Source organism: Phalangium opilio, unplaced genomic scaffold (assembly GCF_054372755.1).
Source record: "Phalangium opilio isolate 3A_F unplaced genomic scaffold, DU_Popi_V2 ptg000061l_1, whole genome shotgun sequence".
NCBI classification, from domain to species: domain Eukaryota; kingdom Metazoa; phylum Arthropoda; class Arachnida; order Opiliones; family Phalangiidae; genus Phalangium; species Phalangium opilio.
This window is the reverse complement of record NW_028324178.1, coordinates 7,813,739-7,885,827: the sequence shown is the minus strand read 5'-3', so window position 1 is coordinate 7,885,827 and position 72,089 is coordinate 7,813,739. Positions and strand designations below refer to the sequence as shown.

The 72,089-nt window shown below is 36.9% G+C and overlaps 2 protein-coding genes across 2 annotated transcripts; one reads left to right on the top strand and one right to left on the bottom strand.

The window, feature by feature from the left end:
- Positions 1–35,280: 35,280 nt before the first annotated feature.
- LOC149664261 (uncharacterized) lies at positions 35,281–38,810 on the bottom strand. Its single transcript, XM_089842015.1, has 5 exons — positions 38,747–38,810; positions 37,279–38,133; positions 36,763–37,167; positions 36,619–36,708; positions 35,281–35,318 (listed from the first exon to the last, which is right to left on the bottom strand). Exons 1-5 carry the CDS (start codon positions 38,808–38,810, stop codon positions 35,281–35,283), a joined length of 1,452 nt encoding a protein of 483 aa, XP_089698141.1.
- Positions 38,723–44,421, top strand: LOC149664260 (uncharacterized). The gene is made up of 11 exons (XM_089842014.1): positions 38,723–38,742; positions 38,807–38,973; positions 40,405–40,500; positions 40,565–40,648; positions 40,994–41,055; positions 41,155–41,361; positions 42,127–42,193; positions 42,809–43,222; positions 43,459–43,662; positions 43,823–43,994; positions 44,069–44,421. Exons 2-11 carry the CDS (start codon positions 38,815–38,817, stop codon positions 44,419–44,421), a joined length of 1,818 nt encoding a protein of 605 aa, XP_089698140.1. The 5' UTR covers positions 38,723–38,742; positions 38,807–38,814.
- The last annotated feature ends 27,668 nt before the right edge of the window (positions 44,422–72,089 follow it).

The window sequence follows — 72,089 nt, the reverse complement described above, 5'->3', positions numbered from 1 at the left end:
GGAATTATCCCATGTGTTGTGGCGCCGTCATCAAAGTTAATAACTCCCGCGTCTTCCGTTGGTTTTGGGGTATGATGGTATATAACACTTGATGTTGATGGTTGAGCTCGATATGAAGTAGGTGTAATGCTCGGAAAACTTCTCGAAGCTCCTAAGCCTTCCGTAACTTTTGGCGGAGCATGGTGGTATATACCGCTTGATGTTGATGGTTGAGCTTCATCCGATGTAGGTGAGATGGTTTGGAAATTTCCTTGACGTCATTGAAACGTCGCTTTGAGTCATCTTTCCTTGGTCCTTCTTTTGGTGTAGAAGATGATGTTACAAACAAAGTGGTGGATAGCTGTCAAGACATGCAAGGTGACCAAAACACTACGAATATTGGCGTGCCAGGTGAGAATCAGTCAAACCTTGCAGAAGACAATTACGCAATTTTAACACAGCCCGAGGCTTTGTTTGCAAAAACTTTAAGAAGGCGAAGCCAATGATCTGTACGATAATTACTCCATTCATCATGTGAACGTCCAGCCACCGAAAGATTTATTGGGTGCTTACCAAATGAAGCGCGTCCTAGAGAGAAAGATTTTCGAAGTCTTCTCTAAAAAACTAAGTTTTCTTACCTTGTTGAAGAGAGATCCATGGCTTGATCTTCTTCTTCTTGTTGGTGGTGGTCCGTCTTTGGTGCAATTCGAGAGAAAGTGGTACCTTTTGGGGTCTCAACTAGAGTGAAGGCGTGTTCAAGATCAAACACGTGACTTCTAGGTATTTAGCACGTACAAGGGTAAAATTATCAGAAACCTAAGAAACCTTGTCATTGGTTTAAAGATTTCTTTTTGGAGACATTTAGAAAAACCCCCCATACATTTCTTTTGTTGTCCGTACAAGAGTCTTTGGTTTAACAGTAGAAATCTTACCATCTCGAATAGCGACAATCCTGATATCCTTAGTTTTCAAAATGATGTCAACGCGTCCATGGTGGCCTACCGCACTTCCCCTCCACACTCGCGTGCCGTTTGGGGACTCCCCACCCCCAAGTTTTGGGGTTCACGACCCTGGGCGCTCATGTGTTCGCGTATTAATTGAATACGTTTATGTATGAATGACAATTAAAAATTAGTTTCAAGACAATAATGTTGGAGTTGTTAACCCAGGTTGTTTGTGAAAGTACCTAGTGACGCCCTCGAAAACGGCGTTAATGAGGACGCTCTTACCCCCGTGACAAATAGGTGGAGAAACTGGTCAGGGTTAGTATTGAAATGCCAAAGAATGTAGCCAGATACTTCTCCCTTCTTTCCGTTTAGACCCTGTACCATTTTGACATACTCTCTGTCCTCTACCATACGAACAGTTGGCACGACTGTGTAATGTGGTACACGGCAATCGGTGATTTCTCGTCCGATGTCTGCCTTAGCATCTCGTACGCAAGCCGGAACGGCGAATTCTGGCTCATCCATCGTGTATTGGCGATCTCTTTCATCTTGATGTTCCAGTATTGGTTGCACATTAGCCACATCTACTAAGGGTTCACTTTCGAGGAATTCTACCCTTGCTCTTTCAAAGTCGGCTTCACCAGTTTCATATACAAATTCTTTTCTTTTGCGTGAAATCAGTTCGAGATTCGCTTCGTAGACTTCTTTGAAATCTTTTTCCAAAACATCTGTGGTCTCGTCGCGCCAAGGATAGAACAAGAGAATTTGCTCTCTGCAGAGATCCAATGTATCTTTCTCAATACTGTAATTCCTGTATCGGAGGTCTTAAGCTTGTGTACGTTTGCGTACAAACCCGTGGCCATGGTTCAAAGCGATCCAAACCGAAGCTACATTAGATTCGGGCTCGCTATGAAATCGTTCATCCTCGTTTAGACTTGAAACTCGCCGACCTAGGCATTCTTTCTTATTGAATTCATACCAAGCTGAAAATTCAGCCAAACAGACTGATTTCATATCAATTGGCCTTAAAGGGTAACGACCGATAAGGCCTTCCGAAAATATATCTGTACTATCTTCTGGTAAATCATTAAGCTGAATCTTTGGCTTGAGAATGTGAGCTCGTTACTCAGGCACATTTGTATTGATAAAGATGGTAGCTCTACTAGACTTAGACACGGTTATCTGCAGGCATAAGTACGCCACTTCTTTGGTGGAAATTTCATGACCAGTGAGAAACTTGTTGGCGATAACTTTAAGCCTCTCTTTAACAGTAGAGCCCGCCTGCCTAGCGGCTCTCATAGCTTCCATAAGTAATTGGGAAATGCCACGCTGTGATTTTCCAATGTAAGCGATGACGTAAAAATGCACGCGTAAGCATCGAGAACAAATTGAATGTCCATATTGGCTCTCCATAATCTAAGAATGTCTTTGTTGTAGGCGTTCACTCTTACTTCCAGAGGAGATCTCTTCAGGAGAATGGTTTTTCTCTTAAGATTTAAAGTAACGCAATCATTATAGACCCGTTCCGTCATTTGAAGAGGCCGCAAAAACTATTCAAGTGTTTTAGGAGAATTTTCAGTCGTCAGAGCCGCTATGGCTTTTTCCACTTTCTTATATTCCAATGCGATATGTTGACCGTACTCCTCTGTTCAATTTCTTAAAACAGGATCGTGAACATATGTTCTCGGCATTGGAGTCCAGGGAATTCCAAAACGACAAATCGTTTCATCTCCCCGTTTCACCTTGCACGTTCTTGTGTGTTTGTGCGTTTGAAGAGGAAACAGGTTAATTAAATCTTCATTTTCTGATTTGGCGCAAGAAAGGAAGCGCTCAACAAAAGTCTCGACTTCTTCAGTGTTTGAACCATTCAGTTTTAATTTTTGTTGCGACGGAAACCCAAATTACACTGTGCACGTGAGGCGATCCACGATGTTGAAACTCAACTCGATAATAATAGTCCACCACTAGCCCCAGTGGTCCAACCTTGCTCCTAAGGTACTTTAAGGCGGTAGTCAACTCTTAACAGGCTGAAAAAGGTCATTTCCCGTACCTATTATCTAACGAACCACAAATGCTATTAGCTAGCTGTTTTGAATAAAATTTAGATCGAATTCTTCTTTAGTTCGTGATATATTTTTGATAATGATAGCGTGAGAGGTTAATTAATATTAATTAAAAATGAATCGCCTTACTTTGAGTGTTCCTGTACCTATTATCTCAAGTTTTAATAATGCGAATGACATAAACTTTAGTTTTGACGAACTATAAAAGTCAGACGTAGTTTATGGTATAATTTGAGATTTTTAAGTTTAATAGTTTTTAAATTACGATAAGAAATGTGTATTCGAACAGTGTTTCAAACGTAAACTCGAAGATGTCGCTACAAGCAACCTCGTATATAAAAAGCTCAGGTTGGGGTTCGGAATTTCATGCCCCATTTTAACCGGTTCACGGGTAGTTGAGCGGTTTTCAAAAGAGCGTTTTGGAATAAAGCGGTGCCCAAAACAGCGGTTTGCAAAACCGCGTGGAAGCAAAACCGCGGTTGCTGTTTCCGCGTTTCTCAATACAGCGCTATTTCCCAAAACAGCGGTTGTTGTTTCCGCGTTTCTCAATATAGTGCTATTTTCCCAACCAGCGGTTTAGCACTACAGCGTTTCATAACCGTTTGTGATTCTCAGGTTATGGACTGGTTCGCGGAATATATTTTGGAAAAGGTGGCAGCAAATTAATAAGAGTATATTTTGGAAAAGGTGGCAGCTAATTAATAGGAAAATATTTTGGAAAAGGTGGCAGCTAATGAATAGGAAAATATTTTGGAAAAGGTGGCAGCTAATTAATAGGAGAATATTTTGAAAAGGTGGCAGCTAATTATTTCGAGGATATTTTGGAAAAGGTGGCAGCTAATTAATAGGAAAATATTTTGGAAAAGGTGGTAGGTAATTAATAGGAGAATATTTTGGAAAAGGTGGCAGCTAATTAATAGGAGAATATTTTGGAAAAGGTGGCAGCTAATAGGGAAATATTTTGGCAAAGTTGGCAGCTAATCAATATCAGAATATTTTGGAAAAGGTGGCAGCTAATCAATATCATAATATATTGGAAAAGGTGGCAGCTAATTAATAGGAGGATATTTTGGATAAGGTGGAAGGTAATTTATAGGAGTTCAAAAAACCCATCCCAACAAAACATTAAAACGCATTAACACACTAGACCACGAAACTGTTTGTTTGACAACCATTAAAATTCAAACCTAAAGCTGAAATTAATACTAATTAGAGCTCGGCATTATCCATCCGTTATCCGTAAATTAGTGAATAATTGACTATTTATAGATAAATGTTGTGGACATAATTCGATTTAACATACAACTTCTGTTGATAATTCTGGATTATGGATAAAATAACGTGGATAATGGATAGATAATGCCGAGCTCTAATACTTATACCTTCAACAATACGAAACAACGCTCAAGATATAAACGCTGTAATCAAAATTCGCTGAAACGAGAAATGGCTATAATGGCAAACGCGTTTATGAAAAAGCCGTTTTGGACAATGCTGTTTTGATAACACGCCCAATCGATAACATACCATTTTAACCCCCCATTCTGAAATTGAAAAATATTTGGTGTTTTTCCGTTGTGCACTCAGAGGTAGTGGGGGCTCCGGCCTGGCTAAAAGGGGTGGGTAAGGGGCGTGTTTTTAGTGGGAAGGTTTGAATAGAACTTTAGCTGTTTGACTTTTTACTCTCCCGACTGGGCCGACTCCAGTTTCTATGTTAGTAAAAGGATATTGAAGACGAATAATTTGGGTTGTCTTTAGATACCAATTTGAACTAGTGTTTCTATCTTATTTAAGCTATTTAAAATTATTAGTAGGCCTATTTTAATTAGCCTTTTAAAATAGCGAGGACTTCAGCGGTACGTCGCTTGAGCCGTAAACCATTGTCGCGCAAAAGATGTCGTAAACTCATACGAGAAAAAAAATCTAGAATGTAAGTGTATTATTTATATTTCTTGATTAATTATTATCTTACTAAAGTCAATTTGATCGACTCCTATGTTCAATTTAGAATGCTTAATCTAAACTTTATTAGCCTCTAACCGTATTAACGTTTTCAGTAGTGCAACTAAAGACATGCACACAAACGAAGTACAAATAACTTCAGCGGTTGATGAGGAAATAGCGGCAGTCGACGCAACTCAAAATTCACACAGTCCCAAAGCCCTTGTTGAATATGAACGTGCTAAACACAATTTTCCTGATCACTCTACTCCAATTACTACGAATCTTAGTGCGGAAACTGAAGCAAGTAGTTCTACGGAACTTAGCTCGATCACCAAAACCATAACCTCAAAGGATATGTCCCACGACAACGAATTTCAAAATTTGGCCCAGGACACATTTTGTGGTTTACTACAAACTCCAACCAAAATAAGAGAAGATGAATCCAAATATTCTAGTTTTGGTTTCCTCGAAGATCAGATTCTTTCTACTTGCGCAATAGACGAAACTGCTCTGCAAGATCTTTTAGAAGAATCGTGGACACCCCCGCAACGAACATTCGTACCGCCTAAACCAAATGAAGCATTTTTGCAATTATCTGGAAATCGTATTGTGGATATTCGACATTTTATCAACGCTATTAGATCAGTGGATTCGCATCGTTGTGCAAGAAACATCGCAGGGAAATTTGAATTCGTCAACGAACTTAGAAATGGCCTTGTATCAGATTTAGTTTTCGAATGCAGATATTGCTCGGAAAAACGAGTCATTTCAACGACCGATCACCAACATGGTCAATAACCTTCATCTTCGACCGACCACAAAAACAGGCCCCTCAATCTGAATTACTTAGCTGTATGGGGTGTTGTTTCCATTGGGAGTGGATATGAAAATATGGACGAAGTTCTCTCAGTTATGGGAATACCAAACATGAGCAAGCCTACCTATTTGATGAGGGAACAAGAAATTGGAGAAGTAAGCATATGAATATTTTGATTACTAATATGAACAAAACTAAATGAAACCACCTATTAAAGAACCAATTTTTTTAGAAATCTCAAATCGTGTTCATATTTCTTCGTTACTTTTACTTCTCTAGGGATGATTATTTTAGGCTAATTCCTAATTTATTATCATTAATTTCATAGCTATGGGAGAGATCACTGAAGCACGAAATGGAGGCGGCTGGAAAACAGGAAAAAGAAATAGCCATATCAAAGGGAGTCGTTGCTAATGGTATTCCATTTATCACAGTAGTAATAGATGGTGGATGGTCTCAAAGAAGCCATGGCCATCGGTACATAGCGAAAAGTGGAGTTGCTTGCATAATCGGCGCTGCAACTCAAAAGCTACTTTACCTCGGAGTGATGAACAAATATTGTTCAATATGCGCCATGACCAAACTTGAAACGCAGCCGAGGGAACATAAGTGCTATAAAAACTGGGATGGTTCGTCTCCGGCTATGGAAGCGGATATCTTGATAGAAGGTTTTAATAAAAGTGAAGAAATGCACGGAGTCCAGTACCGCAGAATTATCGGCGATGGTGATTCTTCCGTCCATAGTAAAATAAACGATTTGGTCTACTATGGTACAAGTGTAGAAAAAAGCGAATGCGCAAACCACGTGGTTAGGAATTATCGCTCAAAGCTCTACGCAATTGCTAAAGACCAAGGTGCACTTACTAAGGACAGGATAGTCCGAATGGGAAAATCTGTACGAAAGGCCATAGCTCATGTTGCGAAGGAGATGGATGACGAAATAAACGGTGCCGACGATAAAGACAGCCTTGATTTAGTAGCCATTCACAGAAAATATGCGAATATACTTCGAAAAGACGTAAGGAACGCACATTTACACGTTTTCGGTCGCCACAATTCCTGTCGTCCGTACTTTTGCAAAAAAGCTGGGCCGGACAGATCAAATCTTCTAACGAAACCGTTGGAGCTGAGAATTTTAGGAGCCTTGCAGCGAGTCCAGGATTTGGCTTCCGCTCTACTCTTAAATGAAACGAATAACCTCGCCGAAAATAATGTCGTTGGTTGCCAAAGCTGTTCGAGGGAAGCATGTATGTTTAAATTGAAGAGGATCTTATCCAACTAAGTGTACCGCTACCGGACTCCAACAGCATTTGGGTAGGTGGTGGCATGTCAAACTCATCAGGGAGTATTCGAACGAAACACCGAGTCAGGCAATTAAACATCACGCTAGGAAATCAGGAAGGCATAAGAAGTTTAAAAAAACTCATTTGGCCAAGAAATTTGCGTTAATGGAGGAGGCAGAAATTCAGACATCCACAATAGACAAAAGAAATTATGGACCAGAGTGCCAGAGGCGAGATATGAAAGAGGATGACTTTGAGCGTAGGAAAGAGGAGGTTTTGCAAGAACTGAAGGTTAGTGCTGAAGAACAACAGGAACTCCAAAAAAGAACCACCAATCAACGGGAGTGTGAAGAATGGCAAATTCTGCGGAGACAAAAAGAATAACAGCTTCGAATCATGGCACTATTCTGAAGAGAAATCCCAAGCTCGGTTACGCGACCGTTGCGAAAAATTTACTTTACCCTAAACCTTTTTTGAACCGTGCTACTAATTGGGGAAAGGCGAAAGAAAGGGATGCTGTCGGAGAGTACGAAAATGCCAAAAACGTAAAAGTGGAAAAATGTGGTCTTTTCGTCGATATTGACAATGGCTTTCTCGGAGCCTCTCCAGATGGATTGGTTGGAACCGATGGTATTATCGAGGTGAAGTGCCCATACAGCGCTAAAAATATAAAACCCATAGAAGCTCCACAAAAATTAAAACTTTCTGCTTAAAATTAGTCAACGGTACGCTACAGTTGAAACAAAACCATAGGCACTACTATCAAATACAAGCTCAATTATTTATTACGAGACGAGAGTATTGCGTTTTTGTAATTTGGACTCCGTTAGGGATTGAAATATAGAGGATTTATCCAAAAACCGTTTTCTGATCTAAAAACCTGAAAAAAACTGAAGAGCTTTTATGAAAACTGGATGAAACGGAAATAATTGCTTCACGTCATCAAAGGTCGATGGAAATAGAATGCCGAGGCCTTAGGGTTACTGATATGAGAAGGAACAGTCTGGGAAATAGCACACTTCCTCTGGTCCAATAGGAGAACAAAGGCTGGGACCAGTCCGGAGACCAGTTTAATATTTCGGACACTAGGGGGTCACTGGTCCCAAGGACTAGTTTAAAAATTATCCTTGTTTCCCAGACTGGAAAGGAAAAGCAGATATACAATGAACCCCAAGATATAGATCAGGAAGCAACACAACTTGAAGAAATAGAAATCCAGCCACTTCAGCAAAAAAAAATTAAAAACATCAACATAACCGGAGCCAAAAAACGTACAGAAAACCAGAAAATCAAATCAACAAGTTGGGAAAACCAAAATATTACCTCTCCGAGTCAAGAGGAGGACTACTTAACAAACTTATTTACCCAGATATGGAAATGATTCTTTTTTTTATGAACAAATACTGAAGTTAAAATTTATGAAATATTAAAGCAGTATACAGAGCATAGGGGCTGGTAATATTACAAGTTATTTCAATATCCTGGGTATCTTCCGATTTCTCTTTAGGGGTTAAGGGGATATTTTTAAGGCATTCTTTTTCTTGATGTCCATCGGTATGACAAGTTACACAATTAATATTAGGTGTAGGGAGTATTCCAGCGTCGATTCTCAATTCCATTTCTTCATATTTCTGGGGTGTAGCAGAACTTCTGTCTTTATGGTAAGGGTCATTGTTTCGAGGATATCCAGATGATGAATTTTTGGTGACATAAATATTGCGAGGGTAATTTAAACGGTTTCTATAATTTGTGTAGTAAGGTTTTAAAATGAAGAAACGATTGTCATTATCGTTGGTTTTTGTCTCATATGGACATTGTCTTTGAAGGATAGGGGTACGTCTAATGTTAGCAAAAACTTGCGTTTAATTATTATCTAAGGATGTGGGAGGGTTCGAGTCCTTTGCAAGCAATTGAGGGTCTATGAATGAAGTACGTCTTCTGTTAAGTCGACAACGTCGTAGTCTCTTCTCTTCTTTAATCGTGGTTACACGTTGCGGTTCCATGATAGGGGTTTGAGTACTTGAAGACTTCATCATCTTGTTTCAATTAGAAAACCAATCGTAGGGGTAAAAGGTAGGGGTTTTATGTTTCAATTCTTCTTTGTTTTCGTCTGTTTCATGCTCCGTGTAACCCTCAATAGAAATTAACTAAATAGGGAGATTCTCCCGAGGGCCATAAAAATGAATAAAGACAACTTACAGTTTAATATCCAATATAAGAAGACTTATCTTCTTTACCTTATTGACGAAAAACAAAGGGATAACAATCCCGTAACCAAACTTGGTTAATACTGACTTGCTCCGTCTTAGGAGACTTTAAATTAAGACCGAGAGAACTATTCTCGCCGACCGTCAACAGTACAACTAACAACTATAACTAAAATATCCCAGTAAGAGAAAAGGGAGGAGGAGCATGTAGCATGGAGGCAAAAGCCCTGCCAGATCCAAGGAGTGGAAGCTCCAAGGATTCTGGCAGCCATGCTACATCCCCCCTCGTTAGGAACCTTGATCAGGGTTGCCACGGAATTTTCAAAATTAATTTCCCTGACTTTTCCAGGTTTTCCATGACCTTTTAGGCCGAAAGTGTTAATGTTTACAGCGTGATTTAAGTGCTTATAATTAAACAAACTCGATCTACATTACGTTTTCCAATGTATTTGTTGCACCAAAATGATTAAGAAGCATTTTAACTATAAATAACAGTCTAAGAGATTTGTTTTGAGAGCATTTACTTTACAAAAAGAATTCTAGACATTTTTAAGGATTACTCTAGACTTTTCTGTGTTAAGAGAGGATCAGGAGAAACTTTCATACCCAGAAATTTTACCCACTAAAATCAAATTCCCAGACTTTTCCGAAACTTTTTAAATTCCCTGACTTTTCCCTGACCTTTTCGAGCCGTTTTTAAATTCCCTGACTTTCCAGGATTTCCAGGTACTGTGGCAACCCTGTTGATCATTAATTTGAACAAAAAACAAAAACAAAGCAAAAAGGTTACCCCGAGGAACCTTGAGAGTATTTGCAGGGGTTATCACAAAATGGTTTTTTCTTGTTTTGTTTATAGTTCAGATAGTTTGGCCAATAAGGCAAATTTCTGCTTCTTGTCCCTACGTTCAAGGGCTTCGGCGCTTCGAGGATGAGGGCAATCCGATACCATATGGTGGCCAACCATAGGGCATCGAGGGCACTTGGAATTTCACCAAATGAGAGCTTTCTTGGCTCCCGGAACTTTGGCTGGGATCAATCTATTCTTCGGTGAAACGTTATTGGCAGGGACCGGAATCGTTTCTTTTAGAGCTTTAGAACGTCCCTTTGGAATCCAGCCTAAGCTTTCAAAACACTCCCAATGGAGCCCTTCCTCGTCTTCCGGCTCCAATACTGGGCACCATTGACGGGGAGAGGCCTCGGGAGGAGGAAGGTTTTGGTGAGAGGCGAGGTTTTGACGAAGAGCAGGATTGACCGGGAACCGGGCTGGAGGCTGAGGCCAAGGAATCGGAGGGAGAGCCAAACTTTGGTTTCTTTGGCTTCTGAATGATGGGACTGGTCCCGAAATTGTTTCTAGTTCTTCCTCTTCCAGTATTTGTTTCTTAAATTTTGGCGTATGCCGTAATGGGGCCTGTTATCTCTAACTCCACTTCATAGCATTCTCGGGCAACATGCCCCTCTTTCCCGCACGTGGCGCAGTGTACAACGACTTCGTTGATTACTTCTTGCGGCTCTGTTGAGCTCTTTTGAAACTTCAGGTGCTCAGGTGGAATATAGCAATCGATACTATCGTGACTTCCCTGCCCGCATAAGCTGCATTTTTGTAGGCGGAAAGGGCCTTGGAGATTTTTGAGTACTTCTAAGGACAGGTCGGTTTTCGTGGTAATGTTTCGCGAGTAGGGGGTTGGCTTATTTGACATGCCCTGGGGGGGTTCAAAATAAATAGGACGGTTGTATCCTCCTTCCGCCATCTAAAAAGAAAAGGTTTTTAGTAATTCCTCTTATTTGCTTGGGAGATAAACTCCCATGGGAAGACAGAGATTGGCTCTAGGGTAAAACAGAAATGTTCCCTTGTTAGGTTCGGGACCTTATTATTTTGGAGGTAAACTTGGACCTCATATTTCGACCGTAATCGTTTATTGTCAAGAGGTCGGTAATAGATATCGACCTCATTACCTCCTGGCTGAACCGTCGCCCGTTTACACACCTCCCGTCGCCATCCCAATCGAAAAGGTTCTACATAAATATCGGGTAAGGTAGCCCTATTTAATCTAGGAGTTCTCATAGACTCCGATAACGTGGTCGATGAACTGTCAGACGCACGCAACGATTGGGATTGCGATTGAGGAATCGGTTCAGGAGCCACTATTTCTTCCGAAAAGCCAGAAGAAGGTGAATGGTGTAACGCCGGTTCCGATACTGACTGTTCAGAAGACGTTGATTTGTGTTCCGGTGTTAGAATTTCTTCAGTAAAACTGGACCTTGATTTGTGTTCCGGCGTTAGAATTTCTTCTGTAAAAGTGGAAGTTGATTTGTGTAGCTCTGGGTCCGCGACTGATTTTTCATGATCAGACGGGAAAGCCTCCCCTGCCGCAGAAGGCGGACTATCATTAGTGGGATGATTGAGCTGGAACGCTCGCATATCGTGATAGGTATGAAGTAGGAGAGGAGAATCTTCAAAAAGGGCCATGCCCGGTTCACTATCAGAGTCCGATGGTTGATGAGAATCATCTGGAATAGCAGGAGGGATCTGTTTATCCGCTGCTTGATCATCTAGAGTAATTAATGTAGGCTTATGAGGGACATCTGGAATAGCAGGAATGATCTGTTGATCGACATCCTGACCGTCCTGAGGAGGTGACGGTGAAGTAGAAGATGATGAATCAGATGAAGTTGTTGAGGAAGTCGCCGTAGGAGGGTGGTCCATGGTATCACCGTTCGTTGCGGGACTAGGCTCAGGATCATCTGGAACGTTCGATTGTGAAGTGGGGGCATTTTCGGCAGTGTTGAAGACGGCTGCATTTGTCCAGTAGAGTTTTCGATGCTCTAGGTTAACTTTCACTATATTCTGCCCTGAGTTAGCGTCCTCTAACTCGTAGACAACGAGAAAATGTTTTGCAACTATTTTGAAGTGACCTGCCCATTTATGACTGAATTTTCTCATTATTTGACCTGTCGTACTTGATAAAGGATGCGTTTCCATCCATACTAATGTTCCTACCTCAAATTCTAGAGGGTCATGATGGAGGTCATAGTATTTCTTTTGGTGAGCTTTGGATAACTTAGATAATTCATTACTGAATTCTAATTGTTCCTTGAGAACTGTTAAAGCTTTTGTACGACTGGGGTCATCAGGGTCCGGAAGCGGATCTTCAATTTCTAAATCCCAAGGGAGACGTGGCTCCCGCCCAAAATTCAGAAAGAAGGGGATCTGCCCGTGGTTTCATGGGGTGCAGAATTTATAGCAAATTGAAGAAGGTCAACGGATTCATCCCATCTATCATGATGATTCGCTACATAGAATGATATAAGCTCGCCTATTACTCTATTAACTCGTTCAATGGGATTTCCCTTTGGCGTTTAGGGGGTGGTAAACTTTGGGTTAGTTCTAAAAGCTCTGCACGTCTGCAGCCAAAGTTTCGAAGTAAACTGTACCCCTCTATCACTAAGGATAGCTTTTGGTGCTCCCCACCTAGTAATAATAGACTTGAAAGCTTGGACACAAGTCTTTGCTGTAATAGTTTTATGTGGTATCATTTCCACGAATTTTGTCATATAATTAACAAAGACTATAAGGTATTTGTAATGGTGTCTACTTGGGGGAAAAGGTCCCATAATATCGACACTAATCTAGGGCTCGGCATCTGATATCCATTGTCGTTGGTTATTCATGTTTTTGTTGACAATTTATTCGCGGTTGGTTTATCCACAAACAACATTGAGCCGTTTCTAATTTGTAGATTTACCTATGTGTATGAACGTTGATAAGACAGTATTTGCTAGAACATCTCAGTGAACATTATCCATTCGGATAAACGTTATATAAGTTACATTATGTATAGATAAGCTAACCCAATAGTTAATGTGATAATTGTTTTAACTGAAAACCACACCTAGTTTATGTTTAGCCATCTTTCCAAATAAACCCCTTCAAATGTATAAATATAAGTTTGAGATAAGTCTATTTGCTTATAAAATATTGTTAACCAGGTTTTAACATCTTATGTTAAAATATGTATACAGTCAGAACTGTTAGATATATTTGAACTATGTCTTATTGTTGATGGGTAGAATCTGGTATTATTCAGGATGAGCATTTAACATAATATTTAACTTTAGTAGTTCAGTTGGTTAGAGCTTTGGTTGGGAAGTCAGTGAGTGGTTCGAATCCACCACAAAATATTTGTCGCGGGAGAAAATATGCAATTGCGTGAACACTTGGTGAATGGGCCACTTCCATGGCATTTGGAGGCCCGACGTTTATCGTAACCCTGGCCGATGGCTGATCGCCGCGGAAACCTCTTCTATGCTTCGAGTCGTAAGCTGCGAACACGCTTACCACACACACACACCGACATGGCCTTATCAGAAAGTCTCGATGACATACGTCATACAGAGAGGTAAAAAGGCATTTAAAGGCACTTCGAAGTCAAATTGCGCAAATTATGCCTCCTTGGTTAGTTTCATCCTTGCCCTCGATTGTGAAAACGAAGTAATTGCGCAAATATCCAGTGAATTCATACATTTTTTTTTCCAAATTTTACAAATTGGTAATACATAATTATTAATAATCGTGTTTCCACCACGATTTTAAACACATGCAACTTGAAATTGTGTCCTGTTTCATAGCCCATCGCTTCTTTGAAAATAGATTAGCACCACCAGAAAAATGCCTCTCAGACGAAACTGACGACCCTTGAATGGACAAATAATCCCTTGCCATTTTGCTAACGGTGGGGTAAACACCTTCATTGGCCTGTAATGGTACAGATTATAATGATTTTATTCCACGACAATACTTGCCTTTTTAACCGGGGCTATACCTTCCACCATTCAAGTTTGTCGGTATGAGGAGGAAGCAGTTCATCCTTTAAGTATTTGAGAAGCTCAGTGCCTTTGACTCTCCTACGAGAACGTTTTGGATAAACGCTGTACAGGTCGTCGGCGTCAGCGGAAGTTCCCTGGCTATCCATTATCGACTCGTCACTGTTATCGTAGTATTCGTTAAAAATGTTCAGAACAGTAGCTTTTATGTTTTTCAGTTCCGTTTTGCTGTAGTGATCTTTAAAGAAGTCCATCTTTAATGTTGGATCTAAAACTGCAATGCAAAATACACACGACGTAAATGGTGGTTTGCGCTTAAACAACTGTCACAACAAATGAATTGTCCACGCAAATATCCGAAATCCGATATAACTTATAAGTGAACGTGGTTGTCACATGCGTTAAAAACAGGAATTTGATTCAAACTGGAATGTGGTGGTCAGGGCCGGATAAAGATATTTGGCGCCCGGGGTAAAACTATAATATACCCATGGGGGATATCTTAAATACAATACCCCAGCCTTAATCCGGCCCTTGTGGTGGTTTAAATATCATTTGGATGACACGAATATAAGTACTTGAATACAGGTACTATGATCCTTAATGGAAGATAAGTGAGATAACACCCAAAATGAATCTTACCTACGGCAATCCAGTGTGCTTCATTATTTGACATATCTTTGTAATCTTCTAGTTTGTTTTTGGCTTACATACAGGCTTCTTTCAGAAGTCCTTCATTAAGCATTTGATTGACAAGTGCAGTTTTTCCAAAAGCCAAAGATACACTGGCATTAATAGTGAAATTGTTGGATTGCTTTCGGAGGATACTTTTTAGTGGCAACGTCGAAGGGCTTAGGATGGACAATAATTATATTAGACGTATGTTCCGTATACTATAGTCGTGTTCAAGCGCAGACGGTCGGATTATAATGGTTTCTGAGAATTAATATGGAATATCACTGAGCCATTACCTTTGATAGAATGGTTACCAGCGCATGAACACGAGTATATTAGAAGTACCAAACGATCCAATTAGCGATACATACGTTTAAGATATCCACAAACGACCCGATGTCTTCCCATTCGGTTTCTGTCATGTTATACATTTGTAAATCGTTGTCAGATTTCAATAGGGACTGAAATGCCTGTAGAACAACAATTTTACACATGATTACAGGGTGTTTCTGAAAGATTTGGAAGAATGTAAGCGGTTGTTCTTAGGGTCAAAATGAGAGAAAATGGTGCCGTGAACTAGAGTCCTAAGTGTTTTGTTGTGTTGTTATGGACCTTTGAAAGTAGTCCTTAAAAACGCAAGTCATCTGAAGATTTATTGTGCCTTTAACCAAATTGTTTCCAGATGTATTCATAACCGAGAGATAATGGGAATGAGAATTGTTTTAACAACTAGGAAAAGCTCATAAACTTGACTAAAAATATGCAACCGCTAACAAGTTAGGATTAGCTAAAATTAGTTGAATTCAACTACTCCAGGCAAAACCCTAATTTCCAAGTGGATTATATAAAACCGTTACTAAACGAAAACCAAATACCTTTACTGTGTCATACTTTAAAAACATTCGTAGCAGTTGCACACTTCAAAAGAGTTGCATGCGCTTTTACTGGTTGATAAACATTAACTTAATCTCTTATCTCTTGGTATTCAGCTTATGCATGAACTGCAAAACAATTTGGTCATAAGCATACCAACTTCACAATTCCCAATATTTTCCTGGTTTTAAGGACCACGTTCAAGGGCTCGTAACAACGCAACCGACTACTTTAGGCCACAGGTTCCATTGTCCCAAAGAACAACCCTCTTCAATTCTTCCACATAATTAAGAAACACAATGTATAGAACGTGTATAACAAATATATTGAGAAGAGACTATTTTAGTAAATTATGCCGCTATAGGTATACTCTCCACTTGCCGGTTTTAAACGTAGGGCTCTTGCAAGCATCATATACGTTGAGTACCAGCGGGTTTTTACATCGAAAATCAAGGTGATGTCTCCCAAACCAAATGATTCGACTAAACGTCGCAGAGCCTCTTCTTTAATATTTGAAAGGCAAATTTTCACAATTGCTGCTCTTATCTAAACAATGCGTCGAATTTGGTTAAGTATTTTAATCTCAGGACTACCTCCACATTGTAAACTAAAGAAGACAACCTAGAATAACTTGAACAACTGAGCTTTAAGAGGTTACATTTGTTTCCAATCGATTAGCCTAGATAAAATGTACATACTAGAAAGATGGGAGTACATAACACCCAAGAGAGAATGCTATTTGCGCACCATATTCATGAAGAAAGAATGCAAAGAAACCGAAAAACTAAAGTCGTGTGCAAATCTCTACAGTCAAACTCAAATGTGAAGGTGCTCTGGGATACTCAAAACCAACTGTATTTGTTCAGAATGGACGCCCAGAAGATTCTACCTAAGTTCAGCTAGCTAGTTGGACCAAGTCATCTTGCGACTTATTGCCACTTAACTAACGCCTTTACAATGCATAGAGGGGTACCTTAGCTACAGTACTGCCAATACTTGACTCCAAGTGTGAAATATCTTCGTCTTCATGACCATACTCTTCTTCACTACTAAAAGATGGCTTGGATTTGAGATGTTGAAGCATTACGGTCACAGAAATGTGCAAAACATGAGCAAGGCAGCGAATACGATTTCCCGCTCGGAATCGAAGCCCTAATTGTGGACTTTTCTTCTCAAGCTCTTTTGTAAAAGCGTCGTTGTTGGAGGCATTGTCCATTGTAATTGCTAACACCTGCAAGAATAATACTCTTACTGTAATCTTTTTGAAGAGTCTAGTTGATATTTACTACTGAATGGGACCTATATACATTTAACACGATGACTTTGGCTAGACACAAACGATCAAGAGGTATGGAAATCGTGATAAACCGCGACATTGAAGGTGCCTTTACAGAAAAGCGATAGGGTACAAACAAAACCACCCTTGAAAGAGATACCACTCTTTAGGGCGCGTAACTCAAAAAACAAAACTGAAGGCGAATATAAAATGACGGCTGGTGAATAAATTGTCATATTTCAAGCCATACGATGTCTACGGCTTTTAAACCTGTTTTGGTTCATGGACATTAACTTACGCCCTCCTAGAAAGTATGATTTTTATTCATGTATAGGTATGCATCCTCTATGCTTCCGGCATATTGTCACACAGAAGTTTGCTTATATTAACACACAAGCCCAAAACCAACTAAATAAACCTCAAATATACTTCATATTTCAGGTAAGGGATGACATACCTTGGATATTTGTCGTTCATTAATTAAGTCTAAAAACGTGTCACATATATGAACTCCCGTATGTCTTGATGGAAAGTACACGAAACCAAGTAGAATGCTTTTTAATTTCCATTGTTCAGAAACCCAGTGAGCAGTTACGCCCAGAAAGGGAATTCGATTTGGCGCGGTCCACGCGTCCAAGGTAAACGATATTTGACTTATACTATCCTGTATGCAAGACGTATTAAAACCAATAATGTTTTCTTAATGTACAATGATCTTAACCTTCAAACTAGTTATGTGGAAACAATACTAATTCGTGTACCTTACAAAATGCGCAGACTTTCACTATTTCCTTCGAGTATAGCTCAAACAAATCGGATTTAACGGTTTTGGCACTTATAGATAAACTATCCGCTACTATACTGTTGCTCAGATCGATGGAACGTAAAAGTTCCTGGAATGTTGGATATTCAGCAACACTGAATGGTTGGTCTTTAAGAACAATCCATCTGTACAACTTCATTTTGGCCTTATCCAATACATCAGAATTAGTCTAGAAACATAACATTTATTGTAAGAAAGCAAAATGTAACTCGTAAACAGAGTGATAGTCAGCTATTGGACGCATTTCGACTCGACTTAGTGGCCCAGCGAAATATAGGTCAAACTGGACTGAATCTTATAAGCTCAATCATTGTTGTCAAATCTCAAGTACTCGCGGAGACATAGACTTCAAAGACGTATCATCAATCCAAGTACCAACTTTAGGTCCCAGTAACGTGAACTTGGGTGCCGGGAAAGGTATTATAAGCTACATTCTCACGCCTCTACACCTCCCTGCAAACATTTCTGAAAACGGAATGCAGTAACCTGCACCCATAACTAAGATAAGGTGTACTAAACTACTCGAGAACCTGAAATTTAGTACAGTTAGTCTACGTTTGGTGGAGCTAATTCCAAAAGTAACACTTTAGAGTGGGCCTAACCTTTGGCTTTATTAAACTTGATACTTGAAATTATGGCACGTTTTTGAAGTTGATGTCTTCGCAAGTACGCGACTTTAAGAAACAATGCTTGGGCTTATAGGTTTCATCGTCTGTACTATAGCCTATTCTTTGTGAAAGAACTTAATGAAACACCCTGTATAATATTTATTTTATCATTGCTATTTGCTTAAGCCTAGCCCATATAAAGCAATAGTTGAATCTATAAAAGAAAGTATCCGTTTTTTTGTTATTTCTCCACTGTTGCCGACGACATTACATTGACGTGACTATTGCACTACGCAAAGAAGTCATTTTCATCTTTTAAAAATCTCGGGGAAGACGCGTGAAGAGCGTTTACTGCGCTCTAGAAAAACAACTCTTTCTAGATTGATTGGGCGGCAAGACATTATACAAGTTGTGTAGTTGAGAGGAATATTTCTCGCAAAGCTCCTCCTCTTTTTTAGATTCCACTATAGTTTACATATCCTAACCCACTCGGTGCAGATGTGAATGAACACTAAAAGTACATGGATTCTTTAAGTCCTTATAGTTCAACCTATAGCTAGTCTTCATGCAGTAACCACCGATATCCTTGCAAACTTACACGACAAGAGCCACGTATTGTCATAAATAATAAGGGTGTATGTACTGTTTAGATTATTGCAACTTACCATCGATAATCTCAGATCAGTATTATATTCGGGGTGTTTCTTCTCAATGTGGTATTTTAAGTTCCCTGTGCTTATGTTAGACTTGGGTCCTTGCGTGTACGTCGCACTTTCGTATAAATTAGTAATTATAGATATAGTTTATACAAAACAAATGAGATATACGATAAGTAAAATAAGTGTTTACGGAGAGAGATAAACATTTTAAATAAAATAATTTTATTTAAAACTTTTATCACATTCTCTCTCCGTAAACATTTATTTTAATTTTATCTAAAAATCCGTGATACAATAACAGTTATGATTAATATTTTTGAGATATACTTACTTTTCGCAGTAAAGACATTTTGCCACTTTAATTGATTTGCCATCTTCAGACATTTTATAAGAGACATTGAAATGCCGCCAAATGTTACTTCGCGTTTGTGTAACTTTAGGTTGCGATGATTCGGGCAAACCCCGTTCAGAAGAACCACCTTCAGCCATTAATTAAGACCTACATACACTAAAATGCCGAATGATTGTTACCACGAACACCCGAGTGACCCGCCGGATTATTGACCACGTACTGTTGGTTTGAGTTGAACTGAAAGGCGTGTTAACGCGTCAGATTGCTGATAACCGATTGAAAAGCGATTAAAAATGGACAATAACAAAGCCTTAATGTCATTCTGAATAAAATATATTAGTGCTAAAAAAGATAAGATAAGGTGTTTGTTTTTTATCACAGTACATAAGCCTTCTTTAATTGTAGAATAAACTAGCCGAAAACAATATTATTTGTAAATAGAAAAAATATATTAAATCGACGTACAGAAGTTTTTTGTCTTATCTGTTAATAATTGTACTTTGAACGTACGCGAACGAAATCTATCAACTCTTTAACGTATTCAATAGTATACGGGGTAATCATAAACGGATAAAATTACACATTAATGGTTTTGATTTCGAATAACATTATTTGAAGATAAAGAGAGGCCTAATGTATTTGTATGGATATACTTGTTTGGTATTCAATAGATCCTATCCATTTAACAAAGGTTACACAAATTCCGAGGCCTAATCGTGATAATGAATTAAACTCGTTAAACATCGATTAAATTGATTAAAGGTGGAATACGTAAACGTCGGACGAAACGCAATTTAGTACAGGCAAAGGCAGGGCGTTGTGTGCACAACGCCCTACCTTTGCCAGTACGAAATTGCGTTGCGTCCGACGTTTATGAATTCCACCTTTAAATCACGACCTAATAAGTCAATCGGATTTAATCCTCCTTATCATGATTAACTAGATACAATGAAGAATAATTACATTTATTAAACAGTAATTAATTCTTGATAAAGCTATCCTTTAGTTCGAAAGGAAAACGTAAAATTCAGATTTAATGGGACGAAAAATATAAAAACCAATTTTCCAATTTTTTCAGGCCGGAACTCTTAACAGCGATATAGAGAAGAAGTTACCCTCTAACCCATGTTTCATGATTAGAAATTGTATTATCTATATAATGTTTTTATTAATGTCATCTCTTTCACAGGAGGAACTTTGGGAAAAGCTAATAACTATATGCTATCTGTGGACCGTATTATTGTGAATGATCACATCGCCCCTGATGATTTATGCACAGGACTTGCATGTTTCTTTGGCTTGTACTATGTGTTAAACATACAATACCCAAGCTCTTTAGCGATTACTTTAGAGTTTTTTCAAAGGTATGATTTATCGTAGCGTGGCTTTTTGGCTTATATGCTCTTGACCATAGAGAAACTTATTTGTTTACTATAATCTGCACTCAGTCATTTGGTTAAGCTCTATTGTCAAGATTCTAATTGCAGAAAACTGAGCAAAACAGTACTTATTTTCTGTTTCTTTATAGATGCATTGCAAAAATAAACCCAGAAAATCCAAAGGACAAAGTCAACGTTAAAATAATATTTTTGATTAATAAAATGGATGTAAACAAATGCTTTCAGTACGATATTTCAACTTGAAGTGACATTATAAAAGTTCCACAATGTTTTGGTTTTAAAGTAGTTTGGAAGTTTTTTCTTTATTAAATCTTTTATGATACAGTAATTCAGTTCTTTCTTGGTACAAACCACCCAACGACCATTACCGATTTATTTCCCTACAAAATTATCAGTATTTATTACATGATGAAATCGTTTAGACGACGAAAGTGCTGTATTTAAAAATAAATATTCATGCAATATTTCAGAATTTTTGTCTTTAGAAAACTTGTTCTGCAATATTTATTAAAGAAACATTTAGTAGATTATACAGAAGATTAGGTTTAGAGGCTCACTTGAATTTGCAGTAATTACGGAATGCAATATTTCATGGTTACCGATTCATCTGTTATATTCCTACTTAAATATATTATAAATATTACATAATTCAATACTATTGGGGATGCAGTTTGTCTGTTGTTAGCACAGAGTATTTCTGTAAGTATGACAGAGTTCAATAATTTATGGTTACCGATCCTCCTGTTTTCTCTACTGATATATTATGTAATTATTATTTAATAGAATGTTTTTGAAGCTGCAGTTTGACTGTTATTTACACATATTATTTCTGTAATTATGACAGAATTCAATAATTTATGGTTACCGAACCGCATGTTTTACTTACTGAAATTCTTTGTAAAAAGTACGTAAATCAATATTTGCGGGTCTACAGTTTGCATGTTTTGTTCACAGAATACTTCTGCTCTTATTACAGAATTCCATACTTTACTGTTACCGAAATGCCTGTTATAATTACCAAAAGAATTGTAAATATAACATAATTGAACGTTTTCTGGGATGCAGTATGTCTGTTAATTCCACAGAATATTTCTGTTATTATGACAGAAATCAATATTTTACGGTTACCGATCCGCCTGTTTTCTCTACTGAAGTATTATGTAAATATTACATATTTAAATGCCTTTGGGGGCTGCAGTTTGCCTGTTATTCCAACAGAGACTTTCTGTTATTTTTACTGGAGTAAATATCTTCCAGTTTACCGCTTGTCTGTTGAAAACACGGTTTCTCCTCAAAATGTTAATCTCAGACTTACCTGTAAATAACACTGAATATTTATGGACTCTTAAGTTGCCAGACATTTTCTGTAATTTTCACAGGCTTTTTTTCTCTCAGTGAGGAGTTCTCATAGACTCCGATAACGTGGTTGAAGAACTATCAGACGCACGTAACGATTGGGATTGCGATTGAGAAATCTGTTCAGGGGTTAATATTTCCTCCGAAAGGGTAGAAATCTGTTCAGGGGTTAATATTTCCTCCGAAAGGGTAGAAATCTGTTCAGGGGTTAATATTTCCTCCGAAAGGGTAGAAATCTGTTCAGAAGGTACTATTTCTTCCGAAAAACCAGAAGAAGGAGAACGGTGTAACGCCGGTTCCGATACTGATTGTTCAGAAGACGTTTCTTCTATAAAACTGGAAGTTGACGTGTGTAGCTCCGGTTCCTCGACTGATTTTTCATGATCAGACGGGGACGCCTCCCCTGCCGCAGAAAGCGGACTATCGTTAGTGGGATGATTGAGCTGAAAACCCCTCATATCGTGGTTAGTACGGAGTAGGAAAGGAGGGTCTTCAAAAAGGGCCATGCCCGGTTCACTATCAGAATCCGTAGGTTGATGTGAATGATCTCGAACTGCAGGAGGGATCTGTTGATCCGCTGCTTGATCTTCTAGAGTAGTTGGTGTCGAGGTTTGAAGGACATCTGGCATAGCAGGAATGATCGGTTGATCGACTTCCTGACCGTCCTGAGGTGACGGTGACGTAGAAGATGATGATGATTCAGATGAAGTGGTTGAGGAAGTCTCCGTAAGAGGGTGGTCCGCGGTACCACCATTTGTTGAGGGACTAGACTCGGGATCATCTGCAACGTTCGATTGAGAAGTGGGGGCATCTTCGGCATTGTCGAAGACAGCTACATTAGTCCAGTAGAGTTTCAGGTGCTCTAGATTGACTTTTCCTATATTCTGCCCTGAGTTTGCATCTTCTAACTCATAGACAACGGGAGAATGTTTTTCTACTATTTTAAAGGGACCTGCCCATTTGGGACTAAGCTTTTTCATAATCTGACCTGTCGTACTTGATAAAGGATGCGTTTCCATCCATACTAATGTTCCTACCTCAAACTCAAGAGGCGTAGGTCATAGTATTTTTTCTGGTGAGCTTTAGCTATCTTAGATGATTCATTACTGAATTCTAATTGTTCCTTAAGAACTTTTAAAGCTTTAATACGACTGGGGTCATCAGGGTCCTGAATGGGTTCATCAATGTCTAAATCCCAAGGGAGACGTGGCTCCCGCCCTAAATTCAAAAAGAAAGGGGATCTTCCCGTGGTTTCATGGGGTGCGGAATTTATAGCGAATTGAAGAAGGTCAAGGGATTCATCCCATCTATCATGATGATTCCCTACATAGAACGATATTAGTTCGCCTATTACTCGATTTACTCTTTCGGTGGGATTTCCCTTAGGTGTGTAGGGGGTGGTAAACTTTAGGTTTATTTTAAAAGCTCTGCACGTCTGCAGCCAAAGTTTCGAAGTAAACTGTACCCCTCTATCACTAAAAATAGCTTTTGAAGCTCCCCACCTAGTAATAATAGACTTAAAAGTTTGGACACAAGTCCTTGCTGTAACGGTTTTAAGTGGTATCATTTCCACGAATTTAGTCATATAATCAAAAAAGATTATTAAATATTTATAGTGGTGTCTACTTGAAGGGAAGGGTCCCATTATGTCGACACTAATCTGGTCCCAAGGACTTTAATTTCAGAGAGTTGCATTAGCCCTGGCTTTTTTTCTGTTCCTAGCCTTAAACTGTTATCATAACGTGCATCCTCTAACATAGTCCATCATAACGTGCATCCTCTAACATAGTCCTGGACATCACTAACTATAGTAGGCCACCAATATATATAAGTCACTTTGCTAAGGGTCTTATCTTTGCCCCTGTGAGCTGATAGTGGGTGGTCATGTAATAACCTCATGGCTTCTAGCCTTAAACGAGGAGGTAAATATATTTTTTCAGGATAGTTCCTGTAGGGTCTTCTATAGAGAAGATTATTTCTTAATTCGAAAAGTTTATGCCTAACGGGGTTAGGTCCTTGCAAGGAATTAATTATAGGGGAAGCGAATGGATCCTCCCTTTGAGATGTTCTTACATCTTCTAATGTAAATACGGAATATAAGGTTCTAGGACCTGGAGGACGTATCCGACCTTCAACAGAATCACTAGAGGAAGTTGAACTACTACTACTACTGGTAGAATTTGTACTTGTGCTACTACTAGTTGGATTCTGGTTACTAGTAGAATTAGAAGTAGAAGAGCTAAAGTTAATGCTTAAAACGTTTATCGGGGCCCTCGAAAAAGCGTCTGCTACTACGTTTTCTACTCCCTTTTTATGCTTAATAGTAAAATCAAATGTTTGAAGGTACATTGCCCATTTAACTAGTCGAGAATTTGGTTCCCTGATATTAAATAACCACTGTAGAGCCTGATGGTCAGTGAGGACAGTGAATTTACGACCTTCTAGAAAGGGCCTAAACTTCTTAACCGCCCAACAAATGGCTAAACACTCTTTCTCGCTAGTAGAGTACCTTGTTTCCGCATCTTTGAGTCCTGTACTAGCATAAGCTATAGGAACTTCTGCACCATCTTGTATTTGGGAAAGAAGGGCACCTAACCCTGCATCACTTGCATCTGTAGTGAGAATGCACGGGGAATCCCTTCTAAAGGAAGCTAAGGGATGAGCCTTACATATTGCTTCCTTTATTTTTTCGAACGCATGTTGCTGTTCGATACCCCAAATAAATTTCTGATCCTTCCTTTTAAGTTTTTTAATAGGGGCTACTATTTGAGAATAGTGATTAATAAACCTATTATGCCAACCTGCCATACCTAAAAATCTCTGTACTTAACATTTTTAGGAGGAGGGAACTTCTGTATGGCTTATATTTTAGAAGGATCTATATGCACTCCTGTTTCATTAACTATGTGACCAAATATGGTAGCTTCTTTCTATGCGAAACGACATTTCTTTAACTGTAGGGTGAGACCCGCTTCCTTTAATCTATTGAGGACATATTCTAAACATGTTAGTGTTGATCCCAATCTTCGCTAAGCGAGATTAAATCGTCTAAATAGTCTATTAATTGGAAGTAATCTGCGTTCCTAAAGATCTCGTCAATTAAACGCTGAAAGGAGCTAGGGGCGTTACATAGCCCAAAAGGGAGAACATTGAATTCGTACTTTCCCATATGAGTCACGAAGGCAGTTTTTTCTCTGCTCTTAGGGTGCATTTCCACCTGCCAATACCCTGATTTAAGGTCAAGGGTTGTAATGTACTTTTGTCTTCAAACCCTAGCTAACATGTCCTCTATATTAGGCAAAGGATAAGGGTCCTTGATGGTAACTTGATATAGTTTTCTGTAATCAATACAAAACCTATTTTACCCGTTTTTTTTGATCAACTAAAACTACGGGCGAAGCCCAAGGAGATACTGAGGGTCTAATTATCCCGTCATCTAACATTTCCCTTACATGTTCTATTATTTTCCTTTTCTGGTCATTAACACGATAAGGTTGAGATTTGATGGGCGGACTATTACCCGTAAGAATCTCATGGAAGACTAGTCCTGTTCTTCCTACTTTATCCGAAAACAATTCAGGGAATTTTAACAAAAGGGATTCTAGTTGTACACGTTGGTCATTAGAAATAGGAGCTGCGGAAACCGCTTCCCTGATGTTATCTAATATCTCCTGGTTTACTGGATCCTTTTCAGATGGAATTGAAAAAGGGATCTATAAGTTACCCACTAAACATTGAGATGATTCAAAATCTAACTTGACCCTATTTTCTTCAGGAAAATCGTGACCCAATATAAAGTCACTATTGAGGGAAAGGACTATGTAAAATTTAAATTGTTTCTCAAGTTCGTTTGACTTAAGAATAAACTCTAGTTCGTGAGAACCATTTGTAAAAGTATAACGGCCGTCGCCCCAAACTACACAATCTAATTGTTCATCTTCAGGTAATTCTGAAGAGTTTCTAAATTTACACATCTTTTGCCACTGATCTAAGCTGACAAAAGAGGCATCGGCCCACTATCTAACTTAGCGTGAACTGTCGCGTGTTCAAAGGTAACGGGAATGGTAACCCTTTTATAAACTGAACCTTTCCTGATTCAATCCTCAGGGGGAACGCGACACGCTTTTTGGTGGGGAGTTTATTGGGCACCGGGAGAGGGACCACGAGGGATCTCTCCCGCTTTGGCTTCCCCCGACTTGCTAATCTTTTTATCTTGACAGTCGAGTGCCAGATGACCTGGTTTCTGACAATTGAAACACGTGATAGTACGTGTAGAGGGGTACGACAAGGCCAATTGACGACTAGGAGATTTTGATCACTGATTATTATATCTATTATAGGATCTTTGACCTCTATTGGAGTTGTTAGCCTTAGCTTTGGCTCTAGAGTCTAACGGTTGTAAGGGATATTCCCATTGAGGAGAAGTAGGAGGATTACAAGGGCTTTGACAATGCCCGGGGAACACTGACTATGGGGGGAGCCCCTGTTTGCTGGGCAAGAGGACTCAGCTGTAACCTTAGGTTTAGGGGGTGATCTCCTCTTTTCCCTTTTTTCAGAATTCTTTTTCCTAACTTCGATATCCTTTTCAATTGTTTTACAGGAATTTCTTAACTGTTCCATTGTACTAAATTGCAAGAAAAGGAAAGAAGTTCTTAGTTCATCTTTCAAATTGCTTTTAATAATAGGAACTAACTCCTTTTCGGAAAGAGGATGAGTCATCCCTAAATTTATCTTCATTACATCCCCGAAGAAATCTTCTACAGATTCTTTATCTTTTTGACTCCTATCGGAAATCTCTATTTTAAGCTTAGAATCAGCTTCAGAATCTCTAAACTGAGCCTTAAAGTGCATTTTAAAGGTCTTCGAAGCTAAATGAGGATGGGCAGGATTTGCATTACAAATATAGTCATACTGACGGATTACATCCCTGTACCAATACAAAGCATGCCCTCGTAGAAGGAGAGGCAATGCCGCTAACCTGTCTTCATTTGATAGCTTGTGAAATATAACATATTCCTCAAAAGCAGCTAAAAACTCTGAGGCATTATCGCTAGAAGATCCCATAAACGCTAACCTTTCCGGCGGTTCAATAGACTTTTCCCGTCTGAGGAATTGTACTTCTATTTGTTAATGTGGGTAGATCCCTAACTAATTTATTCAAACTATTAGCTAGCTATAGCTTTATTTATTGCTACATTTTGGGCCACGGCATTAGCCTGTGTGGTGGAATTATCTGCCAAAGTTTGGAGTAAAGGTAATATAAAGTATCTTAATTCCTCATTAGTAGTATCTGGTCCTAATTGAGGGATTTTTCGAGATAAAGACATGTGAGTTCCGGTTGTTTTAACTCTAGGATTAGGTAAGATGTTAGCAAAACGAACGCTAGGCTTAACACTTTTGGACGCTGATTTAGGAGGAACAAGGGAATCAATCCCAGTTTGAGGAGGGAAATTTGAGGGAGTTGAACTTCCCTGGGGAGCGGGAATGCTCTTATGAGGGAATAGTTGATAGGGAGAAAATTCCAATACCGAAGACGCTGCAGTCCCCTTTCTCGTATCAGTATCTTCTTCATCCTTCTCTTCTTCAAAACGAAGAATCCGGTTAAAATCCTCCAAAGGATGATCTTGTAGTGTTAAGTGTTAAATTATGAAGAAATTATGATACCTCGTTAAATTAGAATTAAATTTAGGAAATTGTAGGAATCTTTAACAATTTAAAAATAATCTATCTCCATGAAAAGAAAGGCGCTGGTCGCTGACCTTTCATGGGGATTAAAAATAAAACTTGGGGCTCCTGAAAATACTTGGGTTTCCTTGGCCAGTGAAACACCGGTACTTCTACCCCCTTCCACAATATAGCATTTCCTACAGCAATGACAGTAGTATAGGGCTACATTTCGTACCACGGTAGAGGTATAAAGTAGGTGCGTGGGAACTGGGTCATTGGAACTGGGTCATGGGAACTGGGTCATGGGAACTGGAGCGTGGGAACTGGAGCACGCCGCCGCCGCCGCGGTGAATCTTCGCGAGTTCCCCGCGAGTTCCTTCCCCCCCTCACCCCCGCGGGGTTTACCGCGCGCGCCGCGAGTTCCTTCCCCCATTTTAACTCCGCGCGCGGCGCTAGTTTCGTACTATTCAATTCCAGGAAAAATTCTATTGTTAAATTCTTACTATCTACTGAGATTTTATACTGAGACTATCCCTTTAGTTTTTTATCCCGAGACTGTCCTTTTAAAGAATTAAGAGGTGTTTTCCCTCGGTAACATCAAACCTTAACCTTTCTGTTTTCATACCTTGCGTGTGACTAATCAGTAATAGGGATTATTTATTCAACAACACGAACTGGCTATAATACGTTTTATTCAATGCCTTCAAATATATATCAGTTTAGTTTTTAAATCATTTACATCGTTTACAATGTAGTTGTAAAGAAATGGTTCATCAATAGGTAAATTAGTACCAAAATCTTTGCGAAAGTTTTCAATGACATTATCGTAGTTAATTACTTTTAAAGCTTTCGCTAGGTTTTTTTCGACCCTTTCGTTCCAGTCAGTTTCTTCGGACTCGCACATAATATCGTGGGCTATTTTGTTTTGGCAAGAGGTATTGCCGCAGCATTGGGTCATCTCCAATAAGATTTCCGTTACGTTTTTCAGAATCGCTTCTCTCAAAGTTTCAACGGCTCTTGTTTTTTCGTGTAGCTCTAAGTCTATGAGGGCTTTAATTTTTTTCAAATAATCCCAACTAGATTGGTTAAACGAAATGCCCCCGCTTGTAGCGTACAAAATGTTGAATTTTTCTCGACATCCTCTTGTGTATTTTCTAATGTCAAATATATGACCTTTCCGGTTTACGAAGCATTCTAGCTTTAAATTGGTAGTAGTTGGATGTAGCCAGACGGAAAACCTCGGCGAATTTCCTTTGAAGAAAGCGTCGATTTCGTTGGAAAACTCCCAAATATTAGACCAAACGTGTTTCTTTAATGATATTTGTACACGAGTGTCGGTACGTCTAAAATATACCTTTGGGGTCGTGACATTACCAACCCAAACTTCTACTTTCTCCGAAATATTGTGACTTGGTTCATTTTAAAGCGGTTAAGAAATGACGATTTCGACGTTGAGTTCCTACCTAATATAGTTTTTCCTCAAAGTTTAGGAGTTTAGGTGATCTCCAAAAAAAGCAATACGAATGACGTCATATCTAATTCAACCAATCAATGCGGCTATTTTATAACTTTTCGACGAATGACGTCATATTTGCCTTAAGTTTAATCTAATGATACACACGTTTTAATTGTTATATTGGGACTATTTGTTACAAACTTCTATTGATAAAGTTTTGAGGGTCGACGGAGTAAGCATTTTCTAATGGCATAGAACGAAAGCGATATTTACAATGTCACGTCCTGTTCTTATGGAATATTACAAGACAGCTATATAAAATATAAATCGAAAAACCTATGTTTGTGTTAAGAAGTGCTAAGCTTATTGGCTGACTTAACCATCTGGGTAGAAGGTTTAAAAAACTGACCAGTTACGAATTGTGTACTAGAACGTTTATAGCACGTGATTTTACTGTTACAAGCACTTCTTGGAATCGGATGTTTCTTAGAAATCAGCTAAAGACGGTCATTTAGAGGTCTTACAAGTTATCTAAAATTTCAATAGAAAAATGGTCAAAATTTTTTAAAAAAGGCTTTTTGTTTTCAACTTGGTTTAAAGTTTTTGATGAAAATGATTTTAAGTACGAGTGCAAAATATAATTTGTGTGGATATAGTGGTTTCAAGCGTGTAATTTTCGAGTAAAAAACGTTTGTTTTTGTGATCATCAACTTAAATAAGGAATACATATATTCACATTGAAAGGTAACATTTTTTGCTATATTTAAATTAGTTTTGGGGTGCCTAGTTTTTGAAATGGGCACTTTAATAAATTTCAAGAAAAATATTCTAAAAGTGAACTATCGTTATGAGTTATAAACGTGCCAGGGTGTTAGCCACTAAAATAAAATCAATATACATGACAAAAATGGGTAATGAACGAAAAATAAACGAACTCCTCCTCCTCTTCATTTAAATTAGCAATGCGTATAGAGCTTCATCTATTTAGTTGTCTTAAACGGCAGAAAATCCAACCCTTTTCTTATGAAACAAAAGTCATACCATCCTGTTAACTGGAAATGGTAGCTGTAAAACCCTTTCGCTAGGAATGCGAGATGTAAAACCCTTTTCTCTAGAAATGAAAACAATGTATCTGACTGAGAATTTAAGTTTATTATATTACAATTTACAATAAATAAAAAAAATTAATGTAAAAAAGATACACGAGCTACTTTAGTATGAGTTACCTCTTCTTGGTCTCTAAATGTAAATGATCTACGATTGCTAATAGTATGCCAGCCGGTATTATGCGAACAAAATTCCTCACTATACATATTAAATAAAGGTTTTTTTATGCAATTACTGCAGAAACTTTTCTGAACGTCCCAAATTACTTCTACCATCATGTCGTCTCGATGCACTACTGTATGAGTTTTTACCGCTAGATATTTCGTATTTGGTTCGTCCATATCGCTAAAAAAGACAAAACAGTCTCTGCAAACTCTACGTTGGCATTTCCTTTCACCTTTTCTCCATGTTTTTAAAAAATAGTCATATTCTATGTGGTGGTACCCATCCAATAAAAAGAAAGGGATGGTAACTCTATTCCTTTGCGTAGCTTGAAATTGAGCAAAAGTCAAGCGATTATCCACTTCGAATTCAATTTCTGATTCTGTGATCCAAAGCCAATTTGGCATTTCTTCGGGATATAGATCCTCTTCGCCCAGGTTCCCTCGTTCACCAATAGCTGCTTTCCAAAATACCCGTTCAGATACTCCCCAAAGTTGGCGTGGAATTGTTTTCTTAATATCATTAAAGGTTTGCTCCGTATTAGCTAAAACGAATTCCATTGTTACTACCATGGCTCTAATGGCCATGGATCTCAAAGACATGGGTGACCGAGATTCCATATTGATTTTAAATATATGAAGAGATGCTTTAAAGTTAATAACTGAATGTTGTATGTGCCCTTAAGTTTTAAATTTCCCCTTAAATACCTACTGTTAATTAGATAAAAATATTCGCCAAAAGTAACATTAGGTCGATTGAAAGGTTACTTACCGATAACTGGAATCGAACCAGGATCTTTCGAATTCCATATTTAGCAGCCAATACGCTACCAATCGACCTAATGTTACCTATGATCTTTGAGTGTGAAACTATAAGTCTATTTTTCCAATAACTACTATTTATACAATGTATGACGGAGTAGGGCTGTTCGATACTACTCGATGCCAACTTGGTATCGAGTACTTCAGTCTTTCGATACCGGTATCGAGTACCGTTTTTGGGATCCGATACTGGTATCGAGTACTTTCGCAAAATCCGAAGAATCGAGTACTTTATCCCCCTATCTTTTCCCCCTGGAATCGAAGGAAGGTTTATTTATGAAACTTGCGGCCAATCATTTGCTTTATATTTTAACACGCGAATTTTTCCCTCGTCGACATAGTTTAGTCTCTATACTCCATCCCTAGAGTAGACTGACGTCAGACGTAGCTTCTTCACCCATAGCCCATTCGATCGCGCACAAAACGACGCAAGCTGTTCGTGCTATAGAATCCCGTTCAAAGAGTTGGATTTACATATAAGCGCGACTTTTGAAGAAAATTCGGAGTAACCGAAAATTAATATTAAGTTCTATAGGAGGAAGTATGTTTTTTGGCCAGTTCCTTCGTCCTTTTGATACAAACGACCTGAAATTTAACTTAGACGCGTTTCGACGTGTTTTATTATACTTAAAAGGATTCTAGCTTTCTAGAGTGGATATTGTTTTATAAAAATTATTTTCCAAAGTCAAAATGATGTCCAGCAATTTTACTCTGAGGTGTGATACAATCTATTCTATTATATTATATTCGAAAGGATTCAAGCTTTCGTACCGAACTTAAAAGGCGTACAGAAAATTTTGTGAATAGCTCTAACTAAATTAAAATCACATCTTAAAAATTAGATTAAATAAATTTAAATTAAATGTTAAAATATTGCAGCAATGGTTTTCCGAGAATAAAAACTAATTACAAATCTTATTATAATTAAATACGCAAAATCTATCATAGGTGGCGCTTTAAAAAAAAGTACTCGATACTTTGGGTATCGAGTATTTTTTTCTCCGATACCGATACCCGGTATCGAATACAATATTCAGTACTCGAAACCGGTATCGATACCAAAAATCTTCGATACTCCCAGCCCTATGACGGAGGTGATATTAGATTTTTTGGCAAAGGTAGTTTAAGTATAGTAAAGCATATATAAGGCTCATTAGACTTCAAAGTTAATTGTTGCGTTGAGTCATAATTCCAAGAAAAATCCTTCTATGCCAGAACTTCGAATTAACTAAAACGTCATTGTTTCTAAGGCTTGAGTTCCAAGAAATTTTAATTTTATTTAAAGGTATGGTTGTTAAGTTTTATTTCTCTATTCGTTTAAGTATGTAGCGCCAATTTTCCCCTGCTTTCACGTACAAAAGCGGTAGGCATGATAAACTACATAAATTACCTTTTACACTCCCTTTAAGAAGTCTGAACAATATAAATACCGCACCCACCGCCCCGCAAACTACAAAATATCCTCATTGCTTTCGCTTAATCTCTGCTAAAATTAATAATTTCTTCAAAATGGTAAGTAATATATATAAATATATATTTTTGGTACTTTTTCTTACTACCCCATAGTTTTATGTTATCTAGGCTCAAAGCAGCAACCCTTGGGAGACTCTTCAACTACAGTTTAGTCAATCCGAACAAATAGGAGTTAAACTATGCAAGTTTAATAATAAATTATACGTAGACATAAGAAAGTACGCTCTACTCAGAATACCCCTTAAATCGGGGGTATGCATACCCATTGAAATAGTAGACGACTTAGTTAAGGTTTTGAAATTAGCATCTCTGAATAAGTTACCGCAAAGTTCCTGTTTGCCTGGGATGTTGGAAATCGAGAAAATAAAAGAAAAGGGTTGTCTAATAACGAAATATAGGGGCCAAGCGCGCGAGAAGCAACTGGATTTGAAGGCCGTCGATATACCGGAAGTAGTGGAACTAATATCGAGCATCTTGAAGAAGGTTACGTTGAAGTAGTAAAATGTCTGATGATGAACCACTAGACCTTTCTATTTTTAGAGCAGAAAACTTTTATGAATTAGTTAAAGTAAATGTAGCCAGATCTAGGAAATTTAACTGTTCATCCTACGAATACAAAATTATCTTTAAAAACCTTGATAAAATATGTGTGACGGAACTATATGAAAAATTGAAACTCATATTTCAATCAATCATTGAGACTATTATCAACGCGCGTAGAGACTACAACAGAGTCAGGTTTTGTGTTAGAAGTGACCAGCTGGAAAATGCCATAAATTTAAGATTTATGGCGTTGAACGAACTGACAGTTGATAGGCTTTTTGGTGCTATAAGTCAAGTTAGTCAATCAAATCGTAATTTCATTTTAGACGGTGATATTAGAATTGATGCAATTTTTCTAAAAACTGATATTCCAATATCGGGTAGAAAATCAGTCAGAAATAGATCGATGTTATCACTAGAACATTACATGAAAAACGGGAGGACTTTTTTACCAATTTTAAACGATGACGATCTTTGCGTAGCTCGAAGCATAGTGTGCGGAAAAATGGTTGCGGACTTAACCTATTTAAAACAACAAAAACAAGATAGATCTGGTTTCGACTATAACCGATACCGTAGAATACAGGCACCTAACAGACCGCTACAGAGGGAAGAGGCCCTAAAACTTCACCATGAAGCTAACTTACCGGTAGGACCCGTTAGTATAGAACAGATTTCGGCTTTTCAAAAAATCTTAGAACCCGAATACCAAATTATAGTGTTTAGCGCTGAAAATAATTTTTAGAAAATTTATGAAGGTGAAATTTACGCTGAAAAAAAAATTTTCCTTCTGCCTGTAGATACACATATGCATGTTATTAAAAGTTTAGCAGCCATGTTCGGATGTGTTTCTTATTGTAACAAATGCTTAGTAACATTTAGTAATGTATTTAGGGCCTCAAATCATAAATGTTATAATGAACCCACAAAATGTTGGCGATGTTACTCTGAGACATTCCACGAGAGCCCATCCTTGGACGTCGTGAAATGTCCAGATTGTAATAGGTATTTTAAAGGTCCCGAATGCTTCCAAATACATAGAACTAATAAAATTTGTGAAAAAGTAAAACGATGCAAAATTAAATTTGCTGCGAGGAAATTGAAAAAAACCACAAATGTACACTCTAAAAAATAAAGGCGTAAAAGGGGAGTAAAAATGGTGTAACTTGAACTGACGATTCCCCAATTGGTGTGAAATGGTCATCTAAAGGGTTTATGTAATTTTTTACTCCCTTAATATTCCGTACAAGGAATAATAAAGGGAGTATTTTTATCTTATTTCCTTTAACATTCCTTTTATAGAGTTTTTGAAAAGGTGTGTTGTAACTCCATGACTTGTCAGCAAGGGTTTACGTAATTTTTTTACTCCGTTAATATTCCGAGCAAGGAATAATAACGGGAGAATTTTTATCATATTCCTTTTATAGAGTTTTTGAAAAGGTGTGTTGTAACTCCATGACTTGTCAGCAAGGGTTTATGTAATTTTTTTACTCCGTTAATATTCCGAGCAAGGAATAATAATGGGAGAATTTTTATCATATTCCTTTTATAGAGTTTTTGAAAAGGTGTGTTGTAACTCCATGACTTGTCAGCGTGTATCAGGATCATAAAATATTCCTTTAGGTTGGTGGTTTTAAATTACCATTTGTTCACGATCCGCCCGCTAGATGGTGCCATTGTAAAGCATTGTCCACCTCGCAATTTTTAATGAATAAGGGTTAGGCAAGGATTTTTAAATTTATATACTTAACAAAGTACATATAAAAAAGGAAGACTATGTTAACCTTCAACATAAATTAATTAGTTTAGCGTATAAGATTTAAGTCGCTCGAATCAAAATCCACTATAATTGTATTTTTCATTCCCTTTAAAATTTCAATCTCACTTAGATCACGCGACCAGAGAAGGTATTTGTGCTCGGCCACAGTCTTTACAAAGGGAGTTAAAGCTCAGATTATTAATCTGAGGTTAAAGTAAAGGGAAAGCGAAACATTTTATTTGAGAAACTATTAAAAATATATTAACGCAACAAAAATTAATAATGTTTACGCAACATAAGTTAACAATGTTTACGCAACATAAGTTAACAATATTTACACAACATAAGTTAACAATATTTACGCAACATAAGTTAACAATATTTACGCAACATAAGTTAACAATATTTACGCAACATAAGTTAACAATATTTAAACAACATAAGTTAACAATATTTAAACAACATAAGTTAATAATATTTACACCACACAAGTTAATATTTACACAACATTAGAAGATCATTTTTACACCACATAAGTTAATATTTACACCACATAAATTAATATTTACACCACATTAGTTAATATTTACACCACATAAGTTAATATTTACACCACATAAGTTAATATTTACTCCACATAAGTTAATATTTACTCCACATAAGTTAATATTTACACGACACATGTTAATAATATTTACACGACACATGTTAAAAATATTTACACGACACATGTTAAAAATATTTACACGACACATGTTAAAAATATTTACACGACACATGTTAAAAATATTTACACGACACATGTTAAAAATATTTGCACAAAATTATTTAAAAGTAGTTTAAGTTTGATAGACAGCCATATCTCATTGGTATAAAAGTTTGGTTTTGAATCTGGTATTTGTCGACCATATGGTAGTTTGTAAATTTCCCAGCTTCTATTACCCTCCTTTGAGTTGGCATGTCTTCCGTTATTTCATAACTGTGTAAACTTTTACAAAATCTTACACCGCTGAACAGCTTCCCCACTATTATCAAACGGTTATTTACAGAGAAAATATATTCAATTAAAAAAAATTTTGGGGTCGTTACATTGTGAATTTCATACAGAAAAATGTTTTCAATTGTGAAATTAATGCTGTCAAACTTCGCGCTTCTAACCGAATATAGTCTTACAGGGGAGTCAGGGCTAAGCAAAGCTTGTATATCTAAAGGCAGAGTCTTCAGATCAACAAATTTTCCCAGTGAGGTTTCTTCTACGCATGCTCTCCTTTCTGTTAACCAGTTGTAACATTGGAAAAATTGATATTTTTCTGAGAGCGTTTTAGTAATGTTTTTAAAATTTTTGCAATAATGTGTTATGGACTTAAAATACGAATGTTTACTCTCAAACCGAATGCAAGATATGTGACGTAGGGGACCAAATTGTTTAATGCAGTTAACGTAGTGAATAAGATAGTGAAATTTTGGCGTTAAAAAATCACCCCCACATAATTGCTTAACATGTGACAAGAAACCTTGAATCAAATTTTCCAGTAAAGTCAACTGACCGTTCGGTATTGAAGGGGCAAATAAGATATCGCAAATTTCTCTTAGTTCAAGATATAGATCCCAATACGGGTTGTTATTTGGTATGTGTTCTAAAATAATTAAAGGTAAAAGTCTGAACAAACAGAAAAGCTCTGTAGCAGTACCTTTAATCTGTGAATTGCCCAAAATTGCATTTTTAATTTGAGTTTGAGGTCGATTGGTTTCCGTTTTTCCGTATGGGAAGGTGCAAATTCTTCTGTTTAGTATATCAAGTGAGATGTGTCCGGCAGAAATTAAATGGGATAATAGTGCTTTGAGAATTTTACTTATTACACCCTCTTGTAAGTCATGCATGATATCTACCGGGAGCTGTTTCGTTAAATCAAAATAACTAAGCTTCATTAAAGGACTTTTTGAACGTATTCCATAGATTGAACCCTCTTTTTCATCTAAAGCTAAACATTCTAAGTGGTAGAGATGCATTTCCATGTTTCTTAGTACAACTTCAGATTCGGAAAGCTTTTCACTGATCTCATTTCTGTCGACCATACAAAATCGGCAAATTCTTCCTGAATTAAAACAAGAATTTAACCCAGCAAGTTTGTGTAAACCCAAATTATCACCGGAAAATATACTAACAAACCCCTTTAAATGTCTATTGTGACTTTTAACGAAAATACCTTCTGTGGCTAGTTTCTCCAAATCAAATATCAATGGACGAAATACTTCGTGCCATCCATATTCCTCAACGTCTATTGATTTGGCCAGAAATACTAAATGAATATCGCTTAATTTTGTACGGTACTGATTTTTTCGATTAAGGAGGGAAAAGTAGCATCCTATAACCTTTTGCTTTCCCCTTTTTGACCCTAAGGGGTTTACGACTTCAAACTCATCCTCGTATAACTGCAGTTGAATAGTTTCGGAATCCATATCATTTTTCTCAATCAAATTTTTTGACATATCACCCTGTTTGAAATGGGCTCTGAGATCTTTTGGAATGTTTTCAGTGTTAATATGACGACGAGACTCTTCTTCCTTTTCGTATATATTTCTCAAGACGTCCAAAATGGGAACATAATGAAAATTACTTGGTTTGTCTTTCACTAAGCTCGGCGTAAAAGTAAATTGCTGAGGTTTAACCATTTTCAATTCCGAGGTACAATAAGAAGATATTTTATAGCTCGTATTGACACTTAGTAAGGCGTCTTGAATATCTCTAGTTGGTTTGAACAAATCATTCTCGTCCAACTCTATATTTTTATCTTTTAGTGCCGTTTTAATTTTTTTGCATTGAACGTCTAATAAACTTGTGCATAAATCAAACAGATCGTTTATCAAATTTTCAATCACACTTCTTGGAAGCAAATGTTTTTCTCTGTACTTCAGGAGTAGTTTGACTATAGTATCTCTAACATCTAATGGCTTAAGAGTAATCTCGTCCGGTTCAATATCGGGCTCGTCAAATGAAACAGCGTCATCACGGTCAAAACTCCCATTGCAAATATCAGGAACATTTGACAGAGCGTTTTCCTCTAAAATGATATTTTTGTGATGTCTGTAAACATGTTTGCGATAACTTTCCACATTTTTAAAGCATTTTCCACAGTTTAAACCACAAGTAACCGAAAAATTTGGTTCATGTTTGTGCGATTTCTTTACGTGAGCAATTAACAGAGTAAATTTTTTGTAAAGAATATACACAGCGCGCACTTATACATTCTTAAGAAAGTTTCAAATATCTTTAAAAAATTTTATATTTTCGGTTAATACTAATTTAAAAAATTATCATATATAGGTTGTAATATTACTTTCATTACTATCTGCCCTTATCAGTTTAAAAAAAGGTTCTCAGTCTCTCACTAAGAGGGCCTCGACCTTTGCTGGCCACACGAGTCCTTTAGAGATAAGATTACGGGAGGGTGTGGGTTCGGGCCTACCGGCTCTCTAGAATTAACAACGGGTTGAAAGACCACCCCATTGAAGAAGCTATAGAAAGAGAGTTTTCGGGGAATTCCGCAATTCATTCCTAAAATTTTCCACACCTTAAGCTTTGGCCTTTGGGGATTGAATCGACGCTGTACGTGTACACTGGTTAGGTCAACAATACTTTAAACCCGGCAGGCTGCAGAACTGCTAAACAGGTACTTTCGGCTTTTGGTTTTCCGTGATTAGGAAAGTCACCGACGGTATAACGCGTTTTTTTAGCCATTATTATGAGTTCAACTTCAAATGTTCTTTGCTTAATTTGCTATGGCGAAAGCAAAAGAAAAGTGATTCTCAAAGTGCCAAATCCAACGTTATGGGATTTAAAGGAAATGATTCAATCTAATTCTTTCTTCTCGGATATCAAAGATGGAGATTTTATTTTCCAGGTAAGAGTAAATGTTTCAATACAATTTTTATTTACCAGTACTTGAGTTCACCGAGGGGCAGTCATTCAGCGTAATCGATATACAAGCTGTACTATTGACTGTACTATAATGATTACGCGTAACCCGTAATGAGTAACTGCCCCGCGAGGTCTCACTTTACTTCCGATGCCTTTGTTTAGATTCTATGATTTTAATTATTATCTCATGCGAAAACACCGAATGCTAATATTTGTCTACTCTATAAATATTATTTTAGTTAGTTTAGTAAAATGCTCATGTCAGATTAGCCACTCCTTTCTATAAATTAGCTATGCATTATTTGGAATTATTTTTTATCGAGGACTTCGAGAGGGGTAGTAACAATAGGGTCGGTACGCTTGGTTCTACCATGGATAAAGAATGCGCGTGAGAAAATTTGTTTTCACGCTATAGGATTGGCAACTCCCTATCTCGAACGACAGCTTATTCTTATACTCTGTTACAACATCGGTTGTCAGCACGCGCAAAGCTAGGTCTCTATGTAACTTAGCTTTTAAGGGACGAAAAACTTCGGGACTTTCAGGATTTAAAATATCCCCGAGTTTTTTATCTCAAGTGCACGGACCTCTGGGCTTTTGTTTCAAATACGTGTAGTAGGCTGAAGGAAATCTCACACGAATTTGAAACTAAGGCCTAGAGGTCCGTGCACTCGAGATAAAAAAACGCGTGGATATTTTAAACCCTGAAGTCCTGAAGTTTTTCGTACCTTGTCAGCACCCACAAAGCTAGGTTACATAGAGGCCTAGCTTTTCGCGTGCTGCCAGCCGATGTCGTAACAGAGTATATACAGAATAACCTGTCGTTCGAGATAGGGAGTTGTCTATCCTGTAGAGTGAAAACAAATTTCCTCACGCGCAGTCTTTGTCCATGGTTTTACTGGGTAATGGTCTTCTACAGTGGGCGGAATCCAGGGGACCAACAAACCAGGAGGATTCATACCATTTACACAAGGAGGTCTGGATTTAGAGACTCACCCAGTGAGTCAGGCCTCCTTGTGTAACAGAGTTTACAGACTAGGAGGATTCATACCATTTACACAAGGAGGCCTGGATTTAGACTCACCCAGTGAGTCAGGCCTCCTTGTGTAACACCCGAATCCTGGCATCCCTGTGAAAATGGTATGAATCCTTCTAGTCTGTAAACTATGTATACTGTCCTGTTTTAAAGTCAATACATAGTTTACAGGCGTGGAGGATTCATACCATTTGCACAAGGAGACCAAACGACTTAGAGTGTAAAATCGTCTGCTATTTTACACTCTAAGTCGCTTGGTCTCCTTGTGTTAGTGGTAGGAATCCTCCACGCCTGTAAACTATGTATAATCAGTTACTTTTACTGTAAAAATGTAATGTATTTTATTTTTTAATAGTCCAAATTAATTTATTTTTCAAGGCGTACGACCCTGACTTTAACCAAAATGTGGATTTAAATAACCAGTCAAAAATTGAAGATAAAATGCTAATTAAAGTTATTAGAAAAAGCAACATGGTTTGAAACCGTCTTTAATTTTTAGACGTTATACTGCATGCTTCTAATTAATTTTTGCCTATAGGAACTAGATTGTACACCTCCAGCTGCTAAAATGATGAAAACAATAGAAATAGATTCAATCACCAATGATGTTATTGAAATTGTGGTAAGAATTTTCTCTTTTTATACATACTTTTCACTAACGGGTTTTTTGCCAATCCCCAAGTGTTGGTGGGTCAATAAAGCTATCTCAGACACCTTAGTGTGAAGTCACCCATGCTATTTGCCCATAGAACCTAAGCGGTATCAAACATGGCCGCCCACTGGCAAAGCTGGTCTCATGACGTTTTACCTAGGCACTAACGTCACAACTGAGATAGCTCTATAGACTGCAGCGAGAAAGGCTATAGTAGTTTTGGGTGCACTGAAGTTAAAGCTGAGAGAGGGGGGGGGGACCGCGTTAGTGACATTCATCGTATAGTCTCCTTAATTCAAAAATTTAATAAAATAGGAAGGAAATAAAACTTTACAATCAACGGTGGGTAATTCAAGTACCGAAAATAAAGAAACATGGTAAATATTAAAACAATTAGTAATGATGTTGTCTCCAGTCAATTTTGTCCCAAATTAAAAAGGAAAACCTTTTCAAACACCTTGCGTAAATCTTTTTAGTGTTATGAATGCTGAAAGGTATAACCTTGAGGAAACCACAAAAATAAGCAGAGCAACATTTTCCTTGCAATACAAGCTTCCCGAATTTCCAATGGTTTTAATTCAAAAAGAAAAATATGTGGCTTCAACTGAACAAGAGAAGAAGCGAACTAACAGGGAAATAGTCAACATTTTATACCATGATTTGATTAACACGTTTAATTCAGTGTAAGTACATTTCTACTAAATGTTTATCCTTTGCCTGGTATGAGGCTTGATCTAGCTTACTAGGGACAATTCACTTGGCTCTACGGTGGGTCAATCTGAATCGGTATTTAACGAATCTAAACAAATAAACGTGATTTAATCAATACTCAGTGGAAGTAAGGTGAGGGTGTGTCGTTAAACATGGAAGTGATGTGCCCCTCGATTGACGTAATCTGTGTACACGCTGTACCACTTTATTAAAGAGATAACGCATAATATTTAAAAGCCCTTCGCTTGACAGCGCCGAAGTGACTACGTGAAGTCCACTATCAGTGAGTCTGAGAGCGATTAGCCCCTTGAGGTTACTATAGAAAATCAGTTGATAATATCCCACGAGTTAGTTTCAAGCTTTATAATGTACACCGATTAACCTGAAGTGATCATCCTCTCATAGTTTTGCAATATTAACATAACAAACTATAACCTTGTTCTTGATTTTATCATAAGTGTATATTTCCATAAGTATGACACTTCCTATACTTCGTAATGCTAGAGACTTACTGGGAGCTAGTTCGAGAACGAAGCGAGAATTGACTTAACTCGGTTTTGCAGTCCATCTTCTTATTTAGTCTGTACTAACCCTTTGACAGCACCTCACCAGGTGTCGCTTAACGATAATATATGACCTACGTCACTTCATGACAAGGTCTACCAGTTGCAAATTTATGGAACCTATCTTATGATTTTATGTAAAAAATATTCTAAAATTGTATTACACATGTTTAGATATCCACCATCTCACGCCCATGTGTCAGCAAAACTGAATAATGCATTTCCTTATCTTGGAGACTCGGTAAGAAATATTTTTATTGCAACTTTCTATATGAACTCCTGATCTCGCATAAATAGAAATAGAAATAATCGTCCTACACTAATTTATTTGACAAAGTAACTACAATTAAAACAAATAAATAAAAGTTATTGGGTTTCCTTTAATCAAAGTACAAACGGCTGAAACTTTGAACAAAATGACAGCCCCTTCACCCAAATAATATATTTGCAGGATATTTGTTTCTCGGGGAGCGGTTTTCATAATGGGACCACGAACTGTTGAAACAAGTTTGATTTAATTTTTACTCTTGGTTTTAAGCCATATGTAACCGGCGTTCTCCTAGACCATAATTAAACCTAATTATGGTGCTCTGGTGAATATGAACCATTAGTAGTCTCCACAAGGTTAACTTAAAATCCACAGCTCCATTTGCACGAGAGCATGATCAGTACAATTACCTATGTCCAATGTGAGTGCAGGTCAGATTTGGCTTTAAAATCAAGAGTTGAATTAATTCCAGATTTTCATCATTCTATATCAAATGAAATTAACTTGCTTCAAAACTTCATGCTCCCTTTATATATAAAACTACAGTAGGTCAACATTACCAGAAATAATAATGAATTTTCTCTCTAGGAATTGTGGAGTTTGTTGTTGAGAAACAAATTCAAAAACAGTAGGAAGCAAATGAAAGGAAACAAAGCTATTGAAAATGCCAAAAAAAAATATGGACGAACAAAGTTTCAAATCGAGTCTAAAAAGAGTCAGCTTGAGAAAGAAAGAGTCTTAGCCAAAGATTTTAATCCACATCTTGAGAATGAGCTGGGAAAAAGCAATAATACAACTCGTACTAGTACTAGTAACGAGTCCTTAAGTGCAATTAACACAGATCAGAATTCTTTGGAAGAGCCAATTATTGATGATGTTGAATCTCAAAAGCAATGTTCTTCTATGGAGGACATCCTTAAGGAAAAAAGCCCGGAATTGAAAAGGCAAACTTATTCCAAGAATTACAAACAACTTGATAAAAGACGTTTAACTCGTTTCAAAGTATGGAAATAGTTTCGATGGGTAGATTTTCAATCAGCTGTAACTCTCATAATCATATTTTATATTAACTTTCTTATATTGAAGTAATATCACAGATTTATGCCACTTATTGTGGACTTGCTTAACTAAATTTACTGAGAAAAAATGCATATGACAGTGAAAAAGCTGATTGAGTATAGGCCTACTTGTTTTAATTTAAAAATGTGAAGTTTGAAACTTTTTGCCAAAATTCAAAGGTAAAGGAATCTTTTGAGGATAAAAAAAGTATTGAACATCATATCAAACAGATGAAGGAGGAGCTGAACAAGAGAGTTGTAGATTACCGTCTCATAAATTCAAAAATGACTAGAACTTTTCAAGATCGCGCTTCTAAAATTCAACTGGGTGTATCCATTACTGATATAACAGAAGAATATCCAGCGTTATGCGAAGTGAAACAAGTAAATTGATTGTTCATTGTTTTAAAAGAAAATTAATGTGAAATTATAAAATCTCTTCTCGCGTGAAATGATTTCCATAATTTATATAACTTTCATAGGATCATGAGTACCTGCGCACCCTAGTTATTAGAGATTTTAATGTTTATAAATTTATTTTCAGTTTATTATGGAATTCCAGCGAATTAAAAACATAGATATTCAGAAAGAATTGTTGCAGTCATTTGAGAAATACAACGACAAAATTTGGACTCTTGCACCTACAGCAGCAAAGAAGTTAAAAAACGACATTTTGGAGGAAATTGGGGATGCTACAGATTTGAATGAGAAAAAAGGTAAGTCACATCACGAAGATTTTTGATCTTCAAATCATATCTTATCAAATTGTATTTTTTTACTTTATATTTAGAAACAAAAATTAGTGGAGCACTTCTACTCATTCCCAGCATTTACAACGAAAAGTTTAGCCGCATGTTTTTAAAAGAAAACGACATTAATGATATCGATGTCGAACCTGTACTAATTTATGGAAAATCAATTCTTGGCAGCGAAACGTACAAGTTATATGTCGATAGAGTGAAAATATTGGAGGCTAGTGAACTGTCATCTGCTATTCTAACATGGTTTTGCTCGTTTTGGATTTTCAATATAAACTACATGGATGGCTTGTTAAAAACCTCCATGGTTTACGAATTCCTTATTTTGAACATAAGCAAGTGTAAAACTGCTAGTGGAAAAAATCTTTTGTCGAAATTTTACTAAAAGTTAAATTTGTGAAAAACTAATTCCAGGATTTAAAAAAAAAATAAACATAAACAATTTGAAATGGAAAATAGTTCTAGATGCATTTTAATTTGCGAAACCTATGGGGAGTACAGGCGACGCCTAAGGGGAGCACAGGCGACGCCTAAGGGGAGTACAGGCGACGCCTAAGGGGAGTACAGGCGACGCCTGAGGGGAGTAAAGGCGACGCCTGAGGGGAGTAAAGGCGACGCCTGAGGGGAGTAAAGGCGACGCCTGAGGGGAGTAAAGGCGACGCCTGAGGGGAGTAAAGGCGACGCCTGAGGGGAGTAAAGGCGACGCCTGAGGGGAGTAAAGGCGACGCCTGAGGGGAGTAAAGGCGACGCCTGAGGGGAGTAAAGGCGACGCCTGAGGGGAGTAAAGGCGACGCCTGAGGGGAGTAAAGGCGACGCCTGAGGGGAGTAAAGGCGACGCCTGAGGGGAGTAAAGACACCTCATTTGGGGAATAATTACACCTCATTTGGGGAATAATTACACCTCATTTGGGGAATAATTACACCTCATTTGCGGAATAATTACACCTCATTTGCGGAATAATTACACCTCATTTGCGGAATAATTACACCTCATTTGCGGAATAATTACACCTCATTTGCGGAATAATTACACCTCATTTGCGGAATAATTACACCTCATTTGCGGAATAATTACACCTCATTTGCGGAATAATTACACCTCATTTGCGGAATAATTACACCTCATTTGCGGAATAATTACACCTCATTTGCGGAATAATTACACCTCATTTGCGGAATAATTACACCTCATTTGCGGAATAATTACACCTCATTTGCGGAATAATCTCAAACACAGAGAAGTAATTGCGTGCAATATATGGTGTCATCTCATAACATTAAGGGAATAAGGAAATTGTGCGGTAGTGTTATAACACTGTTCAAGGATTTAAGTTATACCGTATTAGGAGCTATAGTATACCATGTTGAAAGAAATCCACACCGTTGGAGGAATATAAATAGCCCTTTTATGGTATGATATTCCACCGTGTTGAATTCAAAACTTGGTTTTCTTACACCATTTAGGTGATTTAAATAGGATATTTCGGTTATAATTTTATTACTTCAATGGTAAGTTTTTAAAATTTTTAACACCGTTATAGATATTATTGTACTCTCTTCACGGAGTTTAATCAGGCCTTTTAACCACGTTAGAAATGATTACTCAAAAATTTTTTACACCTTTTAGAGAGTAATGTTATTCCATAATAGTAGTAAAAAACACACTTTAATGGGGTGCAATCTGGGACAAACTAAAACTCCCCATATTGAGTAACTTTACTCCTTGTTTTTTAAGAGTGTAGTAAAGTATGCCCAAAATGTAAAATTGAACACCCGCCTAGGCTTTGTTATGTCCAACCCCTTACTAAAAAGTATAAGGAAACAACTTATTGTTATTTCGATACCGAATGTATAGTAGATAATTCCCTTCATACCCCAATACTTCTAGTTTCTGCTATGCAAATAGAGGAAAATGTTTACGATTATAACATTTTTAGAGGACTAGATTGCGTAGACAAATTTATGCAATACCTAACCCAAGTAGATGAAAAAATTGTTTTTACAAGAGACAACAAAAGACGTAGAGTAACCAAACCTAGGTTTAAAAATGTTACTGTTGTTGCTCATAACATGAGAGCCTATGACGGGTTTTTCATTTTACAATGGTTAATCCATAATTATGGAAAAATAGAAATTATATTCGATGGAGCAAAACTGCTAGCAATGTTTGTTAAAAACCAAAATTTAAAATTTATATGTAGTTTTTCCTTTCTGGCTATACCATTGAGGGCTTTTTCGGAGACATTTCAGTTGGGTTCAACCTGCAAGCAGTTTTTCCCATATATCTTTTTAAACAAAAACAATTTAGATTATTATGGAAAAATTCCCGATAAATCTTATTTTCAGCCAGAGTTTATGAAAAAGATGATAACATAGCTTTTGAAAAGTGGTATAGTGAAAAGTCAAAACAACCCGTTTATAATGCCATGTTAGAGTTACAAGAATATTGCGTGGCTGATGTCCAAGTCCTTCAGAAGGGTGTAGACTGTTTTCGTATCCATTTCAAAACAGTAACGGGTTTAGACCCAATGAATTGCGGTGCGATAACCATAGCTGGAGCTTGTACTTCGGTGTATCTTCACACATACTTACAGAAGAATACCCTTGGTGTCGTTCCAAACCCTGGATTCCGTGGTTCAGGTAACCAGAGCAAGAAAGCCATAAAATGGATGGCATGGGTAAGTAAGGAAAGAAACGTCGAGATTCAAACTGTAATGTCAGCATCAGGAGAAAAGAAAATTGGACCATATGCAGTAGATGGTTATTGTAGTGACCCGGAAATAATTTTAGAATTCATGGGCTGTTTATATCACGCGTGTAAAAAGTGTTACAAAGGAAGTGAGTGGAATAGCGTAGTTAAGGAAACCAATAAAGTTATTTACGAAAAAGGACTTGATAGAATACAATACATTAAAGAGCTTCATCCTAGGGCTGAGATCATTACTATGTGGGAATGTGATTACGATAAACTGATGGCTGAAAATTCAGATTTTAGGGAATTTTGTAATTCAGTCGAAGTGTGTGACCCTATCTTATCAAGATCAGCGCTTTATGGAGGAAGATGCGAACCCCTAAAGTTATACTATAAAGCAGATCCAAGTAAAAATGAACGTATTTTATATTTTGACATTATGTCTTTATACCCTAGTCAAAATAAATATGGTATTTACCCGAAGCATTTCCCTGAGGTGATTCAATTCAATTTTGATTATCGGAAAGACGCTTATTTTGGAATCATGTCGGCGACATTGTTACCTCCATATGGTCTGTACATTCCTGTATTACCCTACAGACATAATGGGCGATTGTATTTTCCTTTATGTAAATCTTGTGTAATCGAAGAAAATACTGAACTTTGTAGTCATAGCGATGGTGAAAGGTCAATTTCGGGCGTGTGGTGTACCCCAGAAATTTATAAAGCTATGGAAATGGGTTACAAACTTTTAAAAATATCAGAAGTGCATCATTATAAAGAAACTTTCAAATATGAAAAAGGTGTAAGCGACGGACTTTTCGGTGGTTACGTAAATAAATTTTTAAAGATTAAGCAGGCCAACTCGGGGTTCCTCTCCTCAGTTAAAACCTTCGAAGAAAAGAGGGAATATCTAGATTCAATTTATGAGACTGAAGGAATCAAAATCGAAATGTATGAGGTAACTAAAAACCCTGCTATGAGAGCAATCTCAAAAATTTGTTTGAACTCACTATGGGGAAAATTTGGATTAAATACTAACAAACCAAAGTCTATCATAATAGATGATTATAAAGATCTAATTGGCATTTTAGTAGACGACACAAAAGAACTTATAGATTTAAGGCCCCTAAACGAAGAGCTATGTTTGTTAACGTATAGTTTTAAGGATGAGTTTCAACCCACATATTATAAGGGGAACCCATATGTTGCCAGCTTTGTTTCATGTTATGGTAGATTAACTCTTTATGAAACACTTGCAAAGTTAAATGAGCGTGTACTTTATATGCATACTGATAGCGTAATCTTTGTTGCAAAAGAGGGGGACTACATACCTCCCACCGGTATTAACTTGGGGTGTTGGGTAAACGAACTGGGAGAGGAATCAATTTTAGAATTTGTTTGCAATGCTCCAAAAAGTTACGCCCTGAAAACTACAGACAACAAAACTATCGTGAAAGTAAAGGGCTTAAGTCTTCAAAATCGAATAAATGAAAATATTGTAAATTTTGACTCCATATTTGAAAGTATTCATAATCAATCGAAAAGAATTAAAGTAGCCGTTCCTTTTAATGTACGTAGAGATAAATATACGGCAACAATAATAAATAAAAAAATGGAAAAGACATTTGGATATACATTTAAGAAGCGCGTAGTTAAGGGTTTTAATACATTTGCATATGGTTACTTAACAGAGACAACTCGGGATGAGTAGATCTAAAAAGAATGTACATTTTTCACCAAATGTAACTGTGTTTGAAATACCTATCGAAGATAGACGTAATTACGCCCTTTACGATGCGCTAAGGTTTAAAGATCGTATTCGAAAGGTGGAAAAAATGTTACTCAAAATATATACAATTCGAACTGAGCAATAAAATATTCGAGTGTTGAATTTTTTGTGTCATTTTAATTACATTTATTAACCATGGCGTGTCGAATAAAATTTGTGGCGCCCTTTCAGATGTTATGCGCAGGCTCTAGCATGTGTGGTAAATCATCGTGGGTTTTTAATTTATTAAGATATAGAACATGCATGATTAGTCCAAAACCAGATCGGATAGTTTATTGCTATTCAATTTACCAAAATAAATTTGATGATCTGAAAAGGGAAATCCCTGAAATAGAATTTTTGGAAGGGTTACCTCCGAATAACGAAGAATTTTGGAATAGAAATCAAAATAACCTCCTGGTGTTGGATGATTTAGCTTCAGAATGTGGTAATAGTAAAGAAATAGCTGATATGTTTATTAAGGGGAGTCACCACTATAATACCAGCATAATTTTAATTACACAGAGCTTATTTAGTAAAAATAAAGAGTTCAGATTGATTAGCCTAAATTGCGTTTATATTTTAATATTCAAATGTCCCAGGGATTCATCGCCAATACAATTTTTTAAGGAGGCAAGTTTTTCCTATAAAAAGTCAGTTTCTAGTGAAGGCCTACGCCATTGCTACTAAAAAGCCGCACTCGTACATTTTGATTGACTGTCATCAAGCCACGGATGAATGTCTACGAGTTAGAACAAATGTCCTCCCTCCAGATGGAAATATGTACGTATTTATCGACGAATAAGAAAGAGTGACGGCGCATTTTTAATCTATTTAATACAATGATGCTGCCGGTCTCACTTCGTAAGAAATACCCCTACCTAACTTTGCTTAAACGAAGCAATAAAATTCAAAGAAAACACATTCTAAAAAACAGTACCAAAGATCAATTAAAGACGCTTTGTAATATTTGTTTTAACATTACACACGGCGGGATACCTTTGACCTCCAAACTAAAAAATCATTTAAAACGTCACAGGAGAGTTATAAGGCTATTAGCTCAAAAGTCTTTGCCATTAAGTAAGAAGCGTCAGTTGATGATTAATCAATCAGGCGGAGCCTTTTGGCCAATGTTACTGGCTAGTATTATCCCTAGTGCTATCTCAGCTATAAAACGTTTAACATGAAGAAAATGGTTTTGGTGCCTGCCAATACCATTTTGGACCCGGTGGATAAAGAATTATCTGAGCTAGATCAAGAAATGCATAACATTCTTCGAAAGTCCGGGTCTACAGAAACTAAACTTAGAGAATACTTGGAAACCCTGCAAAAATATTTAAATATGAAGAAACTAGTACAACCCATTACCGTAAAAACTGTATCGGCACCTCCTACAACTTATCCAGCGCTACCTTCTACCCCGGTGGTTTCTACTTCTACCGCTACTTTACCCATTACTCCGAGCCTAACAGGAATACACGCAACTACCCCCATTATGCCTACCGCTTCTGCACAGGGTTCCACCATTTTTCAAGCACCACCTAGCGGGTCCACCTTGACATGGCAGCCATTTACGGCTACGGCTATAGCGGCTAAGTCTCCACCACCCAAAAGAAAAAAAAACTCTACGTAAAAACAGCGTGGCTCAATCATTAGATGAATTTAAAAAATTTCAAGAACTATATTCGCCTCTTCATTCTAAACGTAAAACCAGAAAAGATAAAAAAACTGTTGTACCCACTACACTATGGAAAGAAAAATTTAAATAAACGTTTTTTTTTTATTGATTGCAATATTTATTTTGATGTTTCAACAAATGATTACATAAAAACAATAGAACCAAAGCTTCATTATACATATAATCATTTGGTTTATATAAATCTTGAATAATAACGTTTAGATTATAACCGTAACAGGCATTAACTAGATAAAAAATACAATGTAAACCGCATGTTAAAGATAATGGATATTGAACAGGTACAGTGTTTATAAACCATTCTTTAGCGTAGACATAAAGATCGCTAAGATTATAATAAGAGGGATCATTTCCATAAGAATCAAAAAAGTTCCCTACGTTATTATTTACATTTATAGCTAACCAATGAAGTCCTGGACTCGATGAAGGTTCCGTATTTAGACAAAAGCAATATTTAGCTTGCTTTGGCGGTAATGGTTTTTGATCGAAAGCAAATACACCGAGGAAAAAAGGTCTTGTTACAGGTTCACACGTTAAAATTTCGATTATTTCCACCGTATTCATTATCCCGATGGGTTATAAATCACGGTACGATCTTTAGAAATAATAATTTCAGATTCAAACTCGGCGTACACTATTACAGTTACGTTATGGACTAGCGGAGATTTGAACTTCATAGATATTCTTAGGCTTCCCTGTTTGTTTCTTGACAAATGTTCAGCGCCCGCTTGTTCTTCCGGTGTAAGATCGAACGCGTACAGAGCGTTACCCTCTTTAAATTCTTCGAAGGTAATACAGTTTCCTTTATTACTTTTGAACAAATCCAAGGCCGTATAGTTTGAGAGGTACTCTCTGGAATACTCGTTAACGGCATAGTGGGGTGTAAACGGAGGATTGGGATATGTTTGATTTCCAATTGTTAGTGCCAAGTAGCTTAAATTAAAATGATTGAATTCAAAGCTATTCAAATCTAGGGCTCCATTAAAGGCCGTTGTTCTAACTAAGCCGATAACTACGCGTGATGGTTGTCTTTCCATAAAGACATTTTCTCGTATAATGTCAGTGGAACCGCTACTGATGGAAAAGTATTTTAACACTGTTCTGTTAATTGGATAAATTACATTGTGCTTTTCGTGTACCATCGCCTGAGCTAACATAATCTCATTATTTATTTTAATCTTTTTTATAAATAATGTAACATCGTCAATTTTAATTTTAAATTTAGGATTAAGTGCTGCTGTAGATATAATTGCAAATTCATTAACTGACTTTATGAAGCGAAACCGTACATCAATATTATTAATGAGAAATCGACTCATTCGACATACATCCAAATGTAAATCACCCAACATATCAATGCGTTTCGATAGGGCAGCCCGATCTCTTCGTTTCAGCATTCCATTCTTGTCGTTGTTTGACGCGGGTAAAAACATTTTACTAGCGTCCACAGGGTCATCTTTGTAATACATTTTTGAAGAAAGATAAGACTTTTTGGCACTTGTACCATAGTTTAAATGTGTTTCAAAAAATGCCAAATATGGGTAGGCATTCGTTGGTGTATTAACTTGCGTATCTCCAAAAAATACGTCAACTTGACTAAATAAAGATGCGTGTAATAAATTTGTAGGACCAACGTCCTTGTCTTGGGAAGTTAAAGAAGATCCATCCTCCTTAATTAGTTTGACTCGAACTTGCAATAAGGTTTTAGACAAATCCATAAAGACGTCATTAGATCCAGGGATAAAAAATTCAATTGGTCCATCATCAGAAAGCGAAGCCAAAGCTTTATACATAGCATAATCACTATTTTCTATGTTGCTCCGCTAACAAATCCAGTTCAGACATCATTCCTTCAACCATTGTTATTTTTAATCGAGAAAATCGGTTTTCGTTCTTTTTCTCTTTTTTGATCGCTTTTTAGGCTTCAGCTTTCTGCGAAGTCCTTGGCCCGTTTGTTGTTGAGCCAAGTGTTGGCTAGCCTTTTGTAGTAAATTTGATCCTGCTTCGCTCAAATTTGATTTCAATGATTCTCTTAGGTTTCTTCCTGCTACGAGATCCCCTGCTATTCTCGACTCCGTTCTGAGAGCTTCCCTACCTAACACTTTACCTGCTGGTCGAAATATCGGTGTAATATATCTAATTAAACTTTTGAAGATGCTTCCGAGTCCGTTTCCTCTTTGAAATACAGGCCCCCGGAAGTGATTAAGACCTCTTCCGGTTTGGCTTAAGTAGTAGTTTAGATATATGTTACTTCGTGACATGCTTGAGAATGAAATGAAGTTTTATGACGGACTTGTTTAATTTAAACATAATATTTTCTCCGAAATCTGTCCTCATATCAATTTCGATCATTTCAAATGATGGACATCTTAAAGGGTAATAATCAATGTTTTGAAACCTATGTACAGCTAAGCTAAAAGATTTATCATTTATTATTGGTATAACCCTCAGAAGAGGGGCATAAACGTCACCAACCACTTGTGGTAGAATTAAATTTGTATAAATATACAAACTAGCCGTACCCTTGTCTATATCGGCAACACTTTTTCCAGTTTCATCCATAAGGGGTCTATCCATTTGGTCCATATGAAACCCTAATAGTCTACCTAGACCAGACTGATTTTTGTTAAAACACAAATAATAGTTATTTTCACATTTTACGTTTACTTTTCCGTCGGGATTAAGCTTAATTACAAAATTACTACTGTGTTCTCGAGGAATTGCGTGGCGCATTGCTTCAATAACATTTTCAATGTGGTTATACTGGCCGGGTTGAATTTGCAGAGTAATTTCCCTTGGATTCGTTGGGCCTTTTCTTTTTCTTATATGTAAAAAAATATTGGAACTATTTAGTTCTAAAGGATCGTCTTTCTTTCTTTTAATCAGTTCTTCGTGAAAAGTGTATCTCTCTTTGATCCAATCCATGAAGGGTAAGCCCAAGATTTTACCCATTTCTTCCGGTATTTGAACTTCATATCCATTTTTAGCTCTCAGAGCGCAAAAAGCCTTCTCATTGTCATCACTGTAGGTGATAAACATATAAACCGACCGTCGTATTTCGAGGGGTATGGTATTATTAATAGATTTAATTAAACTCTTATAAACATCGTATTCGTCTCCACGCAAGTTTCCCGCGACAAGTTGTATCTTATACTGGTCCCAGCTGTTTTCAGTATAGTCATGTACTCCAGCATTGAAATATAAATACTCGCCGGATACATTATCCCAGGCCTGGGGTAAAAATGCTTCGGCAAGCCCCACATGCCAATTACCAACTAAGTTTAAAGGAGCTGGTAACTGAACTTTAAAATGAGATTGCGTGTTATCCGGAAAGACATTCATAGAAGCCGAACTTACGAGTGTAACATAAAATGAATCGTTCGACATGGTTAACTAGATTATAAAATGAACATTTATTTATTTGCCAATAGACATATATCAGTAGACTACTTTTTGAAGTTCGCATTCGTAAAAGGCACCTCTTATTTCTTCGTCGTTGTAATCTTTAACTACGTAACAAACTGGATTTCTGTAAAGAACTTTTGATACGGTAAATATTTCCCTCGTCCAATAACCTTTATAACCCTTTTCGAAATGAGGTTTACTCTTTGACAGTCTGACAAAATCACCAATCTTTAACTTTGGGGGTTTAGCAGGTTTTTGATTGCCATACAAACGCTGCCATACTAAATGTTCATTTTCGATATTAACATCTTTTGGAGCGAAACCAATACTTGAATGCGTACTAGAGTTATAGGCCTTCATGATTTTTGGCAAACTACCAATATAATTATATTTTTTCGTTCTTGTAAATAGTTTGAATATTTTATCCTTTAACGTTCTGTTAAATCTTTCAATAACACCGCACTTTATCCTTCCAACACTTGTATAGAGTTGAATACCCTCTTTCTTCAAATATTCTTTAAACAATTTTGATAGAAATTCACTGCCTTGGTCAACATTAATACGCAAAGGCTTTCTCTCTTTGATCGCTTTCTGAAATGCGCTTAAAACTTCTCTACTAGTTTTATTCTTTAAAGGAAAACTCCAGGCATATTTTGAGAATACGTCTATTATAGTCAAAATGTATTGAAACCCTTTGTTATGCTTTTTGATACGTCGTAGATCAATTAGATCGCATTGAAATACTTCATCAGCTGTTGTAGCATAAGTTTGATTTCGAGGGAAGTTTATTCTCCTTGGTTTATGAATAGTGTATGTGGGTTGAGACTGAAGCCAAGTCTCAATTTTTTTCTTTGAAATACTTTTTACTCCTTGTTTCAATTTATTTGCGCTTCCGTAACTAAGAGGGTTTTCAGAATCGTAATATACTCGGCTTAATTTTGATTCCATTGTTATTGCTAAGCTTAAATTCTATTACCCTATTCCTTTATTTAGAATTGATTTCACTATAACAATACAACTGTATTCATACGCTATAAGTTATCACCATAAGTCTATGATACTCTCTATAAGTATGGGTCTATAGAATATATGCCAAAAGCATTAATCACTACGTAGATAGTAAGAATTTAACAAAAGAATTTTTCCTGGAATTGAATAGTACGAAACTAGCGCCGCGCGCGGAGTTAAAATGGGGGAAGGAACTCGCGGCGCGCGCGGTAAACCCCGCGGGGGTGAGGGGGGGAAGGAACTCGCGGGGAACTCGCGAAGATTCACCGCGGCGGCGGCGGCGTGCTCCAGTTCCTACGCTCCAGTTCCCATGACCCAGTTCCAATGACCCAGTTCCCACGCACCTACTTTATACCTCTACCGTGGTACGAAATGTAGCCCTATACTACTAATGACGCATCTATCTCTCTCCTACCCTTTCAAAATTTTCCCCCACTTCTTATTTTTAACTAGAACTAGGGTTTGCCAACCCATTGTATGTTTCAAAAAAAAAAGAGATACAATCTATACAATATAGTTGAAAGTGTTTTGAAAAGTTTGGTGTTAACGCGTTGTGCGGTGACGCACGTGTTCGGAAAATACCGAACAGACTAACCCCAAATACGGGGCGTGGATTGGGGACCCGAGAAAAAATCGTGGCGCTAAAAAGAGAGACCCAAGAAAAAGAGAGAAGAAAGTGATCGAGGGACGAGTGAGGTAGAGTACCGATTCGGATCAAGTCCGGATTTTACTCCCCTCGCCCTGATGCTTGCTAGCTCGATCCGACTGACCCGGAGAACCACCAAAAAGTTCCCCGAGATCGATGGATACCTTGCCACCGATCTACGATTAAAAAAAAACTCTCGAGAGCGAGTCCCGTAAACCGACTCCGGCGAAGAACGAAAAACAAGGTTCAATCAACGAAAGACAAGGACCCATCGCCGAATGCGCACCATCAAACGTAACGTACTCTTTTGAACCAAAAACTACATACTTAAAGAATGAACAACTTAAATGAACTGATTAAACTACTTGGTTAACGATTAAGGTTTTCATGAAACCTAGACTATTAACGAATTTATTAAGTTAAGAGCAATTACTATTGTTGATCATTAACCTTAAGTTAATGATATAATATGTTGGTTATTAGAAATAAAATTGTTCCCTAACACTTGGCAAACCCTAACCTCCATCGAATTATTATACCATGAAAACAATTCCCCTAGACAATAAACTGACCTTAAAATTAATTAAAAATCCCCTAGACAAATAGATGCGTCTCGCTACCCCAACCCTTTCCACAGGTACGCGAGTATTCCCGGGCCAATGATGATTTTTGTAGTTTCAGGAGACTCAATGTAAGTCCTGGAGAGTTGAAACTAAAACTCAATAAATAAGAATAGAAAGAATCGGTACAATCTGTTTCTGGCGGTGCTAGCGTGTCGCCATCATCCCCCGCAGAGGCAAACAGATCTTCCTTTGTATGATCTTCCCCTTTATGCAACGTAGAAACACCCTCCTCATCCTCAGATGTTCGAGGCGACCTCCATTGTTGTTTGTTGTCCGTATAGGCCATTATTTATTTAAGTTAAAATTTACAATAATCAAAATAGTTAAACCAGTTAAGTTTATACAAAATAAACAAGTAAGTTATCTCAATTCAATACAGAAATATAAAGATAATTTTATTTTTAATTTATTATTTAAATTTGTTATGATTAATTAAGATTTAATTTAATTATCTTTAATTATTTTTCAATGTGGAAGCCAAGGCTTAACTCCACGTGGGGGGCGGAGATACCAACAATTTTATTTTTAATTTATTATTTAAATTTGTTATGATTAATTAAGATTTAATTTAATTATCTTTAATTATTTTTCAATGTGGAAGCCAAGGCTTAACTCCACGTGGGGGGCGGATATACCAACAATGATAAAGTTTTTCTACGGGACTGACCAAGGCTTAAGGCCTTGTCGCTTCGGTTCCCTGTTCGGGCGCCATTTATATAACCCTCAAAAGGAATAAACTAAATAGGGAGATTCTCCCGAGGGCCATAAAAAGAATTTAAGACAACTTACTTTAATTATCCAAAATCAACAACAATTTTATTTCAGTTAACTGATATAGGGATAAACCCGTAACCGAACTGGTGAACAAAAGTCGCTCCGTCTTAGGAGAAATCATAAACACAACTGATTGACAAAACTACAATATTCTAGATCACATGTGTGGAAGGGGGAGTGGCTTGTGACATGGAGGCTAGATATGCCCTGCCAGAACCAAGGAGTGGAGCTCCAAGAATTCTGGCAGCCATGTTACAATAACAGCAAAGTTTTAAAAATGCCAACGATCGCGAAATACGTTTTGAACTGACGCCTTTTCCGTACATTTTTAAGAGACTAAAAGGTTTAATAAATAATTATTGGCAGCTGCAAAAATATCTCGCTTCAAATTAATTTTTGTTTTCATCGACAGTAAAATTACCGATTATAATAATTTTATTAAATTTCAAGACAATTTACTACGCTCCTTCGAGTATCGTTTTACGTCTAAGTATGTCAAGTTTCGTACCGAACAAAGTTTGCCTAATGAGTCTAATATCATTTTAATAGCTAATTTTGTTAACCAAACACTCTCGCTAATGTTTCTGTTGCCAGGGTAACTGAAATAAAAATGAAGAATAATGCGTTTTTCTAATCAACATTTTTAATTAAAAATAAAATCCAGAGTAGAAGAGTTTTACTTTTAAATTTTAAAGCGTGGAAGGGAATGGGTTTTGTAGGGCAATTTTTACCCTTTCTAAGACTGAATTCTGCTATATACGGGCTCGCGTTACATATCTTTTTAAAATATTACGTTTGGTCGGGTTTTCAAGAAGGTAGTTATTCTCGTAATAGAGTTTGTGGAAAATAATAGGTTTTTGTCTTTAGTTAATATACATTTAAGCCTTTCTTACAAAACTTTGAGGAGAAAATTCGATATCAATAAAACGGAAGCATGTTTGTATCATACGTATTAGCAAAATTGAAGCGCGCGCCTCGCTTGAGTTGGCGCGTGAATCAAACTCTTACGTAATTATATTGCGGAAGGGGGAAAGAAAATATTTCCCGCCCATTTCGGATAAATCAATCGGTTTTTGGGTGATTTCTTTAAATTATTTCAAAAATTAGAATCTTGGTGAGATGTTAACCTATTTTAATGGAATTTGTTGTATTTTAAACTTTAAAATAACCCCTACCTCAGTAAATTGTATCTAAAAGGTTCACTTTAAATGAGACTTGCCCCTTTAACTCATTTCATAATAAGGCGACATATAATTAGTGCTGTGCGAGTACTCGATAAGACTCGAGTACTCGATATGAGATTTTCTGAGACTCGAAAAAGTTTCGAGTATCAAATCAAGGCTCGATAAATACTCGAAACTGCTTTTGGAAGACCTTTAACTATGAAAATGGTATAAAGGAGCTATAAAAATATGCTAGAAAGTCACGTTTATTGGTTAACAGACCCAAGTTATTGCTCATTGGAATGTTTAGATCATAATACAAGTGTAATTTAGTAGGGTAGTAGCTCCTAGCTGGTTCAATAGTGGAAGTAAAAGTAATAAAATACAGTTAAAGGGGCGTTGACTAATATTATTATTGTTTTATTTTTATTAATTAATTTATCTATTTTTAAGCATAGTAATTTTAGTTTGGGACTTGCGCAAAGTATAACAATGGCTAGACGCGACTTTGGTGAGGAATGTGGTTCCGAAGAAGATATTAATGAGGAATTAATTAATAGTTAAATGTTAAATTAATATTCAAGTAATGACGCCGGATTATATAAAACCATATTAGTTTATTATTATTTAATTTAAGTTAGTCATAGTTCTTCATTTCGGGAAAGCACTCTTACTGTTATTACATACTGGTTATAATTACAAATAGTTGAATACGCCCTACTACAATACTAGGTCTACCTAGCGTTACACACGAGAGGCACATCCTGAAGGAAACTCACTGGTAGAGAACCGATTGAGGGAGTGTTGCATTATCACTAATTCAGTCTAATCCTAAACTCGGGTTAGGTGCAAAGGTTCTTTATCTCTATCATGTGATTATAGCGAAGATAACTGTTCAGTTCAGTTCAGTTCCAACATGCTCCCCTCTTTTTTCGTTGTCTGAGCTATTATGCCTTATACATCTTTGTTTTGTTTCTGATTTTTTTCATACATTATTATGTTACTTCATTAATGCATTGTTATGTTACTTCATTAATACATTGTTATGTTACTTCATTAATACATTGTTATGTTCTTTTGTCACATTATAGCACTTTAGTCTATTATCACAGTTTATATATCACGTTAGTCTTATTATCACATTAATCTATTAATTATTTATCACATTGTCTATTTATATCATAAATAGTATCACTTTGGTTTGTTAATACTGCAACCTTAGTATGTTGCTAAATTCTTTAAATTTTCTAGTTGGTATTGCCTTGGTAAACATATCAGCAATATTATCATTTGTTCTTATGAATTCAACATTAACAAGACCTTTATTAATACAATCTCTTATAAAATGATATCGGATATCTATGTTTCGTTCTATTATTCTCTATACTATTTTTAGATAAAGCTATGGTTGCCTGATTATCACAATATATGGTTGGCTTTAATTCATTAGTTCGTAATCTAAAAATATCTACTAATTCGTTTATAATTCTTGATATCCAAATTACTTCTTTCGTTGTCTCTGCTAATGCAATATATTCAGCTTCGGTGCTTGATAATGCGACTATGTCTTGTTTAACAGTTCTCTATTGAACTGGATTATTGCCAACATTTAGTATGAACCCTGTGGTTGATTTACCATCATCTAAATCCATCCCATAGGATGCGTCGGTATAAGCGTCGACCGTTAAATAGCTTAATGCGTTATAATTCAATCCATAAGCATTAGTATCAAATACATATTTCAATACTCTTGTTAAATGATCACAATGTATTTTGGCTGGATTTTCCGAGTATCTTGATAAGCTAATTACCGCATGCATTATATCTGGTCTTGTACGTTGTGCTATGTATAGCAATATTCCTATTAGTTGTCGGTATGGAAAGTCTACTCTTTGCCCATCAGGTGGACATTGTCGTTTTGAGAATACAACGCCAACTGGTACCGGTATTTCATAGATTCTGGTTAGTTCCATATCCCATGCTTCTTTTACTTTAGCAATATATCCCTTTTGATGTATATATGCTGTGCCATTCGTGTGAAATTCAAATTCTATCCCAAGAAAATAGTGCAATGGTCCAAGGTTGTTTATTTCGAATTCGGATTCAAGTCTTGTCGTTATTTCCTTCATTACTTGGTTATTTTTAGCAATTATTATGATATCATCTACGTATACTAGTAGTATCCCCTTATCTTCATAATGGTAAATACAATTACAACCTTGTAACTTCTTAAAGTTCAAATCATGTAATGTTTTGTCTAACTGTTCATACCACTGCCTACCGCTTTGTTTTAACCCGTATAACGCCTTGTTTAATTTCCAAACATATCTCTGGCATATCTTGCCTGCTGTTTTGCCTTAGGCTTAAATGAAAATTTACTCATGTCATGCTGGATCCCTCTTTGGCGTAAACAAGCTTTCACTACATTATTTCTCTTCATCCGTGATGTAGTAGACATCTATTCTTGGCCCAGATGTTCTCGGTACTTCCTTTCTTCGCCATCCTTTTGGTAAGTCTAAATCTTCTTCTTTATCTGGGAATCTATCTTCTTTCTTCTGAGGTTCCACGTTATCTTTATGGTCTGGGAAATGAAATGTGACCATGTCGTCTTTCTCCTTGGGCTTCACGTGTTCTTTGTTGGTACGTTTGGGTCTTCGAAATGTGACTCTTTCTTCATCATCTTCAGATTCATGGCTAGTTTCTTCCATATTGTCTTCTACAGATTGTTCCATACTGTCCTCGAATTCATCATCAGATGTTTCTTCGGCTTCATCAGCAAATCGTACTGTTTTCTTGGTCTTTGCTGGTTCCAAACACTCTTCATCATAGTGTTCTACTATTTCAACCTTCGCGTTAACTTCCTGTATCCCCAATTTATCTTCGTCAAATGATACATGTTTCAGTTCAATTATCTTGTCTTGATCTGGAAACCATATTCTATATCCATGGTTTTGATTGCATACTCAATTAAAACACCAATTCTTGATCTGTTCTGTAGTTTGTTTCTTCTTGGTTTGGGTATCAATGCAAATGCCGTACATCCATATCGTTTAAGGTGTCGTACACTTGGTTTCTTTCCCATCCATCGTTCTAAAGGAACTTGATTTTTAAGTTTGTCATGAGGTAATCTATTGTACAGGTATGTAAACGCCATTGCAGCTTCGCCCCATAATTTCAAAGGTAATTTTGCATCTTCTAAAATCGTACGAATGCCTTCTGTTATTGTCCTATTGAATCTTTCCGCGATGCCATTCATTTCTGGAGTGTATGTATTGGTTCTTTCGAGTTTTATTCCTAATTTCTTACTATTATTCTCAAATTGCCTATTACAGTATTCTAAGCCATTGTCAGTTCGTAAGACCTTGATGTCCTTGCCTGTTTGCCTTTCTACGAAGCGTTTAAACTCTTGAAATTTGTCGTACGCTTGATCTTTCGTTTGCATAATATAAATCGTAGCTCTTCTTGTATAGTCATCGATAAACGAAATAAAATATCTGCCACCACATCTTGACGTTATAGGTGAGGGTCCCCATACATCACTATGTATTATCTCTAATGGTTGTGTGGTTTTAATTTTCTCACTTGTTCGAGACGGATATTTCGCAGCTTTTGATAATCGGCAAGGTTGACAAACGCCTAACTCCCCATCCAATTTAGGTACGCCTTCGACTAAATGCTTGTCGTGTAATTCCTTCAATTTTCTTTCGTTAGGGTGCCCTAATCGTTGGTGCCATCTCATTACATCATGCGTTTGACTTGTTAATGTGCTTATGTGCTGCTTACTATCTTGTTCTGGCTCATCAATATGTACTTTGACATCTGCGACGTATAAATTCTCCTCCGTTAACCTGGCGCTCAGGAAGAATTTCCTCTTCTCATCGTATACCTTTGCTTTTCCATTTTCCACGATAGTCTTGTATCCATTCATATCGAATTTTCTCACTGATAATAAGTTTCTATTATTCCCTGGTACATGTATGACATCTATCAAATCAATTATTTCCTGTCCATTTCTAATTGATAATGCGACATTCCCTATGCCTACAGCTTTAGCTCCACCTTCAGCAATTTCTACTGATGATTCTATTTGCTTATAGTTTGAGAACCATTCCCTCTTATGGCAAAAATTATGCGAAGCTCCTGTGTCAAATATCCAGGCTTCCTTATCCTTTATCGCTAGTAAGGCTGATGCGAATTGAGCTCGTCTACTTTCATTGTCGCTTGACTGCTTATGTTTCTGTTTATTTGTTTTATTTGACCAACAATCTCTTGCATAATGACCTTCTTTACCACAATTAAAACATATTATCATAGTTTTATTAATCCTATTCCTTGATTGACTTCTTTTTCGACTATTACTTCTATTGGGCCTAGGCTGATTAAAGTTATTCGGGGTCCTAACTCTACCTCTTTGTTGCAAGTGAGATGAATAACCGGCTTGTTCATAATCATCTTCACAATCTTCTCTCCTTTGCCTATCATATTCTTATATTAGCAACTGTTTTTACGTTCTTCGGAGTAAAATCTTTATCAGGCCAATGATACGCTAAAGTCTTGATTTGCCTATAGGCTTCTGGTAGTTTATGTAACAGTTGGAAGGCTATTTCCATGTCCGATATTTGTAATCCCGCTGCTTTCAAATTATCTGCTATCACTATTAAACTTGCTAAGTGTGTTGCCATTGAGCCACCCTTATATCGACAGCTTATAAATTCTGATCGTAAGTCTGCCATACGCGCTTTTGATTTGGGTTCATATATTCCTGCTAAAATATCCCACGCTTCCTTTGCTGTATCGCACTTCTCTATAATACTCTTGTGGGGGTCATCACAGGCTAATGATAATTTTGATAACGCTTTCTGCGATCTTCTAAGATATGCTGTTTTCGCGTCTTCTGAAGCTGATGCATCTGGTTCTTTTACTTTTCCATCCAGGAATCCCCATAAACCATAGTCTAATAATGCCATTCGCATATCGCGCTTCCAGGTCTCATAATTGCAATCATTTAATTTTCGAAATGATAGAGCATTGCCCGCGTTGTTAGTCTCTACGTAATCAGCCATTGTAATTATAAATATTCCCTACTTTACTTTCCTTAAATGGCCAGCTTATCATGTCATATAATACTCCCTCAATAATAATCTTTAAATGCTTATTAACTCCCTTCTTATTTAACTTCCCTAGTACTCCTTAATTTCTCAAATGGTTTTATGATTGGCTTATTTCTGTTTACAAGCTATGATTCTTACTTAATGGTCTTATTATTATTATTATTAAATTATGGTTAAAATGTTCCATTAAATGTTCATCAGTTCATACTTAGATCACCATTACTATTATACTTAAATTATAATTATTATCGCGTACTGTTCAGTCTTAGGTTTCTTCTTATTATGTGTAACTCACCGCCGTTGTTTGTACTGTTCTTGTCCTCTGTTGTATGGCTTCTTGTTTCTTAAGTCGCTCTTCCTTGGTTGCTTGTTGTGAGCATGTTTTAACTTGTCCAAGACAGTTCCATTCCTCGATTAGTTGACACACTTGGTCTGGGTTTTCTAACCCTAACTACCACGTTGTACCAGATTGCCGCACTGATTTTTACTGCCCCGTTCGTCGCTAAGCCTCGGCTATATACGTTGACTCCGTCCGCGTAAACTGTTTATTACCGCGTCATTACCATTAATCACGTTAAATATTTGTTGAATACCGTTAAATACCGCGAACCACGCTCTGCTACCATGTTAAATTAATATTCAAGTAATGACGCCGGATTATATAAAACCATATTAGTTTATTATGAATCTGTTTAAGTTAAGTTAGTCATCGTTCTTCATTTCGGTAAAACACTCTTACTGTTATTACATACTGGTTATAATTACAAATAGTCGAATACGTCCTACTACAATACTAGGTCTACTTAGCGTTACACACGAGAGGCACATCCTGCGGGAGACTCACTGGTAGAGAACCGATCGAGAGAGAGAGTGAGAGAGTTATCACTAATTCAGTCTAATCCTAAACTCGGGTTAGGTGCAAAGGTTCTTTATCTCTATCATGTGATTATAGCGAAGATAACTGTTCAGTTCAGTTCAGTTCCAACATTTTAGGGGGAACAAACAATCCCTTTAGCCTTAGTTAATCCATGGCAGAAGAATGGATAAAAAATCACTTGATTTTCTACTTCACCCTCCCTTTAATGACTCTAAATAAATAGACGGAGAGTGTTAAAATTAAATTCAATTTCATTCAGACGATTCAGGTGACGACAAATGTTTTGCGCGGGTTATAATAAAGGCACAGTTGGAGACTCGTGCCATGGAGACAGTGGAGGTCCATTGGCTGTGCAACACGAAGGACGGAGTTACATCGCCGGTATAGTCAGTTGGGGAGACAAAGATTGCGCAAAGCCGGGAAAATACGGTTATTATACCAAAGTTGCAAATTATCATAATTGGATTAACTCTTTAATAAGCACCTAGAAAATTTAATGAAAACTAATGTTATTCAAGGTAATCTTTATTGTTTTAAATGAAAAATATCACAGTTAAATTCATTCAGTCTCATCATTTGTAAACCAATATGTTACAGCAGGTTAATACAACACTTGAACGGCAATTTGGATTTTTCCATTGTAAAAGGTTATGCTACAGGAACTAAATATCACGAAGAGTTTTAAAATCAAATCTGGCATTTTATTATAGATATGGAACATTAGCGTTGGAATAATCCGTCATCCAAAGCAGTATATTATTACCGGAGCCTCCGAGATATCTAGGCCCATGCATGTAGCGAAGCGAGAATATTTTTTGACTAATTTAGTTTGCCGTGTTTTCCCGCTTGGTGGAGCTTTCAGCACCGCAAAATAAACAAGTTCAGCCTCATGACCCCGTCGACTGCTACAATATTAGGGCAAGGTATAGACGTAGAGCGGTGAAGCCGAGGTCGCGGATAGTTAAAAAATGTTTTTGAAAATTTTATTGAAAAAAAAACCTTTATTAAACAATCATTCCAAAGAAGTAAAGGATAAAAATGTTAAGATTAAAAAAATGAAAGATTTTTAAGGGGTAAAAAATCCTCTAATGGTATATGAAAACCGTGAATTAACAACTTCAAGAAGTTTTGTTTTACTAAAAAAAACCACGATGTTAAAATCTCATAATTCCTTTTTTGTCCATACAATCTAACCAATAGATTCAATAAAAAGTGAATAGCCCCTAAAATTACGTTAATTTAAAAGTGAAACCTTTCTCTTTCATAAAAGTTTTATAATTGGCCCCTAAAATGTCATCGATAATTTATGGAAGACCCCGGTCCCAACGGTCATTAAAGCGCCACCTCGTACACACAAAGGGTAAAAATATTTCCTCTATGAAACTGGATATTTCCCCACGTAAAAATCGACATGCCTGGGCCTAGATATCTCGGAGGCCCCGTTAGGGCACTTGTTCATTACAGTTTCACAATTTCTCATAGTGGCATAGGTATTAGAGGCAAATAGTTTGTGGTTCAGATCTTCGATTCCAATCGCTAGTGATTAATTTATTTAAGAGCAACAGCCAGTTTTTTTAGGTGTTTAAGGTCAAAAGTGCTTTTCTTCTTAAATAATTATGTTGAATTACCCCGTAAACCATGTGTAAATACTAACGGATTATGGATTCTCGACTCATACGTCACACCATGGTTCCACATGTCATTTTGTTTAGGCGACCGCGTTCGTCAGAGAAAAGATATACCTTGTAACCCCCCCCCCTCCCCAAACATTTTGGGTGTGATGGAAATACGAATTTTCTCTCTTTGCGCATTGGCGAAATTTCAAACCCACCACTCATGATTCTTCAAAGACATACAGTTTCTTTCACCTAGCCTTCACACATCGGCAGGTGTGTAATGCGTATTTGGTGGTCGACGTTTTGGCGAAGTTGGCAATCCATGTTACATTAGTATTTATACATAACCATGCAGAAACCAAAGTCAAGATAAGTTTTGATTTTTGAAAAACAGTTTTACATCTTGAGTTCATTTGGTAAAGCTAGGTTGAAATCTATTTTTCCTTGAAATAGCTAAAGCAGGCTTTATTAAAATTTACACAATACTTTTATTCAATATAGCTGAAGAAACGTTTTGATTTTAACAGAGGGAGATTTAATTTTAGAAGCTGGAATGGAGAATGGTTAGTATTTACTTCAGTCCGACTCATGTCCCAGTATAGAGCCCTTCTCTCCAACACGTAACGAAAAGTTGAATTATCAGATTGGTTTACGTAAACAACGTTTTGATGACGTTGCTGACGGGGACGGCGAAAATTTCGTAATTCCTTTTTACCTCTGTCGCTATGACCCTCCCCTTCTTTCATACCCCTCTTCCCGGGGAAAGGAGTCCGAGACTTTGACGCGCGCCCAGATTACTCTGTTCTCCGTTCCTACTTCTAAAATTGAATCTGTCCCTGATTTTAATTATTGTTTTCCCAAACTTCGAGATTTCAAAATACTACGCCACTTTAATTAACTACAACTTCCTATAATTCTTTTATTGGACTTAATTGAAGCACCTGTCAAGTTTCAGAAAGAAAATGCGAAATACGAGTTGTCACGCACTTGCTGACCTATAAAAACAGCATATACGTGATAGTACGGAGAACGCGTAACCTATGAATAAAGCTTTTTATTATGACTACTGTAAGGTTTTTATTATTGCTAGGTGTGGTTATTTAACCAGACCTACCTTAGCGCTGATGATTTGTGTGTGTCTGTATGTATGTTTGTGGCCGGGGTACGCTTTGAACAAGTGTGGCTAGAAACTGATTAAGACAAGATCCGCTACCATGTTGGAGCTCGTAATCTGAAAAGAATGCGAAAGAAAATACACTAGTTCCAAGGTTTGAGTTAACAGCAATTTTCCGACTTCGAATGGACGTAAAACAAGTTGCTTTGGACTCTTATTAAGAAAAGATCCTCTTCAGGCTCTTGGAAGTATTGGGAAAGAAACAACACTGGTATCGTCAAAGAATTCACCCTGATATATTGCAGCAACCCTCAAATTTTGGGTTATTTTGATGGACAGTTGTAGCGAAGCCCATTTGTTTTTGGGGTTAGCGAGGAGGGTAGAAAGCTAGAATGAGAGATACAGTTTCAGGCGGAAAGAACACCATTTATAAAGGCTGGGTTGCTGTTATTTATTTATACTTGTCTTATACTTGTCGTTGAAAATTTCTCCTGACCCTTTAATATACAGTTCAAATCAGTTTGAAAGACTTTTTCGTTAATGATGTGTGAGTGTGTATGTTTATGATTTATATGTGGATACTGGACAGACGAAAGACCTTTTTAGCTAGGCGTGGTAAGAACTTAATTTTTGGAATGTCACCTTAGCGAGTTAAAAAACATGAATACTGTTACTACATTAGCGCATACGAAATTAACAAGCCCTCACCGCCCCAACCACACCTAGCTAAAAAATTGTTTACGTAACTTTTTAGAATACTGATCTTGTCTCTTGTAATTTAATCCTTGGCAAGCTTAGGTAATTGATTAGAGTGTGATAGCTGGCCAGATGTTAAATGCAGTGTGAAAGTAGACCGCTACATATTTTTGACTTTATAGATCTTATCGCATACGACCAGTAACAAAAATTTTACAGTTGGTGAAAAATAATAGCATAAAATAAGCCGATTTAAACCAGTACTTTCAAGACTTGTCGTAATTAACGTAAGTAGAGGATAAAGTTAGTTAATTACAGTGGGTTCAATGGGCGATTTTGAGTCGAAAACGTTCTATGACATTTTCCGAGCGTTTATTTCTAGTTGTGTTGATTTTCTACAAATTACGGAAAGAGTAAAAAAATGTATACCTAACTGAAAATGCGACCTTAAAGTGACATGGTCACTGTATTTCGCGTGTATTGAATTGGGCAGGCATTTCTCAAGTTTGTATAGCAATCTTCGTAACTTTAAAGTATATACGAGCCACTGTATAGCCTTAGATCCTTGTTGGGTCCTGTACAACCTTAGCACATTGGTAACCACACATAGTAATGGAAAATTGAATGCTCTATGTTTTGGAGGTTGAAGTGTTTGACTTTTAGCGAGGTGCAGCACTGACGCTCATTGAGTTACATTGATTACACCAGAAGTAGGATAAGGGACTAGAAGTATTGAGGTAACCAAATTCTTCACTTGGCGAAAGTGAATATTCTTGATAACACACCAACGGTTGGCCTTCTGGTGGCGGTTTCTGAATTTTTTGGAACTCGACCAGTTTTTTCATCCAGTGTGGGCGCGACGGAAGAAGCATAAAATCCTCAAATTTGTTCAATAGTGTAAGGATCTACTACCATTGCTAGGGCTCTTTACTTCTATTCTCATCTCACTTCTGATTACACGCATCACTTAAGATCAGTTAGAAATAAAAAATTTATGGATTAAATAATTTAAACCACGTTTCGCTAAGAAGGAAATTGGATCTCGACACTTTGAGATCAAAGTTCATATTTCTTAAAATGAGGGAAGTCAATTCAAAACCACTTCCGTCGGATTTCGTCAGATTCATAGCCTGCCAGGTATTGACTTCTTAATAAAATTCCAAATCTGTTTTCGCTTATCAAGTTTTGAATCGTGCATGGTTAATCATATCTCATAGGTACCATTTTACTTTGATTTCGACGATGAAACGCAACAGTACGTTGGACACTTGGCTACGATCTTCAATGTCTTTGTGTGAATATATTCTTTCAAGTAAGTTGTTTCTTACTAGCGCTAGGTCACGTGGAGAAAAGGAACTTTTGAGTGGCAACATCCACCTTCTTCTTACCCATTTTGCGAACTATTGCTATTTCACGTTTCTAGAACAAAATTCTAATAACTACAGCGTTTCCAGCTGACGCAAAGGAACTTGACAACAAGAATAGACGAGAAAATAAAATTTTATTGCCTTTTTTAAATTTTTCCCACGCTTGCCGTTCGACCTTGCAGGGTTGGCCAAATTACATGAACCTTCAATTACAAATTACAAATTACAATTACAAATTCGGAATCATTTAATTATAAATTATAAATTACAATTACAAATTCGGAATCATTCAATTACAAATTAGAAATTACAAATACAATTTCGGAATCATTCAATTATAAATTACAATTACAGATTTCGAATCTTTCTATTAAAAATTATAAATTACAATTACAAAGTGTTATACTTTAGAAATGATTGCTTGACATGGGGGAAATTATGTAGCGTAGTGATTTTAGATCGTAGTAATGCATTAATTTCATCCCTTATCAATTTCAACGATATGCATATGCCGTACGCTTCTAGCGAATTTATCACATTTTTGACAACTACCACTAGAAACTAGTCAACTACAAACTCATACGAAATCATTGATAAAATGAAAAATCACGTAATCCGTACCATAAACAAGAGATCCGTAATTAAATTACGAAATCAGTCATATCAGAGAAATGAAACTCACGAAGGAAATTGAAAAACCAAGGTTTTTTATAGGGTAACTTACCCTATCCTCGAACGCCAAGAGCTACCGTGAGAAAATATTTTACTGTCCATTTTGTTCAAATGTAGCTTACACTGCAAAGAAGGTATTCAACCTAGCCTAATTCTGTACAAAATTAATACCCACTTAAGATGATACATTTCAGTCAGAGAATATGATTCATACTATTTCCGCATTGGTTTCCATATTTAGTAATTGTAATTGACAAATGTAATTGAATTACTTTTACAATGTTTTAAAAACGACAATTACAAATTACCAATTAAAAATTACAATATTTGTTAAATTACAATTACCAATTACAATTAAGTTCAGAAAAAATGTAATTTAATTACAAATTACAATTGTAATTTGTAATTGTAATTGGTAATTTGAAATTGTCAATTAGTAATGTATGACTTACTCATGAGAAGAAATAAGTTTGCATGTTCGGGTAGAGCAAAGCATGGAACTTTAGACCATTTGCTAAGAGAAAGAATAGTAATTTACCGATTTTGAACCCTAGGGAGGTGTAATACGGTCTGAGACAAGGAGGATGGTGAACTTTAGTCTCTATACTGAAGTCTTTTTAGTTGTTACCCTCAGCTCTTTATTAAGTAGAACTTCATATTTGAGACGAATCAGACGATTGTTTTCGGAACAGGTGAAAAATTAATTTCCTGGTACCCCGAAAATTTCTAATACATTTTAGATCTTAGGTACCGGGGTTCCCATACACTATGCTAGAGACCCACCCACATTGTCCCAAGTGAAAATGTTTCAAACCTTTCCACAGGTACAACATATCAATGGCGGAATCGTTAGATTATGGCTATTATGTAAATGGAACTTTTACAGGACTTATTGGACAAATATTACGTAATGTAAGTTAATTTCAAAAGTGTAATGTTTCAAACCTGTTTAATCGTAATCCACCATAGGAGTCAGATATTTGTCTAAACCCTCTTGGTCCCAATGAGAAATATTTGGATTTTGCTGATATTACAATACCAGTGGGTTATGACGACTGGAAAATATTATCCACGGAAATGAAAATGGACACGAAAAGCTTAAGTGGATCTTCATTCATATTTTCAAACGAGGTAATTATTATCATAATTTATTTAGTTACCTAGAAATTATTCTTTTCTGCCGGTTCGATGAGCTCAATAGAATTTTCGTTCATTATTATTGTCGAAGATTTCATGATTATTGTCAGAGATTTTATCGAACATCGTAAGAGATTTCATAGATTTTGCCAGGGATTTCATCGTTTTTCGTTAGGGATTTCATTGTTTTTCGTTAGGGATTTTATCGGTTTTTGTCAGGATTTAATCGTTTTGTGTCAGGGATTTCATCGTTTTTGTCAGGGATTTCATCGTTTTTTGTCAGGGATTTCATCGTTTTTTGTCAGGGATTTCATGGTTTTTCGTTAGGGATTTCATCGATTTTCGTCAGGGATTTCATCGATTATCGTCAGGGATTTCGAATCCATCCACTGTTTCCCAATTTAATTAACTCTATAAAAATGTGTAACTGTTTATTTATTATAAGGTTTGGATTTACATTCTTGGATCAATAATATCATTCTATATTTCTTTAAAAACCATTTAACGCGTCTCTTTGTTGATGAGCAACGCTTTCAAAAATAAGTGGCGCATCAAGGACATTTTTTTGCAGGAAATAGCCGTCCTATTACAAAATGGTACTTATCTGTTACCTACACGAAATTAACGGAACCGTATTAACAGTTGATGTTTCTGTTGGTAAATTTCAGGAATTTACAGTTCACCATTCACAACGGAGAGGATGTTTTGGGTTTTTGGATGTTCCCTTCCGCTGTTCTAACATGGAGATGCTGTTCTAGTTTGCTGTCATCTCTAACGATTCCGCAATTACCGAAAATTTTAGAAACATTCTCTGATGTCTTAGCTAACCCTCAAGTATCGCTTCTAATTTTAGATAACAGCCCGGCTTCGTTAGAAATGCAGGTCAGTAAAGTTTTTAAACTTTTTATAATTACAGCATGTATATCTGAATCAAATCTGACAGACAATACCTCCAACTGTTATAAATTTAGGTGGTCCATTGTTCTTCCGGGGAGGGTGGGGGCAGGTACAAAAATGAAATTCGGCCAATAGTGTAGAAATTTGTACAAATAACCAAAATAAACCTCTCTGAGTCAGGACGCAATTAAGAGGTTTTTCTTAAATAATTAAATAAATATAATTGACACGAACTTCCATCAAAATGATACAAAGAATGGGTAGATTTTGCTGATTCGACTAATTTTTGTAGCACCCTAGGAGCGAAGGCAGTCGGTGTTGCCCGTCAGCCCATCGGCACATTTTTTATTACTTTTCATGCGGACATTATTCCGTAAAGAAGTGTTTTAAAGTTTCTGGCCGTCATTTAAAAAAATGGCAACAAATCGAACCCAAAAGACTATTCAGCCCGTCTATAGGTTAAAAGAAACCAGTACTAAGTATTTGTGAAATCGGTTGAAACAGGCGGACTTCGTTGCATAGTGAAAATTTTTCACATTTCTAGGCGCCATTTATTAAGATGGCAGCGGATTGGAAAAATCTTTCGTAGTACGCGCCTACTACTTATGAGTAACGTTCCTGCAAATTTACAGCCCTCTAGGGCAAGAGGTTTGGGCTGAACGTCAGGGCTTTGATTTATGCATGTATAGATATAGATTAACGATTAAGTCGAACTTCATCAAACTCTTCGAGACTCTACATTTAGCAAAATTTAACTCGACAACATTACCTCCTTTGCCTGACAGGCT

Excerpts from the sequence above, each read along its gene's own strand:
- LOC149664261 (XM_089842015.1), bottom strand. The coding sequence starts at position 38,810 with ATGGCTAAAAAAACGCGTTATACCGTCGGTGACTTTCCTAATCACGGA. Across the intron at positions 37,168-37,278 it reads GGAGAAACTAGCCACAGAAG|GAAGAATTTGCCGATTTTGT; the intron begins GTATTTTCGTTA and ends GTTTTAATTCAG. Across the intron at positions 35,319-36,618 it reads TGCCCCTTCAATACCGAACG|TTTCTCAAATAAAATGTTTC; the intron begins GTCAGTTGACTT and ends TATTTTTAATAG.
- LOC149664260 (XM_089842014.1), top strand. The coding sequence starts at position 38,815 with ATGAGTTCAACTTCAAATGTTCTTTGCTTAATTTGCTATGGCGAAAGC. Across the intron at positions 40,501-40,564 it reads TTATTAGAAAAAGCAACATG|GAACTAGATTGTACACCTCC; the intron begins GTTTGAAACCGT and ends TTTTGCCTATAG. Across the intron at positions 40,649-40,993 it reads ATGATGTTATTGAAATTGTG|GAAGGAAATAAAACTTTACA; the intron begins GTAAGAATTTTC and ends TTAATAAAATAG.